Genomic DNA, 72,089 nt, shown 5'->3' with positions numbered 1-72,089 from the left:
CACGGGATTCCAGGAGGATCCCGCAGAAGACTCACCCCAGGTCACGTCGTCCCAGGTGTCGTGGAGGATCTTTGTGGATGGTTCATCCAACGAGAACGGCTCCGGAGCTGGAATCATCTTGATATCCCCCGAGGGACATAGATTGCACTCGGCACTGAGATTCGGGTTCAAGGCCTCCAACAATGAGGCTGAATACGAAGCTTTACTGGCTGGGCTAAGGATAGCCCGGGAATTGAAGGCGGGCTTCTCCAGTGCTTCAGTGACTCCCAGTTCGTGGTAAACCAGGTTCTGGGCGAATATTAAGCACGGGGACCCAAGATGGCCGCTTACCTGGCAAAGGTAAAGGCTGAGCTGTCCGCGTTTGAGCAAGGCTCGATCGAACAGATACCTTGAGAACAGAATGCTAATGCAGATGCTCTTGCCAAGCTCGCCACCTCTGGAGAGACGGAGACCTTGGAGTTGGTACCAATAGAATTCTTGGAAAAACCAAGTATAGAAGGAGACAGGACAGAGGTCGAGATGATCGATGCCAGGCCGACCTGGATAACCCCCATCCTTGAATATCTCGTTGAGGGCAAGCTGCCTGAAGGACGTAACGACGCACGGCTCGTCCTGTATCAAGCTCCGAGATATACGATAGTCGATGGTGTGTTGTACCGACGCGGGCACTCCCTACCTCTCCTTCGGTGCGTTCTTCCAGAAGAGGCAAAGGCCATCCTGCAGGAGGTGCACGAGGGTTTTTGCGGAGACCACGCTGGGGGGCAAAGCTTGGCCTTAAAGGTCCTTAGGCAGGGATATTATTGGCCAACTCTGTCCAAGGACTCGATCTCATACGTGAAGAAATGCGATAAGTGCCAGCGGTTCTCTACAGTTGCCCGAGCTCCTCCAGTCGAGCTGAAGATGATCTCGTCCCCATGGTCGTTCGCTGTTTGGGGAATCGATTTGGTGGGCGCCCTCCCTACTGGAAAAGGCGGGGTCCGTTACGCCGTGGTAGCCATCGACTATTTCACGAAGTGGGCTGAGGCAGAACCTCTGGCAACGATAATGTCCAAAAAGGTGCTTGACTTCGTGGTTAAAAGCATTATCTGTCGATTCGGTCTGCCCAAGAAGATTGTCTCCGATAATGGTACTCAGTTCGACAACGACCTGTTCACCGAATTCTGTGAAAGATACGGAATCGTCAAAAGTTATCCTCCGTGGCATATCCTCAGGCGAATGGCCAGGTCGAAGCTGTCAATAAGACTCTAAAGACGAGCCTCAAGAAGAGATTAGATGAGGCAAAGGGAGTCTGGCCAGAACAGCTCCCCCAGGTCCTCTGGGCATACCGGACCTCGCATCAGATTCCTACGGGTCATACTCCTTTTTCCCTAACCTTTGGGAGTGAGGCAGTCCTCCCCGTGGAAGTTAAAGTGCTTTCGCATAGGGTCCAGTCTTACGACCAGGACCGCAACCACGAGCTCCTGTGCAATTCCCTTGACCTGGTTGATGAAAGGCGAGAAGATTCGCAACTTCAGCTCGCCCATTATCAGCAGAAAATCACTCGCTACTTCAACACCAAAGTCAAAAAGCGCGCCTTTAGCGTTGGCGACTTGGTCCTAAGGAGAGTTTTCCTGGCCGGGAAAGATCCCAAAGATGGAGTCTTGGGACCAAACTGGGAAGGACCATACCAGGTCATCGAAATCATCAAGGAAGGAACTTATAAGTTAGCTCGGCTTGATGGAGGGGAAGTCCCGCGGACTTGGAACGCCGTCCATTTAAAGAAATATTATCAATGATTCACTTGTAAGGCCTGGAAGGCCATGTTTTGTGTATGAATGAGAACCAGCTTTTTGTACGTGTTTGCAAATGTAATCTAAAGTAACCACGAAAGACCCTTTCCCAGTTACTTGGGGGGGCATATGGTACCTGGATATAACCAGGTCTCCTTAATGACTTAGAAGTTGGTTCATATCAATTGATCGTTGTTTTTCTTAAAAAACGCGAGATATTGACAAGGATTAACGATAACTAAGTCCTATCCTGGTCATAACCAGGTCATAAAACTTAGAAGTTAATTTAAATCTATTGATCATTGTTCTTCCTAAAGAGCTCGAGATATGGATAAAAGTTAACACAGACTAAGTTTTCAAATTAAGTTCCTGGATATAACCAGGTCATAAAACTTAGAAGTTAATTTAAATCTATTGATCGTTGTTCTTCCTAAAGAGCTCGAGATATGGATAAAAGTTAACACGAACTAAGTTTTCAAATTAAGTTCCTGAATATAACCAGGTCATAAAACTTAGAAGTTAATTTAAATCTATTGATCGTTGTTCTTCCTAAAGAGCTCGAGATATGGATAAAAGTTAACATGGACTAAGTTTTCAAATTAAGTCCCTGGATATAACCAGGTCATAAAACTTAGAAGTTAATTTAAATCTATTGATCGTTGTTCTTCCTAAAGAGCTCGAGATATGGATAAAAGTTAACACGAACTAAGTTTTCAAATCAAGTTCCTGGTCATAACTGGGTCATAAAACTTAGAAGTTGATTTAAATCTATTTGATCGTTGTTCTTCCTAAAGAGCTCGAGATATGGATAACAGTTAACGCGAACTAAGTTTCTCAAAAAAAAAAAAAAATTGTAACCAAAGTGCGCAAAGACAAGAAGATCAATTAAAAACATAAAACCAAATTGTCTCGAGGTGGAAGCACCTCATGCAAAGGTTACACAAAAAATCATAAAAAATAGTGAAGGGCACAAGAGAGGAAAAGCCCTAAGCTCCGCCAGGTGGCCCCTTGGAGGTCGCCGTCTCGCCTTGCTCAGCTGCACCAGAGCCTTCCCCGGCCTCGGAGGGCGCTTCTTTGTCGAGGCGAGCCTGTAACTTCACCAGCAGGCGCTCCCAAAGACTCGCTGACAAAAAGGAGTAGTCAACATCCGGGTTGTAGGCCCAACAATGATAGAACAGGTCTTCCAAGGCCTTTTCCGAAGTTGCCTGCTCGGCCTCCAGGGCGGCCTTGGCCTCAACCTTCGCGGTATCTAGGTCTGTTTGCGAGGTGGCGAGGGAGGTCTCGAGCTCTTGGACCTTCGAGCGGGTCTTCTCCAACTTGGCCTTCGAGGTCGCCAAGGCATCCTTAGCCGCCTGAAGAGAGTTCTGGTGCTCGGTCCTCATATCCTCGAGCTGAGTTTTGGCCCTGACGATGCTCCGGTGAAGAGCAACGACGCCCTGCGAGAAATGAAAGATAAATTACCTTAGAGGAAAAATAGGGCAAAGTGTAATAGTAAAAGCCTTAAAAGAATAGGGTAGCTTACCGTTAGGGTCATGCTCATTGAAGAATCCATTACGCCAACTGAGCTCATTGTCTCAATGGCCCGGAGCTCCTTCTCGGTGAACTTGTATATATGGCTGATGGCGTAGTTCGCCGACTCATACACCGTTCCTCGAAAGGCCTCTGGGATCTTCTCCTGGTCTTGGGGATTGACTGGGATGTGGAACTCGGGGGGGACAATCGCCGAAGCCCTGGCCTCTGTTTCTGAGTCCCGGATGGTGATAGGAGCTCGCGGAGGAGGTGGGGGCATGTTGCTCCCACCAGCAGTAGGAGGATTAGTTCCCACGACCTGAGCGGGGGGGGGGGGGAGCTGCTCCTTCTCCTTTGCAGGAGATTTAGTGGGAGTACCAACAGGTTTCTTCAAGGTCCAGAGCTTCTTCATCTTTGGCCCAGAGGCCCCGGCGAACGCACCTCGCAGGCTCTCTTCGGGCTGAGACATCTCTTCTGCCAAAGCAAAAACATGGTTAGTACGAAATTTAGCAATCATATAGAAACCAAAAACAAAGGGGGAAAAAGAATAATTAAAGTACGTGCATGCTAGAGTAAGCCCTACCCCCCGAGCTAGAAGAAGAACCTATGGTTACGACCATCGGTTCCGAAGTTTTTGCGGGAGAGTCTAAGTCAATTATTTCCCGAGCTGGGGCAAGTTATGGATCCGACTCTGGTTCTGGGCTGGATTCTTCTACATATTGCCTAAGTCCCAGAGCCACGGCACCTCTCTTGAGGGATGGCCAGGACCTAAGGTTGGTCCCATACTCCTCGAATAGGATCAACCCAAAGGATGAGGTGCTATCTACGACTACGGTACCCCTAGGTCGGCTATCTTGGTAGTCCAGCACGAGCTGATCGACGCAGTGGAGCAGGGTTGTGTCCAGGTCCGGATCACTTCGGTGACGATGGACGAGCTGTCTGGGGTTGAATCTAGCTAGCGGGGGGTCGGAAATGGCCTTATCTAAGTTCCTAAACGTATAAAGGTTACCTTGGCCAGAGGGACCCGCGGCTGCCCCGGACTGGATCCTCTCTTCCTCTGTTATCTGGGCGACCTCCAGCGCCCGCTTCCTGTTCCTCACAAGTGGAGTCTCTTCCTCCTCGTCCTCGTCCATCGCGACCTCCTCCATGATGATGGGCATAGAGGTGCAAGCTGGGGGAGGCCCCCGAGGCCTCCTTAGGTTCAAAGTCTGATTTGGGAAAATTAGCTTACAAGCCACCATCGTCTCGTCCGTCACGAGCACCCGGTAGTCCTTCTCACTGGGGGGCAAGCCCGCCAGTGTCTCGTATTGACCCTCGAGGGTCGCAGATTTCTCTGTCCTCGCGAAGATAGCTGCAGGATTAATCCAAGTCAGAAAGGGACACAGGAATTGTACGAAACTAAACTTACGAGCTAAAGATAAAAAGCACTTACGAGGACGATTGAAGTAATGGAGCTCGCAGTTCCTGAACCTCGTCGACATAAAGAATTAGTCTTTAAAGTCATTGGGGTGGCTGGGCAGCTCGATGACCGCAGCCGTATTGGGGAATCGAGTTAGATAGTAAAACCCATCACCTCGACCCCGCTGATCCGGGCTGGCCTTGAGGCAGAAGAAATACAAACTATCCGCAGGAGTGGGGACCTCCCACTCGTGCTTCAAAAATAAGTATCTCAACCCCGCCAACAACCAATAAGAGTTGGGGGGGAGCTGGAAGGGGGCCAACTTCACATAATTCAGGAAGTCAGCGAAGTACTGGTCCAGTGGCAGGAAGGCCCCGCCTTAAAATGCTCGTCGCTCCAGGCCGCGAACGATTCGTCGAGCGGCGCGCAGCTCCGCTCGCCCTCTGCGGGAGGTCGCGCCACCACAGATGCCTTCCCCAATGCGATGTTGTGGGAGAGGAAGATTTTATTGATCTTCACCTGGTCGGTGATCTTTGAGACGATCCTCTCTGCCTCAAAGAACGCATCAGGAGCCACCTCGAGCTCCTGCTCCACTACCGGCCCAAAGCTGGGGATCGGAGAGTCCGGTATCACCGCCTTTCCTTTGTCCTGCTGAGATGCCGAGCTGCCAACTGTCTTCTTTGGAGCGTTCCTCTTCGGTGCCATCAGGTCGCCTAATGAACAAAAGAAAATGTTTCAGAAGAGGCGACCTAAGCATATGGAAGAACAAATTATTCTTTACACGAGCTGAGGTAAGCCCAACCCGTGGAGAGTGAGACCACGCGGTTCAACGAACACGCGCCTGTGCCCCCAACAGATCCCCGATTACTCGGAATTCGTGTGTCAGGAGGGTCAGATTAAAATTTTGCCTTGGAGGGAAAGTTCCAGTAGGCATGAAAGGCAAAACCGCCTATGAAGCGTATCACCTAAGCTACCCGGTTTTGCCCCCAAAATATGTCAAAATTCCTACCCAAAATTGTCCCCAGAAAAGGCATCCTACAAACCATACTCTTAAGTAATTTCCTACGGCAAAAATACCCTAACCTAAAAGGCTTTCACCCTTCATTCCCACAAAAACCAGTAAACCCATGCATGTGACTATAGTAAATATTTACCTAAGCTACAGTGAAAAATATTTTCAAAACACGCATGGTCAGGGAACTTACAGGATATCTGATTGGAAGGTGGATGAAGGTGTCGCCTAGGTGGGGGCTTCGCCGGAATACTGGTCCAAAGTTTTGGAGGAGTCCTCACGCTTGAGCTTCTTGGATGCTGAAAATGGCGGCCACAAAGAAGAGGGTTTTTTCTTCTGAGATGAAGAGAGAAGGAGAGAGTTTCTGAGAAATTTCGAGTAAAAGGGTGGCCCATGCATAGGGTGGCCACCCCTTTTATATATACGTGAAGGGTCACGTTAAAAGGGTTGTTGGATGGCCCTGATGTGGGATCCAAGGCCCTCCACTCGAAATATGAAACGACGGCTGGGCGTAGGCTAGGCCATTAAATGCGGTTCTCGGAAGACGTACCGTCGCCAACCATGATGTTCCACGTATCAAATGCCTGCGTAAAGAGTGGAAGGTGAAGAGTTCATGGGGAAGCCTAAAATCCCCTACTGTGGCCTTATCCGACGTCGTGTGCCACGAGCAGGGGCTTGGGGGGCAGATGTACGCCCTGATTTTCCCACAGGCTGATTAGCAAGCTGAGCTGCGGCCTAACCATGGTTATCTCGTGGACATCCCCCGCAACCGGAGCTGCGTCGTAAGGTCGCCACCTCCTTAGCTCGAGGTAATCTAAGGGTTCGCCTCTGGTAACTTAAAGACAGAGTCCGGGCTCTGACGACCGAAGGTCGGGTCAAGCATCCAGCCCGCAGTACGGGCTGGGGTTGAAGGCTGTGACCCTTTATAAAGTTAGCCACGCAAGGTAAACGTGCATACATCAGACATCACGTGTCTGATATATCCCTGACTTCTCGGACACGCAGCAGGAATGTGCGTATTCAGACATCCTCAACTAGGTTGGGCCGTGCGGCCCATTATCCCCTTACCTGTTGATTTGACCACACTTATGTGTCAAGTTTAGGAATTAATCATGAATGTCACAGATTTGACATGATAGGTAAGAAGGTCACGGGATGACCTTCTTACCAACTCCCAGGTGCCTTCTCCTATAAATATGGAGACCTTGGGAGTTAATAGGGGTTGGATTCTCTCTTGTAAGAAATACCCTAGAATTGTATCCCCTGGATATAGCAATAATATCGACTAGTGGAGTAGAAGGATTTTAACCTTCGAACCACTTAAAAAACGTGTCTCGAGTAGCCATTTCATTTTTCAAAGATCATATATCTGTGTCGGTTCAACTTTAGCACTAATCCCTTTCTCTTCTTTTCTTAATTTCCTGTTGGCGAAGAACCACGTCAACAAGTATATTATTTTCAATAATGCTTATCTAGTACCTTGTAATTTGAAATTGTACATATTTGATACCCTAGAAATTTGATCAATAAAATTTTCTCAATATGAGCAAACCATCTTCATTTATATGTAGTTAAGAAATTAAATTTGAATATAAAACTCATATAATTGATGACAGTTTGGTCATATTGAGAAAATTTTATTGATCAATTTTGAGTCTATGTACCAAATATGTACGATTTTAAATTATAGGATACTAGATGAACATTATTAAAAACATAAGATACCAAGTCTTTATTTTGATAAAACACAAGGTACCTAATGAGTATTTACCCTTTATAACGGCCTATACTAAATAATTTATAGATTTAAAAAAATATATATACTTTTATGGAAAGAATATAGTTTATCGAAATAATCATTTGGTACCCTATGTTTTATCAAAATACAAACTCGGTACCCTTTATTTTTGATAATTATCAATCGATACCCTTTGTTTGTAAATTTGACATAGTTTGACACCCTCTGCACATTTAAATTTTTAATATTCTCAAAATCAGAATACCTCTCATTTTAATACTTTATTTTATTTTAATTTTTTTATTATTTTTAAATGATTTAAATATATTTTCAGAATGCATAAAATAAAATAAATATTTAATTAAAACTTTAAAATAGTTTTAATAAACAAATTTATTTAATTTTTTTTTAATTAATTAAAAAAATGGAATTAAAAAATTAAAAAACTAATTAAAATATTATTAATTAACTTTAAATAAACCTAAATTTTAAATTTAGGTTTATTTAAAGTTAATTAATAATATTTTAATTATTTTTTAATAATTTAATTATATATATTTTTTAATTAATTAAATTTATTTTAAATTTGTTTATTGAAATTATTATAATATTTTAATTAAGCATTTAATTTATTTTATAATATTATTATAATATTTTAATTAAACATAATATTTAAATCATTTTAAAATAATAAAACAATTGAAAATCAAATAAATCATTGAGTGTAAGATTGGGAGGGTGGGGAACTAAGATGGTTAGGAAGAGATTGGGTGAAATATGAGTTTTTTTTATTAATAAAATTTAAAAAATAGGTTTATTTAAAGTTAATTAATAAAATTTCAATTAATTTTTTAATTTTGTTATTCCAATTTTTTAATTAAAATAATTTTGTTTATTAAAGTTATTTTAAAGTTTTAATTAAACATTTTTTTATTTTATGAATTTTGAAAAATATATTTAAATCATTTAAAAATAATAAAACAATTGAAAAATAAAATAAATCACTAAAATAAGGGGTAATTTTGGAATATTAAAAATTTAAAAGCATAGAGAGTACCAAACAATGCAGTTTTTGCAAATAGAGGTTATCAGTTGATAATTATCATAAACAAATGGTACTAAGTTTGTATTTTAATAAAACATAGATTACCAAATGAGTATTTATCCTATTAAAAATATAATAATGTAATTTTCGATATAATAAATTTAATTATATAATTTTGAAAATTGAATTTGTATATTTAAAAATAAGGAAACAAGGGAAACTCTACTTGAAATGCTTTGAATAGCCAAGACCGTTACACCGTGTATTTCAAATAGTGTTAGACTCGCTAACCGAGTCCTTTGGCCATACACATATAACTAAAAGTGATTAACAAATTATGGTTAAAATTTTTGGTCAAAAGGAATAATAATTTCATTAAAATGTTTAAAGTTCGTACATGAGATCCCAAAATAAACATTTAAAAATGTTATTTACAACTCAAAAAGTTACAACATGCCGGCCGGCTTAAGCGGCAAAATAGGGTTTAATCCTAGTTCCTCTGGGAAACCCCGACTGTGGTGGTCGTCAGTCGCATATATACACGTCTCCACCGAAGCTCTCCAACTCATGGTTGGTCCAACTTCCCTTTCCCCTTACCTGCACCACATAGCACCCATGAGCCAAGATTCAACAAGAAAACTTAATCATGCTCATAAGCAGTTAGCAACATATTACAGAATCATAATTAACATGCCTAGTAGTAATAACTTTACTCGTGCATGCACTCTACTCAAATAAGCGACTACAAGGTCACATCACCAGGGGCCTGTTTCCCTAAATAAATGACCATAGAGTCATACCAGGGCCCGTTTCCCTAGGATAAGTAACTATATAGTCACCTTGGGGCACATTTCCATATCCTCTGTATAACTAGCCTTAGGCTGGCCAAGCATACCTAGCGCTTTAATTTCCAAGCGACCATAGGGTTGGTCAAGCGTATACCATGCTCAGCGCGCTATTGCTGCCCTTGACTTATAAGTCAATCATTTCGATCAGCGCTCAACACACTATTGTTGTCCTTGACTTATAAGTCATGCATTTTTCAATCAGATAAACAAATAAGCATACATTAAATATCACAAGTATGCACAACACAGTTAACATGTTTAATAAAACAGTTCAAGCATAGTCATAACCATGTTCAACAACTGGGACAAGCCTTAATCACATATATCACGTATTGGGTGCAGTTTTCTTACCTCTGATCAAAGCACTAGATGGATAAAAATGACCCTCGAGCGCGATCCTGCCCTAAGCCCTAGCAGTAACCTAGTCACAACCATAAATAATATCCTCATTATGATTCAATCCCATAAATGAACTCTAGGATCAATCCTGTGCCTTCGGGGCCTCCACCTCCACCCAATGGGGTGGTGGAATCATCCCTTGAGCCCCCAAGTTCTTCCCAAGCTATAAAAATGAGGCTTGCTGAAATCGGCATAGGGCAGGGGTGCCCAACCAAGTCAAAGAGCCCCCCAGAAATTCCCTTGCATAGCGCAGAGTCACCCAACACAAGGGCAGGGGCGTCCAAGCAAAATAGAGAGCCCTCAAAGCCCTCCCCTGCTTGGCGCAAGGGCTCCCAAACCCAGGGCAGGGGCGCCACCTCGCAAAACCATAATTTCTGGGTTTCCACTTGCATTTTCTTCGAGCTCCACTCATCAAAACTCACCCCAAGTGCCAACCCCAACCAGAAATGAGTCCCAAAATCACAATAATACACCCCAAGCAACATTAAAACACCAAAGGTTCAACCAAAAACACTTTGAACCCCAAAGTCACTCTTTGAGTTCCAATAACTCAACTCCTATTCAAAATTTGAAATTTAAACCATAGAACACAAATTCCCAGCTGCAAACAGACTTCCCAAACCAATTCAAATAATTAAAAACCTCAAAACATCAAATTAAACTTCATAGACTTCAAGAATTCCAACAACCATACCCCACTTCAACATTCTTCAATAACACCATAACATTAGGAAAAACACAAGAAAAACTTCAGAAAATTAGAGGAGAATTCTTACCTCAGCTGTGTAATTCAAACCCTAAGCTGCTTGTAAAGACTAAAATTTCCTAATAAGGCTTAGGACCTTGATTAGGAGGGCAGGATGGCAAATCTTGGAATTATATGATTATGTGATATTTATGTGTATCATTATGTGATTATGTGAATAACATTATAATATGACTTAATATGCATGTTTAGGTGTATTAAATATGCATGTGGGCCCATTTCTATTTAATTGACCAATTTTCATATTTTGGCCATTTCAGGTATATTTGACATATTTGTGGTATGTGTGTGGTGTTGGGGTTTTATGCCCTAATTAAAACTCAAATTCTTTGTAATCTCATTTTATTATCAATAAAGGAATATAAATCATTTTTTGACTTGGTCAATCACTTTGCTCACATGTTTTATTTTCATGATTATTTGTTTAATATAAACTTCTATTAAATCCCGAGCATATAGCTAATCGTATTTATAGTGACGTAATCACAATGGAATATAAATATGATTATATGTTCAAAATAAGTTAGTCCTAAGATTAGTCAATGCACATGATTTACACTGACTTGCCAATCTAGGATATGATCTACTTACACATTACAGTGTTATGTTCTTTCCAGAACATTAGCAAAGTAGATAAGATCGGATGTATTTGTTACATTGGACAAGACTGATATTGACAATTGATAAGATAAGTAAACATACCGTTATTAACTATTCTAGTCATATCATACAGTTGACCATAGGTCAATTCAATCTCAATTCTGAGTGGTTAGTATTCTAACTGATTGTATTATTTGAGTTCTTTGACTTGTTCGTTACCAGCTTACCCTACGGACTAGCCCATACTTACATCTTGGGAACTCGGTAGTATAATTGAGTGGGAGCGTTAATCATAGATATGAACATCTATAGCTTTTGATGAAGAAGTGAAACGATGGTTTCCTTTTAGTTTGGTTCAAGGTGTTAAATGATAGAGATCTTATTTTAGTAATTAAATTAGTTTACTGAAATATCATTTACAAGGAACTAAGTGTTTTAAGGATAAAATACAATGAAGGGTAAAACAGTATTTTAGTCCCATCTCATTGTAGACCGTCTATAGAGGATTGAGTAACAATTATGGTTGTAACAATGTATAATTAATAGCGTATCGATATTTGTTATAGAGCGTTCTACGAATTCAACAGTGCAATCCAGAGTTTATAGTGGAGTCAAGAGGAATTAATAAGTTAGTAAATTTATTTGTTAGATTTATGATAACTTATTGGAGCTTGATTTCATAGACCCATGGTCCCCACTGTACCTTGGATAAAATCATCTAGATAGTCTCAATTAATTGATTTAATTATCAATTAGAATTATCAAAGTTGACCAGGTCAATTTTGGATAGTTTCACAGAGTTATGTATTTTTGAGAAGAAAAGATAAATTAGGGCAGATTTATTAATTAAGATAAATCGGTATCTAAATAAATAAATAATTTTAAATCAAGGTTCAAATTATAAATAATTAATTTTATAAAGGATTTAAATAATTATTTAATTAATAGAAAATAATACATGCCTTTATTTTAAGTCCAATGGGCTTATAATCAAATGGGAAATTTCACGGGCCTAAAGCCCATGATAATTTCGACCTAGGGCTTCAAATTGAATATTATTTTATTGACTTTTTAATTAAATTAAATGACCTAATCGAGTCTATAAAAGGATTGCTTAGAGAGAAGTCAGAAGTTTAGATTTCTGAGACAACAAACAAGTTTAATCACTGGTTTTCTGATAGTTTTAGATTCTCTCTAAACACAAGTCCTTTTCTAAGCCTCTTATTATTCTTTTCTCTTCTTCTCTCTGTATATATCTCATGTGTTGTGAATTGCCCACACTAGTCTAGGTGATTCTAAGGATACATTGGAAGGCTGTGAAGAAATTAGAAGAACGGTTCAGTTTCTTGATAATACTCTGCGACAGAAAGGATACAAGAGTTAGAGAAACTGAAGGAAGGACTCTTTCATTCCGCTGCGTATACTGTAAGTATCCTTATCTTTGTTTCTCTTTGAATTCAATTTTAGAAACATATTTTAGGTTATCTCATATTAATTTGTTTAATATTAGATCTACATGAAAATAAATAAAGATCCTGGATAAGTTTCCCAACATGTGGTGCTTCATTATTATTTGGTTATGCTAGGGTTACTCAACACGAGACGATCCTAGGAGGCAAGCCAGTGGAAAAGTCACAACGAGATCCATACTTGACTCAGAGTGAGTCAAGGGGTATTTAGCACATTACCGGGATATTGGGTAATGAGAATAAATATTTGATGATAAATTGGGAGTAAGTGAGACCGGGGGAAATTATGGCAATTTTGACTATTTTAACTCGGGGGCGTTTTTGGGACCCCGAGCATTGGGATTTTCTTGAGGTTACTTAAGCTTGAAGTAACCTGTCCAAAACATAAAAAGAACGTTCAGTATGTTCTCTCTCTCCTGTTCCATTTTTGACACTGTTAGCATTTTCAAAGGAAACTTGAGTTTTAGGACTTGGATTCAAGCGAGGATCGAGGCATAGTGATTCTAGGAAAGATTAGAAGCTTATTAGCCGGAGGATTTAGTGAGAAACGACATAGTCAGAGGTAATTTAAGCTTCGAATTCGTAAGTTTATTATATGTTCTTGGTGTTCTTGAGTTTTACAAACTCAAGACTTGGATTATGAGTTCCTATGGGGTTTTGGGTATTTGTTGTTGTTTTAATGTTGCTAAGCTATTGGGTGAACTGTTTGGGGGATTAAAATGTTGATTTAAGGGGCTAGGGACCCGTTAGGGTCAGATTTGGAGCTTTGAAGCTCGAAGAACACGAAGTTAGAAACCCAGAATAGGTTGGTAGCGCTACAACGCTGGGTTCTCTGTTTGGGGGAGGAAGTGCTGACTATAGCGATGTAGCGCCCAATAGGTAGTGCTGTAGCGCTACACAGTCTTCAAATTTTGGTTTTTTTGGTACTTTTTGGGGTTTTGACCCGAGGGCTCGGGGGATGATTTCATCACCCTGTTTGGTGGGATTAGAGGTCCTAAGAGCGCGAGATTGCTCCCAGGATTGGGTTTTGGAACTCGAACTCATTGAAACACCGTTTATGGTTGTGACTAGGTTATCGCTAGGGGCTTGGAAATAAGATCGTGCTAGAGGGTTGTTCATTGGTAACTTGTGCTTGGACCAAAGGTAAGAAGACTGCGCCCAGTATGTGATGCATGTGATGCATAAGATACATGTGATTAGGGCATGGTGTGAATGTTGAATATGAGATTGACCAGAGCTTGAGTCTCTGTAAATGTGCATGATCATAATTATGCTAGTGAATGTTGAGTAAGCATGCTGAATGTCCTGTATTTGGATATTTAACATATGATATATGCCTGGTTGCATTGCTTACTTGTGAGTGGAACTGACTCCATAGCCAGAATTGGCAATGGTGTTAGTATTGACTATGAAGCTGTGACTCATTAGTCAAGTTCGGCAGTAGTACTGAGCATTGGTCATATGGAATTGACCTATGAGTCAAGAGCAGGATAAGCGTAATAAACGCAGGGCTGAAAATATTAGATCTAATCGACATAAGCATTATCAACATAAGCATGAAATGCTTGACCGACCTTAAGTTCGATGAAAACAAAAGCACTTGTCTAGTCTAAAGGCTAGTGTAATGCCCCAAAATCCCTAATGAGGTTTAATGATCAAATTAGAAGGGCGGGAGGGCCATAATTGATTTATTATGTCATTAAATGATTATATGCATGATTATGTGAATTATATTATTATATGATGATAAATTCATGCATGTAGGTCCACTTTTCATTATAAGGGCATTTTGGTAATTTGGCCCATTGAGGGCATATTTGTATATTTTCATGCATGATGGTGAATTATGGATGAGGCCACATTATTATGTGGATATGTTTGAGCTATTTGGCATGAGACAATTTTAGAATGCAAGTTAGCGGTTTGGTCATAACGAGGTTAATTATCGGGCTCGGGGTGAATCTCGGGGTAATTTGATGATTAGTACATTACTGGGAATTAAAGGGTAATGGGATGTGATTTATTAGCATTTGAGAATATTGGGAATAACGGGAATTGGAGAACGTTAATTATAATTAACGGAATAGTCAGGAAATGACGATTTTGCCCTTGGGGGCTGTTAAGGAAATAAATATGACCTAGGGGCATTTTGGTCTTTTGACCATGGGTTATACTTAAAATGAGAAAGTTGTAGAAGATTAAACCAAAAACAGAGCCTTCGTTCTCCTCTTCCACGATCACAATTCTCCTTCTTCTTCCTTTGAGTTTTTGAAGCCCCAATTGAAGATTAAAGCTAATAGAGCAAGGTTTGAAGCTTAGAACCTTAGTTCAACCATTGAAGAGGATTCAATTCAAGTTTGAGGTAAGGTTTTCAGCCATGAAACTCTGGTTATACTATGTTTTTCATTTGATTTTCAGCTGGAATTTTTAAGTGGATAGTTGAGAATTCATGGAGGTTTTTGGGAAAGTTTGCTTGGGTTTTGATGAGGTTGAGGTTTGGATGAAGTTTTAGGGTTAAATTATAGGTTTGGATGATGTTTGGGGTTGATTTTGAAGCTTGGTTTTCAGGGGAATTCGCAGGGGAGAAGACTAGAATTTTAATAGGTCTGTCAGTGGCGCCCCAACACCAGTTTTGGCGCTCCATCGCTAGGTAAAGAAGAGAATGAGGTTCTCTCTAACTTGGGGCAGCGCCCCTGTGCTACCTAGCAGCTCCCCAGCACTACCTAGCAGCACTATAGCACTAGCTCATTTTCAGTAAGACTTATTTTTAGGGCTTGGGATGACTTTGGGGGCTCGAGAGATGATTCCACTACCCCGTTTGGGTGGATTGGGAGTCCCGAGAGCATGGGATTGGTCCCGGGAGCGAGGTTTTAGATTATAAACCTTTTTATTGATTTTTTTGATTGATGGAATTCCATATTTGGTTATGACTAGGTGACCGCTAAGGGATCAAAGGATTGATCGTTCTCAAGGGTCGTTCTTTTATTATTTCTCGCTTGAACCAGAGGTAAGAAAACTGCACCCAATATGTGACATGCATGGTTATTAACGAGGCATGTTGAGTGCTCTAAATGTGTACATTGATTTCATATTAAATGCTTAGAAATCTTGCTTACTTGTGAGTGGCACCGATTTATTAGTCAGAATCGGCAATGGTGTCAGTATTGACTGTGAAGCTGTGACTCATTAGTCAAGTTCGGTAGTAGTACTAAGCACTGGTCATATGGTATTGGCTTATGAGTGAAGAACAGTATTAGTGTGTTTAACGCAAGCCAAAAATATTAGATCTAATCGACATAAGCATTATCGTCATAAGCATGAAATGCTTGACTGGCCTTAAGTTCGATGAAAACAAAAGCGTTTGTCAAGTCTAAAGGCTAGTTACTTAGAGCCATGGCTAGAAGGCCCAGGTGACTGCATCATCACATGGCTAAGGGTATGGAGCCCAAGTTTGTGACTCACTCATCAGTCACTTATCTGATTCAAGTTTGTGACTCCATAGTCACTCATCTGGTTTAAGTTCGTGACTTACTCATCAGTCACTTATCTGATTAGGGCTACACGCCCCAGCATGATTATTAGAATCTTGATACCATCTGATTAGGGCTACACACCCCAGCATGATTATTAGAATCGCGATATTATTTGATTTGGGCTACAAACCCAGTATGATTATCATAATCATCAATTGATATTGAATACATGCAGTAATGAGTTTTCTTGCTGAGTCTTGGCTCACGGGTGCTATGTGGTGAAGCTAAAGGGAAAGAAAAGCTCACCCAACCTTGAGTGGAGAGCCTAGGTGGCAATGTGTACATATGCGGTCACTTGACCACCACGACCAAGGTGTCTCTCAGAGGAACTAGGGGTTAACCCTATTTTTGCCACTTAGGTCGGCGAGTTGTAATTTTTACACTATAATGACCATTTTGGATTGTAAACAACTTGTAAACATTTTTATGAGCCCATGTACAGTTTTATGTTTTAAATAAAATATATCATTTCCTTTTGATCGAGATTTTTCACTTTAGCCTATTAATAACACCTAGATGCATGCTTATAACCTAATGATTCGTTTAGTGAGTTAAGCACTGTTTAAAGTTCACAGTAATAGTCTTGGAGTAAACAGGGCGTTACAACTAATTACTTAGAGCCAGAGCCAAAAGGCTCAGGTGACCGTAATGTCATATGGCTTAGGGTACGGAGCCCAAGTTCGTGACTCCATAGTCACTTATCTGGTTCAAGTTCGTGACTCCATAGTCACTTATCTGGTTTAAGTTTGTGACTCCATAGTCACTTATCTGGTTCAAGTTCGTGACTCTATAGTTACTTATTTGATTGGGCTGCAAGCCCCATCATGATTATCAGAATCATTATTGATATTCACTTAGGATTGACTTGATAGTCATCCATACATGAGGGCAAAGCCCACAATCACTTATTTGGACTTGCTTGCATGCATGAATATGGCTATTACTGCTAGGCATTCTTATTATGATTCAGTGACATGTTATTACATGTTCATGAACATATTGAGTTTTCTTGCTAAGCTTCGGCTCACGAGTGCTATGTGGTGCAAGTAAAGGCAAAAGAAAGTTACACCATCCTTGAGTTGGAGAGCTTAGGTGACAATGTGTACATATGTAGCTGCTCGACTGCCACAGCCGAGGGTTTAAAGAGGAATTAGGGATAAACCCTATTTTACCGCTTAGGTCGGCTGGTTGTAAATATTTTGTTGTAATTAACCTTTAAATATATTTTGGGATCCCAATGTGTACAGTAAATGTTTTAGTGAAACATTGTATCTTTGACCAAAATTTTTAACCCTACACCGTTAATCAAACTTAGTTACACGATTATGGCCAAATGGCTCGGTTAGCGAATTTATCACTGTTTAAAATGCACAACATAATAGTCCTCGGGTAATAGGGCGTTACAACTTGGTATCAGAGCCTTGACCCAGTTGAAAGTGTGGCCGACGGGGATGTCAAACCCCTAAGGGAGGGTGATTGTGACAGTTAGAATCCCATGATCTGCAGGGGGAAAGGATGGGTAAATTTTTTTGCAATCCCACATTGCCTGGGGAAGGTCAAGTGTGATGATTCGAAGAATGTGTAGGTATGGGACTACATAGTTGAAGAGAGCTTAAATTGATAGATGGGTACTACCTATGCCAACAAGATGCATCTTCTTTTCGGTAGCCCATCACTTGAGAACTTCAAAGTTAAGCGTGCTTGACCTGGAGTAGTCTTATGATGGGTGACCTTCTGGGAAGTTTTCCTAGGAAGCGTGCAAGTGAGGACAAAACACGTTGGAAAGACTCGTGTTTGTTTGTAGGGCCAGTCGTCATTCTAAGAAGCAACCATAGTGACGTGGGGCGTTACAAATGGTATCAGAATGAGCCAAGGTTAAGGGTTCCTGTAGACAAGCTGGGCATGTACACTCGTCACTAAAGATAAGCTTCGCTCAGGGTATGGTAACTATTTATGTGGTTATGTGCTTGATTGCTTAAATAGAATGTAATGCTTTACTTGCATATTGTATTAGGGAGCATGAGATTCTGATAGAGTTTGGCTCTTGATTATTGATATAAATATATGATTACCTACTTAGTGAATATATAAATGTGTTATTTTCATGCTAGAGTTGGAGGCATGGTATGTATGTTGGAAGAGCAAGGGTTATGAATTGATGAACGAATGTTACGAGCATGTTTTTAGCACTGCAGTGGTTTGTGAATGTAGTGTGGTATGATTATTCTCGGAACTGACTCCATAGTTAGAATCGACAATGGTGTTAGTATTGAATGTGAAGCTGTGACTCATTAGTCAAGTTCGGCAGTAGTACTGAGCACTGGTCGTATGGAATTGACCTATGAGTCAAGAGCGACATAAGCGTAATAAATGCAGGGCCGAAAAGATTAGATCTAATCGACATAAGCATTATCAACATAAGCATGAAATGCTTGACCAACCTTAAGTTCGATGAAAACAAAAGTTCTTGTCTAGTCTAAAGGCTAGTTACTTAGAGTCGGAGCTAAAAGGCTCAGGTGACTATAATGTCACATGGCCTAGGATGCGGAGCCCAAGTTCGTGACTCCATAGTCACTTATTTGGTTCAAGTTCGTGACTCCATAGTCACTTATTTGGTTCAAGTTCGTGACTCCATAGTCACTTATATGGTTCAAGTTCATGACTCCATAGTCACTTATCTGGTTAGGGTGTGGAACCCAAGTTCGTGACTCCATAGTCACTTATTTGATTGGGCTGTAAGCCCCATCATGATTATCATAATCATTATTGATATTCACTTAGGATTGACTTGATGGTCATCAATAAAGGAGGTCAGGGCCCACAATCACTTATTTGGACTTGCTTGCATGTATGAATATGGCTATTATTGCTAGTCATGCTTATTATGATTCAGTGACGTGTTAATACCTGTTCATGAGCATATTGAGTTTTCTTGATGAGCTTTGGCTCACGAGTGCTATGTGGTGTAGGTAAAGGAAAAAGAAAGTTGGACCATCCTTGAGTTGGAGAGCTTAGGTGACGATGTGTACATATGTCGCTGCTTGATCGCCACGGCCGAAGATTTAAAGAGGAACTAGGGATAAACCCTATTTTTCTGCTTAGGTCGGCTGGTTGTAAATATTTTGTTGTAATTAACCATTAAAATATATTTTGGGATCCCAATGTATACAGTAAACATTTTAGTGAAATGTTGTATCTTTGACCAAAATTTTTAACCCTAAACCGTTAATCATACTTAGTTACACGATTATGGCCAAATAACTCGGTTAGCGAGTTTATCACTGTTTAAAATGCACAACGTAATGGTCCCCGGGTAGTAGGGCGTTACACTGCTCCTAACTCAATCCTCAGCTTCAAGCCTCCAATTTCCAAGCTAGTTCTCCTCAAAATTCAACTTCACCCAAGTCTTCCAAGAGCTCAAGGGAAAACGAGAGAGAGAAAGAGTGGTGCTGTCTTTTGTGATTTCTACCAATTTGTGAGAGTTTCCACTCAATTAAGTCACCTGAAAACTCAGAAAAGACTAAAACTACCCTTTGGTCAAACCTAAGTCCTTTAATCCCCCAAGCGCAAAATGGTCTTTTGCCACCATTTCTCACTAATCTTCAAATTACCTCATAATTTCTCAATTAACTCCATTACACCCAAATACTCATCAAATAATTTCCCATTACCCGATAGACCCTGGTAATGTACTAAATTACAATAATACCCCCTAGGCTCACCCTGAGCTGGGTATTTGACCCCGTTGTGACTAAATCGATAACTTGCTTACTAGGATCATCTCGTGCCGAGTAACTCAAATATATCCACATAATAATGTGGTCTCAATCACAAATCACATATATTTACAGATATGCCATCAACTGGTCAAAATTATGATAATGTCATTCTAATAAGAAATGAGTCCACATGCATGCTTAATATACCTAAACATGAAAACATAGTCATATTATAATATAAATTACATAATTTACATAATCATGCATATAATCACACAAACACACAATTAATTCAATTATTTCCCTTCCGGCCTCCTAATCAAGGCGCTAATCTGTAACGCCCTAGATAGACAGACTGTTACATTATGTATTTGAAATAGTGCTAGACTCCCTAATACGAGTCTCTTGGCTATAAACGTGCAACGAAACATGATTAACAGTTTAGGGCTAAACATTTTGGTCAAAAGGAAAAACCATTTCATTTAAATGTTTACGTTCGTACACGAGATACCAAAATAAGCATTTAAAAGGTTGTTTACAACTCAAAAGTTACAACAACCCGACCGAAGCGGCAAAATAGGGTTTGACCCAAGTTCCTCTAGGAAACCCCAGCCATGGTGGTTGAGTAGCCGCATATTTACACGTCGCCAAACTCATGGCTGGTCTAGCTTCCCTTTCTCCTTACTTGTACCACAAAGCACCCGTGAGCCGAGGCTCAACAAGAAAACTTAAACATGCTCATAAGCAGTTAACAACATATTACATAATCATAAATATCATGCCCACCAGTAATAAACCTACTCATGCATGCATTATATTTAGATAAGCGACTAAAGTGTCACGTTGGGGCCCTTTGCCCTAGATACGGGACCATAGAGTTACATCGAGGCTGCTTCCCTAAATAAATGACTATAAAGTCACATCGGGGCCCATTTCCCTAGGATATGGGACTATAAAGTCACCTCGGGGCCCATTGCCCTATCCTCTGTATAACCAGTCTTTGAGCTGGCCCAACATACTTGGTGCTTTATTTTCCAAACAACCATAGGATCGGTCGAGCGTATATCACGGTCCTGATTAAGCCTAACCATATCGGCTTGCGCTCTGCGTGCTATTGCCACCCTTGACTTATAAGTCAATGCTTTCGACCAGCGCTTAACGCGCCATTGTTGCCCTTGACTTATAAGTCAAGTCTTTTCAATTAGATAATGCAGGCAATCATGCATCTTTTAACAATTATCTAGATACAGAGCAATCAAGCATGCTTAATCAAACAATCGCAGGTATAAACATAATCATGCTCATTCATAGGTGCCCAAGCCCTAATCATATCTATATTTAACAACCAGGCCAAGCCCTAATCACATATATCACATATTGGGTGCAGTTTTCTTACCTCTGGTCCAAGCACAAGATAATTAACAACGACCCTTGAGCATGATCATGTCCCAAGCCTTAGCGGTACCCTAGTCGCAACCATAATAAGCAATATCCATCAATATCGAGTAAATAAAGACTTCCGAACTGAGTCCTAGCCTCTAGGACCTTGAATTCTACTAAATTGTGTAGTAGAATCCTTCCCGAGCCCTCAAGTTTAAGTTCCCGCCACCCAAAACCTAATTTGGCCAAAGTCCCCAATTTGAGCTGCGATTCCCCTCGGAAGGGTTGTGACTCTCCTCAAGTCAGAGATCCCAAACCTTAATTTCTTGGACATAGGCCGCGGCGGAGCCCACCAAGCGCCGCACCGCCATGGTGGTTCAAGGAACCGCCTTGGCCTATAAGTTCGTGAGGGTCGCGGCGCGACCCTGCGAACTCAGAAAAACAACAATTTTTAGAAATCGCAAGTCTCCCAAATCCATTCCGAAACACATATTTGACCCAATTCAACCTCGAAATGAACTCAACAGCTCAGGAAAACAATAACCAACCTTACATCATGCCAAAACTCAATTAAAGACCTAAAATCCTAGAGAAACTCTAAAACTCAAAAAAAAAAAAAAAAACTCAGAACTTAATTCTTGGATTTACATTTGTTGATTCGATCCCTAGTTGTTCTTTAAGCCTCCATAGTTTCCAAACTTGCCTCAATCTCCTTAATTCCCTTAGCAAGTAAGCTCCCAAGATTGTAATCCAATTCTTCCTCTTCAAATTCAAACCAACATAGAGAGGGGGATACAAAATGCGAGGGAGAGAGAGAGAGAGAGAGAGAGAGAGAGAGAGAGAGAGCTGAGTGTATATGTTATGTCCCTTGGCACAAGGACTAAAATGCTCCTTGCTTATGTCCTTGCTCTCTAATGCCCTCAAGGGCAATATCGACACTTGCCACATTTCTTGCTAATCTCAATTAACGCTTCATAATTTCCTGTTACTTCCAATATCCTCAAATAATCACCAAATAATTTACCATTACCCGATAAATCCCAATAATGTACTAAATCTTCGAAACACCCCTAGGCTCACCCCGAGCTGGGTATTGGACCCCGTTATGACTAAACTGCTAACTTGCTCCCTAGGATCGCCTCATGCCGAATAACCCAAATATATCCACATAATAATGTGGTATTAATCATAAAACACACACACACACACACACACACACACACACATATATATATATACAAATGTGCCCTCAACGGGTCAAAAACACGACACGCCCTTCTAATAAGAAACGGGCTCACATGCATGCTTAATACACCTAAACATGCAAATACAATTATATTATAATATAACTCACACAATTCATATAATCACATAATAATTCAATTATTGCCCTCCTGGGCCCCTAATCAAGGCACTATGCCTTATTAGAGAAATTGGGACGTTACAATTATTCCCTCCTTACAGGAATTTCATCATCGAAATTTTACCTGAACAGCTCGGAATACTGTTCCTGCATGTTGGACTCTAATTCCCAGGTCGCCTCCTCGACCTTGTTGTTCCTCCATAATACCTTAACCAAAGGTATCATTTTGTTCCTTAGGACCTTGTCTTTCCTATCTAATATCTAGATTGGTTGTTGTTCATTGAAAAGATCTACCCGCAGATCCAAATCTTTGTAACTCAATACATGAGTCCCATCTGATACATACTTCTGAAGCGTTGAAATATGAAACACATTGTGTACGACCGACAATGCCAGAGGTAAGGCCTACCTATAGGTCACTTGATCAATCCTCTCTAGGATCTCAAAAGGCCCTACAAACCTAGGGCTCAACTTGCCCTTCTTTCCAAATCTCTTCACCCCTTTCAATGGTGAAACTTTAAGGAAGACATAGTCTCCCACTTGGAACTCCATGTTCTGCGCTTCAGATTCGAATAACTTTTCTATCTACTCTGAGACGCAAACATTCGAGCTCTGATTTTCTCATTAGTCTCATTGGTCCTCTGAACTACCTCAGGACCCAAGTATTTCCTTTCTCCCATCTCGTCCCAGTGAATGGGCGATCTACATTTCCTACCATACAACATATCATAATGAGTCACTCCAATGGTTGACTAATAATTGTTATTGTAGGAAAACTCTATCAAAGGCAAATACTTACTCTAGGACCCTTCAAAGTCCAACACATGTGCTTGCAGCATGCCCTCTAATATATGTATTGTCCTCTTAGATTATCCATCTGTTTGAGGATGATAAGTGGTACTAAACTTCAGTTGTGTACCCATAGCCTTCTGTAGACTTGCCTAAAACTTGGAAGTAAATGTGGGGTCCCGATCTAATACAATCAAATTCGGAGCCCCATAAAGGCGCACTATCTCTCTCACATAGAGATCTTCATACTGATCAACTGTATAAGTCATCCTCACTGGTAAGAAGTGAGCTGATTTGGTGTATCGATCCACAATAACCCACAGAATCATGTTGACCCACAGTCCTGGGCAACCCAACCACAAAATCCATTGTGATATCCTCTCATTTCCACTCTGGGATATCCAAAGGCTGCAATAGCCCTGCTGGTCTTTGATGCTCAGCTTTGACCTGTTGACATGTCAGACACTTAGCCACATATTAAGTCACATCTCTCTTCATCCCAGGCCACAATATAGCGATCTTAAATCTTGATACATCTTTGTGGTGCCTGGATGTAAATAGTAAGCGGTGGTATAAGATTCATCTAGAATATCTCTTTTGATAACAACATCCATCGGAACACAAATCAGACCCTTATACCTCAGTAAACCCATATCTGATACTAAATAGTCCTTAGCCACTCTACCTAGGATGTCCCCTCTAATCATCATCAGCTGTGGATCACTCAATTGAATTTCCTTTATCCTCTCCAAAAGAGTAGAGTGAAGTGTGATGTTGGCTAATTGGTCCACCACTAATTTTATTCTTGCTCTGGTCATATCCTCTGCCAATTTCTTGGATATCTGCCTCAAACTGTATAATTGTTCTAGACCTTTCTGGCTTAAGGCACCTGCCACCACGTTGGCTTTTCCTGGGTGATACAAGATTATACAGTCATAATCTTTCACCAATTCCAGCCAACGCCTTTGTCTCATGTTCAAATACTTCTATGTGAAGAAATTCTTCAAGCTCTTATGGTCAGTGTATATCTCACACTTCTCCCCATAAAGGTAGTGCCTCCATACCTTTAATGCAAACACCATTGCTGCTAACTCCAGATCATGAGTAGGATATCTCTGTTCATAGTCCTTCAACTGTTGTGATGCATAGGCAATCACCTTCCCTTCCTGCATAAGAACACAACCCAAAACCTATCTCGAGGCATCACAATACACTACAAACTTCTGCTGATTCCTTGGAAGACTCAGTATTGGAGTTGTTATCAATCACCGCTTCAACTTTTGGAAGTTGTTCTCACACCTATTTGACCACATAAACTTCAAGTTCTTGCATGTCAGCTCCGTCAATGGAGCAACAATCCTTGAGAACCCTTCCAAAAACTAATCCAAGGAAACTCCTGATCTCTGAGGCATTCCTTGGCCTTGCCCAATCTCTCATTGCCTCAATCTTAGCTGGGTCCACCTTGATCCCATCCCTACTGATAATGTGACCAAGGAAAGTCACTTGTGGTAACCAGAACTCGCACTTCTTGAACTTCGCATATCGTCTGTGTTCTCTCAGTCTCTGTAGCACTAGCCTGAGATGCTGCTCATGCTCTTCCTCTGGCTGAGAATAGACTAGAATATCGTCAACGAAGACGATCACAAACCAATCCAGATAATCTTTGAACACCTTGTTCATCAGATCCATAAAATTTGTTGGGGCATTAGTCAAACCAAATGACATGACTAGAAACTCATAATGCCCATATCTGGTGCGAAAAGCAGTCTTCGGTATATCCTCCTCCTTGATCCTCAACTAGTGATAACCAGATCGAAGATCTATCTTTGAGAATATCGTCTTACCCTGCAATTGATCAAACATGTCATCTATCCTTGGCAGATGATACTTGTTCTTAATGGTTAGCTTATTCAATTCCCTGTAATCAATACATATCCTCAGAGAACCTTCCTTCTTCTATACAAATAGGACTAGCACACCCTATGGAGAGAAACTAGGTCTAATAAAACCCAAGTCTAACAACTCCTGTAGTTGTACCTTCAGTTCTTTCAATTCTGTTGGGGCCATTCAGTACGGTGCTCTAGATACTGGCTCTGTCCCTAGTGCCGATTCAATAATAAACTCTATCTCTCTGTATGGCGACAACCCTGGTAAATTCTCTGGAAACACATCTAGAAACTCACAGACTAATCTAGTCTCTAGCCCTCATTACTAATATCAAAGGTACACGGGGTCCATGCACAATGCCAACAAATACAAAGGGATCCTCGCCCTCAGGCTCAAATGTTACCATCTTCTTCTTGCAATCTTTGTAATTTCATTTAACAAAGAGAGCCCGTTCAATACCCTAATGTTTAATTTTATTGTATGATTGGTAACATGTTGATATGATCACTTAACATGCCATATAGAATAGGAACGCCCACTCATTACATCATTTCAATGGCATGCTATGTATGAATGTTAATTTTTTATTAACATGTCTCCTAAGATAGAAAAGTAATCTTTTCTAGCATAAATGGACACAAATAATGTGAATTAGACTTAAGTAATTAAATTGGGCATTCTCACATTAATAGCATGTCTAGATTACCTTAATATGTTTTAGGGTTATAAATGAGTTTAATACCTAGGAAAAACATAGTTTAGAATTAATTAGTAATTATTAGTAATTCTAAATTTGGTAATATTAGAATTTTAAGAGTTAAAATTTGGATTGCATAAGTGATTTAGATCTAATTGTTAATTTTTGGTAATAATCACTTAGTAATTAAATTATGAGATACTTTAATAGAAAAGCTTATATTTCTAAAATAGTGAGTGGGGGAAGTTTATAAGGCACTATAACCTACAGTCTTTACTATTGGTTGAAAAATGTTGGTTCTAGTCAGGGCCTCGAGACGTCTTTGCTTTCGTCCTCCCTATCAGAAGATGTTTTGGCTAGGATTTTAACCGGTAAACCTCTTAGTGATAAGGTTTTAAAGATGTATTCTATGTTTGACCTATCCTATTGATGACACTCATGGGTTGAGTCAAGAAACCTGAAATAGTAGGTTACACTCTCGAAAAATATATCTACCCTAGCTGGATATATTTTTGACCAAAAATAACTGTAATTGTTTATTATAAAGACATCAAATATTTTGATATAATAACAATTGAGAGAGTCTTGTTTTAACTAGAAAGTATTTGACCTATCCTGTCGACGATACTTACTTGTGTTGTTTATCTCATCAAAGAAGGGGAGTTCACAAAGAGAGTGGAGACAAGGGCTTTTGTTTCAGCCAGAGCAGTGGGAGAAGCGAAAGTTTATTTTACTGAAAATAAATTTTTACCTCTAAAATACATCTATTTTATTCCTAAATTCAAAAGGAATTTAATTTCTATTTCAAAATGTTTAGAACAATGTTATTCTATTATTATTAATAATAATTATGTTATTATTTCAAGAAATGGTTCACATGTTTGTAACATAAATCTAGAGGAAGGTTTGTATATGATAAGATTTGAAACGTCTTCACTACTCAATACTAAAATGTTCAAATCTGAACAACCAAAGCCAAAAAAATAAAGAGTACCTCAAGACGATGCGTGTCTTTGGCACTTAAGACTAGGTCATATTAATTTAGACAATATTCAAAGACTAGTTAAGGAGGGGCCTCTAAGTGAGTTAAAGGTCGGAACTCTACCAATTCGCTAATCTTGTTTAGAAGGAAAAATGACCAAAAAACATTTCTCCTCTAAAGGTGTTAGAGCCAAAGAACCTCTCAAGTTAATTCACACAGATGTTTGCGGTCCAATGAATGTACAAGCTCAAGGTGGTTATGAGTATTATGTCACATTTATTGATGGCTACTCAAGAAACGGTTACGTATACCTGATGCAAAAGAAATCAGAAACCTTTAAAAAATTCAAAGAATTCTAAGCCAAAGCTGAAAATCAGTTAGGCAAAACCCTTAAAATGCTACGATTAGATCGAGGCGGGGAATACCTTAACAAAGAATTTGAAGATTTCTTAATAGATCGTGGAATTTTTTCACAACTCACTGCACCAGGTACTCCGTAACCAAATGGTGTTGCAGAAAGAAGGAATAGGACTTTGTTGAACATGATGAGATCAATGTTCAGTTACTCATTGTTTCCCCTATCATTTTGGGGATATGGTTTTACAAACAGTTGCATACATCTTAAACCTAGTTCTATCTAAGTCCATAGCTAAAACACCCCCATAATTGTGGATAGGTTGCAATACAACACATGTGCTAAAAGCGAAAACCGGGAAGTTGGAACCTAGATCTGAAGTATGTTTATTTGTTGGATACTCTAAAGGCACTAGAGGAGGTTACTTCTATAGTCTGACAGAAAAGAAAATATTTGTATCGACAAATACTACTTTTCTGGAAGAAGACTATAGGAGGGACTTCAAACCTCAAGGTAAGGTTGTACTCGAGGAGTTACTTGGTGATAAGATCACACCACAACAAACTTTAGAAGTTGGAATAGAACAAACCACAATTCCAAACCACTACAGTAGTGCGTCGTAGTGGGAGGGTTGTAAGATAACCCATTCGTTGCACTGGGTTCAGAGAAGCACAAGTTGCAATATTTGATGACAATGTTGATGACCTGTTGACTTTTAGTCAAGCGATGAATGATCCTGATAAGGAACAATGGTTGAAGCTATGAAACTTGAGATGGATTCGATGTACTCCAAATCAGTCTGGGAACTTGTACATCCGCCTCAAGATGTAAAAGTCATTGGGTGCAAATGGATATACAAGAGAAACAGAGGAGTTGATGGGAAAGTAGAGAATTTTAAAGAGAAGCCAGTAGCTAAAGGCTACACACAGAAAAAATGTGTGAATTATGAAGAAACATTTTATCCCGTGGCCATGCTAAAATCCATCAAGATCCTCTTATCCATTGCCAATCATTTTGACTATGAGATTTGGCAAATGGACATCAAAACGACTTTTTTGAATGACCACCTTGATGAAAGCATCTTTATGGAACAACCAGAGGGTTTCATAGAGCAAGGAAAATAACAAAAGGTTTGCAAATTGCAAAAGTCCATTTGTGGACTTAAGCAAGCATCCAAATCATGGAACATAAGATTTGATCAAGATGTTAAATATTATGATTTTGATCAAAATGTCAATGAGCCTTGTGTTACAAGAAAATTGACAAGGACAAAGTGGTATTTCTAGTCTTATACATAGATGATATATTACTCATTGGGAGTGATGTGAATAAATTATCTGACAAAAAAGTCTGGCTAATCAACTAATTCCTAATGAAAGAAGAGGAAAGGAAGAGGGTCATAACATTATTGGTTTTTGATCATGTGATTGACAGTGTAGTGGAAGCATGTGATAATATTTCAATGCGATTAAAATAATTGTTAAAGCATAAGAATGAATCACCCTAGGAACCATAACGAGAATGAGATTTTTCTCATGCGACATGAATCTGAATAAAAAGAAAAATACAAATACATTTTTGTAGATGTAGAACACTTGTAGATCGAATAGCGTCTTAGCCTCCTAACCCACCATCTTCCATACTATGACTCACACAAAGAGAAGGAGACAGGTGGATGTCTATGTTATTTGGTAGGATACACAAGAACACATTTTTGAATCACAACACATGAGAGAGTGTTCTTCTCACAATTCAGAGAGAACAGAGTTCTATATTTTTCTCTCTTGGCAAATAACGTGAAATGCATCTAATGTATTTTTTTTCTTGATGTTATATTCTATTAATATAACAATAGAAATAAGATCTAACCCTATTCTCATTGGGCATATGCCTGGGCCACAGTCCATTTGGATTGTGATTGGCTCCAGCTACAACACTTTGGACTTTGTTGTATTTTATCTCTATAAAATGCTATTTGTTGGGTCTTTATCATATTATTTTATGTAGTATACAATTAAACCACAAAATTAAATATGATTAAAATAATTTTCAATAAAAATTAATTTCACAAAATTAACAATATAATTTTATTTTCCATTAAATATTATTTAATAAATAATATTTTAAATATTATTTCACAAAAGCTATAAATTGCTGAGATTAAAAATTAATACTTTACTATTTTTAATTATTTCCTTTTAATACCAAATTCCTATCTCTATGTTATCGAGCTAGTACGATGACAATATGGACCTGTAATTCTAAGCTCCAATAATTTAATTAATTTCATTGTCTCTTAGTTCCATTAATTAATTTAGGGGTATTTGCAGCATAAATACTACATGTTTTTGGTTTTATAAACTTATATACAACATCTTTTTTTTCGACGGATTAAATACCGAATGTTACATTTTTTTTACATCCGTCACTACCAAGTCCGTTAAGTGCTGACATGGTTGTTGTGATGACACGTGTCTCACTACCATTCGACCACTTCATAATATTTTAAAAAAAGTATTAATTTATTTTTAAAATAAATGTAAAAAATAAAAATACTAATCCATTAAAAAAAATAAAAATATATTCTTTTTCTTTTTCTCCCTCCTCGTCTCTTTTTCTTTTTCTCTTTTCTCTCTCATTCAATTCTTACCCCCCCGACTTCTTCTTCTTCTTCTTCTTTTCTCTGTGGTCTCTGCAGATCACCCAAACCCAAAAGCTTAAACCCCCAAAATTTCCTCTCTCTTCAATCGTGAAAACCCCGACCCCTTCTCTTTGATTTTCACTTCACCTCCGGCATCTCAACCTCATGCATTCGCATCTATGGATCTGAAGCAAATAATCAACAAGCAATTTCAGCACCTAATTTACCCCAAATGATAGTGTAGAAACAAATGTTAGTGTATATGATGATTTTGGACCAGTCATAACTCACTGAAACCCCAAAACATCTTCTTCTCATTACAGTCCCTTAATTGACCCCAACAACCCAACTATCATAATTTGAATAACACTTAGAAGACAGCTGTCATAATCTGAATAACAATTAGAAGACAGTGGCCCAGTCAAACAATTCTGCAAATGAATTATGTGCTTCAGTGTCCCTAAAAAATCAGAACCTATTAATCATACTCCAATCAAGTTATTGAACTTTAAAGCCAAAACATTTTCACTACTCCAATCTACCACTAGCAGCCCTTGGATCAGCATCTTCAACTCACCATACTCGTTGAGTTTCCGGATCTCATCCCAGCCACCGACGAATCTCCCATCGATGAAAACCATCGGTAGATTCAGTCTCTTGGTTCCTACAATCCCTTGAAACTCGTCCAGAGACTGAGCATCCATCTTGTTCGTCGATCGGGACACGTAACCCTCGAAGTATGGATCGAACGGCTCTCTAGTCCTCGAAGGTCTTGTGGACCACACGGAGGTTGGTGTAGAAGATCATTACCCGCTGGTCACCGTCGAGTAGGGACAGAGTGTGTGGGGAGGGGTTGCGGTGGTGGGCCTAGAAGCGGAGGACTGAATTGGTGATCCAAAACTGGTGGAAAATGGAGGCCCGTCTTGGGCTGAGGAGCCCAAACTCTGCTCGGTGATCTTATCCATGGCGGTGACCACATGTCCGAGAGGGAGAGAGAGAGAATCGGGGTAGAAGAGTAGGTGAATGAGAGAGAGAGAGAATGTAGAGAGGTGGTTTTCAGACAGACTTTAACTCTTTTTTTTTTTTTACTTCTGTAGAAAATAAATAAGTAAATAAAGTCAGTTCTTTTTTTAATTTTTTTAAATGTTTTAAATATTTTTTTTTTCTGATTTTAAATAATGTTGAAATTATTTTTTAAAAAATTAATATGAAATGGACTAATAAGATCATGATACGTAGCATCCTAATCAGACGTAATAGTATTTAATGGAGTGGTAGTAATGGAATTGCCCAAATCATAACGTTCGGTATTTAATCCGTCGAAAAAAAAGATGTGGTATATAAGTCTATAAAACCAAAAACATGTGGTATTTATACCGCAAATACCCCATTAATTTATTAGCTATGAATTATTCCACTAGAAATTCATAGTTGAACTCTAAAAAATACAGTCTTATATTATTAGAAGCTATGACTATAAATTCGTCCATTGATTTAGTGATTGTATGAGTTATGATCCTCTCCTAGTTGTTCATAATTAGAGCTAGGTATTAATGTCTATTAACCTCTCTAATTATGTCTTTATCAATTAGTTCCATTGATCCTTTAATGAATAATATTCTATAAATTTAATTACATAATAAATTTTTGTTCTCTAACAGAATTTGAGCTATCTATTTTCAAGCCCCGAATCAACACTAAAAGGAACATCTAATGTGATTTTATTTAAGTAAGGAGAAGATTTCATATCTGTGAAGTATGTTCCCAGCCACTTGTATTTCTATGACTCCAAGATATTAAGAATTTAGTCGTAAGAATATTGAACCTTACCCAAAAAGTCAAAAGTCATAAAAGCATAAATAGAAGTTCATTACTCACTTCAGGATTGAGGTCAAGTCTCAAATAACCATCGATTGATGAATGTTGAACTTCTATATTTTAATGGATATTATCAAAAGTTATTTCTTTCACCATGTCCCAGTTTAATGCAATCTATATTGTATACGATACCTCTATCTTTTTGAATTACTACACTTAATAGTCTTGATAAACTGTTTTGTCTTAAATAGAAGATACACTGTACTCATAATCTTAATTAAATAAAGTGACATATACGTCGTAGACACGATACCATTAGACAACTACTCTCAACTGGAGTTATCTCTGTTGACTATGTGAAGTTAAAGGATAATATTGCAGATCAGCTAACCAAAGGGTTAAATAGAGAGTTGGTTGAAAAATTATCAAAGGGAATGAGGCTAAAGCCCATGAATAAAAAAATCAATACAGTTTACACCCAACCTAGTTGATTGGAGATCCCAAGATCTAGGTTCAAAGGGACAATTAAAACTGTAAAGACTATGTTGGATCACTGTGGGGGTTATCCTCATTGTCCATTCCTATGATTAAAGAGTGATAACTGTAAGGAAAATGTTAAGCTATTCTTTTAATGATTTCTTATGCGTCGAAATACTGAGTGGAGTAATACGGGTTACTCTTAATTAATAAAATCAACTATGTGAGAGAGAAGATGGGCCACTTCCATAGGAATTGAATAAGGCTCAATTCCTATAATATTTCTTGCAAAACTAGGGAAATATTCAGGGCCAGAAATGAACATAATTTTGAGAACCAAAATATGTCAAGAAAGATTCCTGTGTGTGGTATATCATCATTTACACGAACGACAGAACGGTTCAAAGACACCACGTCTATTGATCAGCCAATAAAGTAAATATACTTACACAAGAGAATGTTCAAAGGGTAACACCTACCTATCCTATGCAGGTGTCTAACGTTGAACTCTATCACCTAGGTATAATTATTTTGTTGTTTTTCCTCGAGTCAGTTTTTCATTCATGTGGGGGATTGTTAGATTTTTTTTTGTTTAAATTGAAAAACCTATGGAATTAGTCCCACATTGTTTTTGAGAGGTTTTAGTTTTCATTCTTGGCCTATATAAGGGAGTCTTGGCCTAGTAGTGCAAACCACAAAAATCCCTTGTTTAAGGTATATAAATATATTAATTATATTTATGCTATAGTTTTAGTTAAAAGTTTTATATTCTTGGTGTGGTAGAGTTCGGACATATTTGGTTCGGCGAAATAATTGAGTTACTTGTCGTTCTCCGTTCTATCCTGTGAGATAGACGTCGAAACCTCTTGGAGGTGACAAGTCTGTTTTAAGGAAACTGTGTGCTACACAAACCTCGTTTTTTATTATATTGTTATTATTGTTCATTATAATTATTGTCTAGATTAATTATAATTGTTATTTATATTATAGTTATTTATATCGTGTTATTTATAATTATAATATTTATGTATCTTTAATTTAGTAGATATAAATATTACATTTATCATATTGTGTTTATTCAAGTGTTATATCTAATTACGTTATATTTTTACACAATATATGTGTATATATATAAAATCAAAATTAAACACCCATATTCCCATTGCCATAACATAACCAAAAAAAAAAAAAAAAAAAAAATCAAAGCTACAAAGTTCAGTCTCCTATTATTTTTTTAAAAAAAAAAAAGCAAAAAAGCTGCAAAGTTCAAAGCCATAATTTTTTTTAATAAGACAACTTTATGTAGGCTTAAGAAGAAAATGAAAACAAAGGAATAATATAATGATTTAAAAGTTATTGAATACTTGTTTTTATTTTGTCGTGGAGACATTGAGTAGAGTTTGTAATAAAACCTTTATTATCTTTCGTTATAGTGCTTTCAGATATTTGAAAAAAAAAAAAAAGCTGATGATTATTTAATGTACTTGTCATTGAATGGGATGTGATTAATTACTACTAAATGAAGTTAGATAAAGAAAACTAAATGAAATGTGACAACTCACACTAATTTATAATAAAGTTGAAAATATCTATACTAAGTTTTATAATTTTATTGGCCACACTGTCAACAACCACAATCTCTGCATTTTTTTTTGTACATAGTAAACGTTTATGATGTTTAATTTAAAAAAAAAAAATTCATTCATAAAATAAGTGTAGGACCATAAAAGTTGGATAATCAAATTCATCATCTTCTTCTTCATTGAGGTTCTTGGATGTCCAATCCGACTGTTGCTCTTTAAACTGCCAAATGTCTCGTGTTACTTATTGTTAAGTTTTAGAGATTTAAAAAAAAATGAAAATAATCATTTGGTACCAATTTATTTTTATCAAAATTCGGAGTTGATACCATATGTTTTTAATAATGCTTATTTGATATCCTATAATTTGAAATTATACATATTTAATACTCTAAACTCAAATTTGTTAATTAAAATTTTATTAATATAATCAAACTGTCGAGTTATATGTAATTAAGTAATTAAATTTGAATTTAAAATTCATATAATTAAAGGTAGTTTAGTCATATTGATAAAATTTTATTGATCAAATTTGAGTCTAGAGTACCAAATACGTACAATATCAAATTACATGATACTGGATGAATATTATTAAAAACATAAGATACCAAATTTGAATTTCAATAAAACATAAGGTACTAAATAAATATTTACCTTTATATATATATTTATAATTTTTTGTATATTAAAAGTGTAAAACCCTAAATTTTAAAATACCATTTTGTATATCAAAAGAAAATTATGTATGCTTTCATTAAAGTGAAATTTAAGTATTTTAAATGCAAAACTTTGGTAAACTAATTTCTATGGAAGAAGTTGTTATCCTATTAACTATATAATAATTACGATACCAAAAATAATAAAAAGTTCTCAAATTCTAATTTTTTTTAGTCACTACTACAATATACACTTTTCTAGTTACCTTTTAATGTCTTCCACAAATTGTGTAGGCCATGAATAATTTTATATTTATATTCATTTATATTAAAAAAAATACATTTCTTTGTGGGGACGTGAAATGTTAAAAAAAACAAAAGAGCATTGACATGAAAAGTGTTTTATGTCACACAATGAAAGGCATGAAATGTCAATCTAAATATACAACACAAGTCTCACATCGTTTAGAAATAACACAATTATTCATTCTCCCTTCTATAAATTCTTCATTACATTTTTAAACATAATTAATAAAATAAAAATAAAATATTTACATTTATTATTATTTTATATAAATAATTAAAAATTAATATTAATAATATTAACATTAATTATTTAATATAAAAGAAAGTATTAATTAAATAATTCAAATAAAAACGTTTTATATAAATTCTGGAAAAAAAAGTTTTCACGTCCCCCAATGCTTTTCATGACCTTGGATTCTATGACTCGTGCCTAGGGACGTTAAAAGCCTTGGATTTTATGACCCGCACCTAAAAGCCTTTCATGTTCATAAAAAAGAGACCTAAATGACCATTTTTATAGTAGTGAGTGATAAAATAAATCTTTATTATAATATTATGTTAGAAGATTATTAACATGAGGGGGTTTTGTATTTTATTATAAAATTATAAATTTATAATAAAATACAATAAAAATAATATGAATATTTTAAAATCTATTTTATTCATATTTTAAAATAATTTTATCTTCAAAAAGTGAAATAATATATATATTTTATTAAATGTTGAAAATATTAAAAAAATCAAATAAGATATGAACCCCACCAACACATATGATGAAACCCGATAACAATATGTGGAATAGAACCCTAAACTTTGCAAAGAACAAGTAAGTTGAGTTTTGACCTATTATCTATAAAGAGATAAGAACCAAGAACTACGAAATGTGAAGATGCCACACCAAGATACTTAAGAAATACACTTAAGAATCTAAATGAAAGTCTAGTTTCTGAAAGCCACAAGAAATAATCTTGATAAGTTCAAGGTCTTCTAAAAAACAAAGATGCAAACCAAATAACTAACTAAATTTTTTCTTAATTTGATTATTTGATTCAAACATACAGTACTTGGTCCTATGTATAGGAAAATTAGTTCACCCCCCATTACACAAAGCAATAATGACAATTAAAACCCAAAATAAGATCCATACATGAATCTGAATTGAAACCATAAAATTGTAATAAATGCACAACTATAAAAAAAATATATTGTACCATTATCAAAATACCAACTGAATTGTAACTTACTTAGTGAGATTTAAAAAAAAAACTAAATTGATTGTGAAGGTAACTGGTTACAGCTATGTTTGAAAAAAAAAAGATCTGAAAATGAAATTCAGTTTTTAGTAATTAATTAAACCATGTGAATTAATTAAAGTGCGGAATGGTAATTAACTGTTTACATAGAGTACAGTTCTGTCGGGACAGAAACCAAACTTGTCACGACTGATACTGAACACAATAAAAAAAATGCAAAACAATAAAGAACACAACGAATTTTTACAAGGTTCAGAAACCCTTTCGGATAACCTACTCCTTGGGGCCACGCCCAGAGAATAAAACCAATTAATAAAGAATCACAAGTACAAAAACATTGACTTAAACAAAACAAGACTCCCTCTTGAGATTTGCCGCAACTTTGTTGTACTTCTCTTCACTAATCTGATCTTGATTGAAACGCTCAACCACTTGAACTCCCTTCAATGGCCAGCGAGTGCTTGCATCCTCCCGACGCAAGGCTTGTAAAAATCTTCTCCCGAAGACTATAAACGTTGTGTTCAAATTACAATGTGTATTCACTCATGAACATGGTATAAACTCACCATTAAAAACTAAACACACATATTACAACAAGATCACGTGATTACTTGTGATCTTGAATACAAAGAGGAACTCTCACAAATATTACAATAATGCTCACGAATAATGCACCAAAGAGTTCACTTTTCTCACTGCCTTTAGAGCCCTATTTATAGAGTCATTTTTTGTGCTCATAAAGGCTGAGAAAGAATTCTTCTAATAAAGGCAAGAATAATTGAAGATATTCTTGATTGACGAAAAATTGCCTTTTTTAGAAGATGCTGATCCGACAGATACGATATTGGTGGGGACAACTCAAATCTGTGTCGGATAAAAAACAAGCTCAAAAAAGGAAACAACAATTAATGACATTAATGAATCAGTTTCCTGTTTGCAATTCTTGAGTTGCACGAAAATATATAAGCAAATAATCCAGAAACAACTTTGGGTAAGTACCGAATATTTGCAATATACATTTTCCCTTTATAAACAAAATGAGACAATACAAGCTAAATAAGGAAGCACATTATTGTCCAAAATTCACAAAATGGGAAAGTGGATTTCCGAAAATTGTAATAAAGGAAACCAAACAATTCCGAAAATTATAATAAAGGGAAACAACTAATTCAACCAATTTATCTTTTAAGAAAAAGATATTTCTATAAAAATGCCAAATATAGGATTTACAATCTCCCCCTTTGGCAATTTTATAGACAAGGAATATCTATTTTTAAAAGATCCCTACAAAACACAAGTAAGTGCTTAAAATCATAAGAGTCACAAAATGATCAAAAAATGACTCCCCCTGCGAAAGATAACCAAAGCACAGTTAACAAAAAACCAATAAGAACCAGCAGGTCAGTCAACATAAGCAATGTACCAAAAAATAGAGTTACTCTTCTCCCCCTCATTGTCTAAGAAAATGCCAAAGAACAAGGTAAATGAAACCAAATTCAAAAGAAAGACACATTAAGTGTTCTTTTACATCTAACAATAGTAAAATAAAAATAGATCAAAGGTACTGAGATCATCATGGGGCAGGAGAGCTGGATGCATTGAGAATGGCCAATGAAGCAAGAATTTGGCGCTGAGTCTCCTCCATGAGAGAGAACCGATCCGAAAGACTTGTAATTTCTGTCTGGACAGAAGTGAGATCAGTCAGGACAGCAGGAGTGTCAGTCACAACATTGCCAGAACCAGGACCAGCCAGATTAATTCCTTTGACTTTGCGAGCTGTGGACGGAGCATGATCATCTTTGACAATATAGGTGGGACCAACCAAAGGAGAAGTCAAGGTCTCATGGGACTTCTTCAAAGGACGTTGAGAGTCCAATAGTTTGTAAATGACCTGTGGAAACATCAAGTGTTACCCCTTGCGTTTGGCACCACTTAAAGACATGATTTGGTAAAAAATAACAGCAGCAAGATCTATGGCGACTCCAGCACCAATTTTGAACAATAGAACGGCCATGTCTTGAGTGATGGTGGAGGAATGAGTGGTAGGAATCCAATTAAACATCGCAAATTTGAAAAGTGCACCATAATAATGCGTGAGATCCGTGACTTGAAGAGAGGTGCTCGGTTCCCACACCATAGCTTGAACAACCAATTCAGACAAAACTTGATCCTTTGCAAACTCAATAGAATCATCAATCTCAACAGGAACAAGATTGAGGACCTTAGCAATTTCAGAAGGACTAAACTTATACCAATGTCCCCTAACATACAATTTATGGAACATAAAAGAAGATTGGTCTAATAACTCATCATTCAAATTTGAATAAAATTCTTTAACAACCTGAGGCACAAACCCATCAAACCCAGACAAGGATCGCAACCAACCTCTTTCCTCTAAAGTAAGTAATACCCCAAAAATACGATGAGGAGCAAAAAGAAAATTTCGCTCACTAATAAAATGACGATGGTCATAAAATTGCATGTTCTTCTCATTATCATTAAAACAGAATGTAAGAGAATGGGCTTTGAAAGAACCTGAGGTACGAACAGGAGCACCTTTTTGTTTAGTGAGTTTGGAAGACAATTCGGGAAATGCCAATGGTGTGGTGCCTTTTGGGTCAGATGCAACAGGAGAGGCTTCAGATGGGTTTTCTTCAGATTCAGTCTCCTCAGCCAAATCATCAAGAGGAGCATCAGGATTTAGCTCGGTCAAAGAAAGGTCCAACTCAGGCTGAGAGTCTTCCGTCTCGGGAGAGACATCCTCTGATGAGGTGCAAGGAGGAGGGTTGATTTTGGCCTTCAATTTAAAACGAGATAAAGGAGATGAATAAGAGATGGAGCTGGTACCTTTAGATTGAGCCACTTTGGCCTTCTTCCTTTTCTTTGTTCCAACAGCTTTGGTCTTACGTTTGCCCTTTTCCTTGGGTGTCAACACATCAGGAGATAGCGAGGATTCCGAATCATGATCAGATGGATCAGACATAGTTTCAGTGGAAATAGATTTGGACTGACTAGTTGCCAAGGCCGGTTTGGCTTTTATTTGACCTTCAGGAGAGGCGAGTGAAACCGCCGAGGCTGGGATTGGCTCAACATCCAAATTCGGGAACGTAACTCCTTTGCTAGAAGCACCAAGAACAGATGAACTTATAGGATCCGAAAGAGCAAGAACCTTATTTCTTGTTGTGGTTTTAGAACGACGGCCTGGTGTAGGAGAGACATCAGGGATTGATGCTGGGACTGAAGGAGTGGCAGAGGGAACTGATTCAGGAATTGTCTTCTGCTGAGACTTCACGGATTTGGAGGATGAACCACGGCCTCGAGTCTTCATGGCTGCTAAGAGAGAAACAAGAGAAACACACAAAGAAAGAAACCCTAAACACTTCGGTTATATGTGAGAGATTTAACAAGAAAACACTGATTATAAAACAACCAAAGTGAATCCGAATATATAAAGTATTCGGTGCACAAATGAGGCAAGTTCAAAAATGGGTAACCAAAAATGGGTAACCAGATTTTAAGTGATAAATACCAAAATATCTCATTTTTAAAACAAATTCTTTCACACCTCAAAAATGGAAACTTTTTGAATATTTTTAGAATATGTTGAGATAAAACAAATAAATTGCATCAATTAAATTTTTTCAAACAGATTTTTTTTAAAAAAAAATACACGGTACAAAACAGATTTTATTTTTCAGTTTTTTTTTTTAATTTTATTTTATTACAAAATTGTCGAAAATAGAGTGTAAATTGTCATACCATATGTGTCCATGTAAATGCCAAGTCCTGTTCAAAAGAAACAAGACAACCATATTTTTCACAAATTAGAGAAATGAGTTATAATTCAAATACTAAGAGACCATAATTCGAAAAATATACGAATCACAAAACATATTTGAATCAATTCATTATAGGTATGAGTCTTACAACCATCTTACACAGTCTAGTCAACAGGCATATGTGTGTGCATGTGTAATCAATTTGGCGTTTCTTTTTGGCCTTTTAACGCTAGGGTCATTGCCCATATTTGGCGATTTTAGCCTTTTTTCAAATTGTAACCATAATGGAGGCTATAACTCTTATACTGATGGTAGCCCTTTACGCTGGTAGAGTATCCTCCAATATAATTGCTAATTACCTGGTACCAACTTACTCAGTGTCGGCTTTCACACATCAGTATAGGTAGCTATTTTCCAAAATGGAGCCTGAAAAAGAAAATGGATTAGGAATGCTCATACAATGATAATGATTTGATCAAATATAAATTGGATAGTCTAAATTTTTCAAATATGGTTTTTTTATTCCAACAAAGTATAGGACTTATAACGATCATTTTCTAAAATACAAAAAAATATGATCATCAAATTTCTTCCAAACAGGACAAGAGATTTACGAAAACTCATATGCAAGGCAAGATAATCAATTTATTGGCAATTTGAAATAAAACAAACCCCCAAGGATTTCCTGAGGGAATCAAATCTGACCGTGTCTAAGGCTTTAGTAAAAATATATGCAATTTGTTTGTTAGTCTCAACATATTCTAAAATCAATGTTTTGTTTTCAACAAGTTCCCTAATAAAATGATGACGAATGTCAATATGTTTGGTGCGAGAGTGCTGAACAAGATTTTTGGAGATATTAATAGCACTTGTATTATTACAAAAAATGGTTAAAGTTTGAATATCAAACCCATAGTCTGCTAACATTTGTTTCATCTACAAAAAATGAGTACAACAGCTTCAAGCAGCAATGTACTCAACTTCGGCTGTTGACAAGGAGATGGAGTTTTGTTTTTTACTATGCCAGGAGACCAAATTGTTTCCTAAGTAAAAACAACCACCACTTGTGCTTTTGCGATCATCAGTGTTTCCTGCCCAATCTGCATCACTATAACACACAAGGTTAGAATTTGTTTCTTTGGAGTACCAAATGCCTAAATCAAGAGTATTATTGATGTAACGAATAATTCTTTTTACAACAGTCACATGAGACTCCATGGGGTTCCCTTGGAAACGAGCACACACTCCAACACTGTAACTGATGTTAGGGCGACTTGCAGTTAAGTAAAGGAGACTCCCAATCATACTCCTGTAAAGAGTTGGATCAACTTTTTTCCCATTTTCATCTTTAGACAATTTGACTGTAGTACCCATGGGAGTTTTAGCAGGTTTAGATGCATCGAGTCCAAATCTTTTCACTAGACTTCTTGCATACTTGCTTTGTGAAATGAAAATTTCTTCATCTGACTGCTTCACTTGAAGTCCCAGGAAGAAATTGAGTTCTCCTACCATGCTCATCTCAAACTCTTCTTGCATTTGTTTCACAAATTCCTGCACTAGAGAATCATTAGTAGAACCGAACACTATATCATCAACATAGATTTGTGCTATCATAATATTTTCATCAACATTTTTGATAAACAGTGTTTTGTCTACTCCCTACCCCTTTGAGAGCAAAAAATGAGTTAGTCTCTCATACCAAGCCCGTGGGGCTTGTTTCAGCCCATACAAAACTTTTTGCAATTTAAAAACATGATTAGGATTGTAAGGATCCTCAAACCCTTTGGGTTGTTCCACATAAGCTTCTTCATTCAAAAATCCATTTAAAAAGGCAGATTTTACATCTATTTGGAACAATTTAAAACCAAGAACACATGAAATAGCTAGTAATAATCTTATGGATTCAAGTCTTGCAATAGGGGAAAATGTCTCATCAAAATCAATTCCTTCAACTTGAGTGTACCCCTGTGCAATTAGTTTAGCTTTATTTCTTATTATGGTCCCAAATTCATCAGTTTTATTTTTAAATATCCACTTTGTACCTATAACATTGGTATGACTCGGTCTAAGGACAAGAATCCATACCTCATTCCTTATGAATTGATCTAACTCTTCTTGCATAGCATTGATCCATGATTCATCATTTAAGGCCTCCTTCACATTTTTTGGTTCCAAAGTGGAAGTAAAACAAACAAATTGAACCAAATTTACATACCTTTTTCGAGTGACCATACTCTCTTCAAGATTTCCAAAAATAAGGTCAGAATGGTGATTATTTTTTACTCTGGTTGATGGTTCTTTTTGAACGGAGTCAGAGGAAGTAATTGGATTTTCCTACTCTGTTTGCCCAGTTGTTGTTTCGACAGAATCGACATTTGATACATCAGCAGTGGCTGTTGTCCCCTCTGAAGGCTGTGCTGTCGGATCCGCCATTTCTATATGATGTTGAACATCAATGAGCCTGTTAATTTCCTCCTCATGGGAGTACTCAGAAAAATCTTTTAAATCATCTACAACCACATTAGCTGATTCCATAATAGTTTGGGTTCTCATATTATAGACACGATAAGCCCTACTATTAGTGGAATAACCAAGAAAAACTCCCATATCACTCTTGGCATCAATTTTGCCCAGATTCTCACGATCTCTAAGAATATAACATAGACACCCAAAAACATGAAAGTAGTTAACATTGGGTTTTCTACCTTTCCAGATTTCATAAGGACTTTTGTTTGTACCTGGACGCAGAAAAATACGATTAATTGTGTAACAAGCTGTATTAATAGCTTCTGCCCACAATTTCTTTGTGAGTTTTTTGCTGTTAAGCATAACTCTAGCCATTTCCTGCAAGGTACGATTTTTCCGTTCCACTACCCCATTTTGTTAAGGGGTTTTGGGAGCAAAAAATTCATGAAAAATTCCAAATGATTTACAATATTCATCATAAACAGAATTTTCAAACTCCTTACCATGGTCACTCCTTATTCGTACAATCTTTCCAATGTTACAATTTTTTTCAACTCTCAATCTTGTACATAGAGTTTGAAAAGCTTCAAACGTATCTGATTTTTCTCTTAAGAAATCTACCCAAGTAAATCTAGAAAAATCATCCACACATACAAAATGTATCTCTTACCATTAATACTTTCAACTTGTATAGGACCCATGAGATCCATATGCAATAATTCTAACACATTTGAAGTATTAACATCAGATAATGCTTTATGGGAAATTTTCAAATGTTTTCCCAATTGGCATGATTCACACTTACCAAGCGATTCTTTACCCAACTTGGGTATACCACGGATGAGACCTGCATTAGCAATCTTTTTCAAGTTTTTGAAATTTATATGACCAAGTTTTTCATGCCACAAGTCAATAATATTAAAACTTGATGAAGATGCATGACATGTGAATTTTTGTGTGAGAGTGTAACAATTATCCAGAGAACGAGAACCTTTGAGAATAATATCACCATTTTGATTTAAAATATTACACTCATCATGTGAAAAATTAACATAAAAACCTTGGTCACAAATTTGACTTATGCTAATTAAGTTGGCTTTCAGCCCATCAACAAGAAGCACATTTTTCAGTTTCGGTAACCCTTCAATGTTTAGAGTACCTTTACCTAAAATATTTCGTGTCATACCATCCCCAAAAGTTACTACTCCACACTTCAAGGATTTGAAGTTGGTAAATATGTTGGCATTACCTGTCATATGTCTTGAACAACCGCTATCAAAGTACCATGAACTAGATGCATGCATTTTGTGACAGGTAAAAGTAGCCAAGCAAACAGAGTTAACTTTCTTGACCCATATTGTTTTTTATTTTGAAATTCTTTTGGTCAAGAATTGATTCATACTACCAAAGTGTTTATCATAATTCTTTTTGAACAAGTTTAACAGAGAAAAACACTTAGGTCTTATGTGTCCTTTCATCCCACAAAAATGACAAACTGGTACAAAATGTTCAATGTTTCTTTTTGGAGGAATTTTCTTTAGTTGTAGATCTGTTGCAACAGATGACAACTTTGTGCTCTCAGCAGAGTGACTTGTTCCTGCAACACAGTTAGTTGGCACAACAGACGGATAATTCATAGATTTTACAAAAACCGTTTTTCTTGAGGACTCAGATCCATTAGATCCTAATCCACTGTAATCACCAACCTTTTTTCCTACAGAAAGAATATCATCCAATATTCCAGATCTAGGATTAAGCATTTTGACACCTTTTTGCAAAAACTCAAGTTCTTTATTCAAAGAATTAATTTCATCATTTTTGGAAGCAATAATCATCTCAAGCTTTTCAATTTTTTCAACAAAATTTTTATTATTGCTAGCCATTAGACGATTCTCAGAACACACTTTCAGCCATTGATCATACATTATTTTATAAGACTCTTTCAATGACTCCTCATCTAAGTCAGAATCATCAGAATCACTGTCAGAATTCTCATTATTCTGAACAGAATTATTAAGGCATAACACATCCTTGTAATCGACTGAAGAGAAAACCATACCTTTGTGAACAGAGGTTAAGGCAACACTATTTTCCTCCTCATCACTCTGTTCAGAGTCTTGATCACTCCATGTGGCTATCATGACTTTCTTTTTCTTTAAGGTATTTGCACACTCAGATTGAATGTGTCCAAATCCTTCACATTCCCTGCACTGAATACCCTTTTTATTAGTCTCAAAGTATTTAGAAAAATTACCTTTTGGGTTTTTGGATATGGCCTTTTTGTTTCCCAATTTCTTTATGTATTTTTGGAATTTTTTTGTCAACAGAGCCATCTTATCATCCTCATCATCCGAACTTTCCTTCTTTTCCTTAGAAGATTTCAAGGCAATAGATTTTTCCTTGATTTCCTCAGTCTTACCTTTTTGTCTAATTTGTTGGTTTAGTTCAAAAGTTCGAAGTGAACCCATCAGTTCCTCTACTTTTATTTTTCCAGATCTTTTGCTTCTTCAATTGTAGTTAGCTTTGTCTGAAACTTGTCAGGGAGAACTCTAACAATTTTTCGAACCAAAACATTCTCTTCAAGTTTTTCACCAAGAGCAAAATATTCGTTAGCAATATCTGTCAATTTCTCATAAAATTCAGTGAGGGTTTCATTTTCATTCATTTTCAAATTTTCAAATTTTGTTGTGAGCATAACAAGCCTAGAACGCTTGACATCAGCAGTTACTTCAAATTGAGTTTGAAGAATTTGCAAAGCATCTTTGGCCGAAACACATGAAGAAATCAATTTAATGTAACCTTCATCAACACCATTAAAAATAGCATGTAATGCTTTATTGTTGTAACTGGACAGTTTATCTTCAGCATCAATCCATTCAAGTTCAGATTTTACCTTAGTTATATCATCGTTTTCTGCTAGAGGAGTCCAACCACTTAAAACAGCTCTCCAAGCCTTTTCATCTTCAGATTTGATGAAGGCTCTCATTCTAACTTTCCAATATGGATAGTTCGAATCGTTGAGTAAAGGGGGGCGAGTTATGGAACCTCCTTCTGTGAAAAAAGACATTGCAAGAACAAGAACAACAAACAGAATAAACCAAGATCACACTCAGAAATGAGTGACCCGCTCTGATACCAATTGAAATTCTGTTTTTAGTAATTAATTAAAGTGTGGAATGGTAATTAATTGTTTACACAGAGTACAGTTCTGCCGGGACAGAAACCAAACTTGTCACGACTGATACTGAACACAATAAAAAAAAATGCAAAACAATAAAGAACACAACGAATTTTTACAAGGTTCAGAAACCCTTTCGGATAACCTACTCCTTAGGGCCACGCCCAGAGAATAAAACCAATTAATAAAGAATCACAAGTACAAAAATATTGACTTAAGCAAAACAAGACTCCCTCTTGAGATTTGCCGCAACTTTTTTGTACTTCTCTTCACCAATCTGATGTTGATTGAAATGCTCAACCACTTGAACTCCCTTCAATGACCAGCGAGTGCTTGCATCCTCCCGACGCAAGGCTTGTAAAAATCTTCTCCCGAAGACTATAAACGTTGTGTTTAAATTACAATGTGTATTCACTCATGAACATGGTATAAACTCACCATTAAAAACTAAACACACATATTACAACAAGATCATGTGAATACTTATGATCTTGAATACAAAGAGGAGCTCTCACAAATATAACAATAATGCTCACGAATAATGCACCAAAGAGTTCACTTTTCTCACTGCCTTTAGAGCCCTATTTATAGAGTCATTTTTTGTGCTCATAAAGGCTGAGAAAGAATTCTTCTAATAAAGGCAAGAATAATTGAAGATATTCTTGATTGACGAAAATTTGTCTTTTTTAGAAGATGCTGATTCGACAGATACGATATTGGTGGGGACAGCTCAGACTTGTGTCGGATAAAAAACAAGCTCAAAAAAGGAAACAACAATTAATGACATTAAGGAACCAGTTTCCTGTTTGCAATTCTTGAGCTGCACGAAAATATATAAGAAAATAATCGAGAAACAACTTTGGGTAAGTACCGAATATTTGCAATATACATTTTCCCTTTATAAACAAAATGAGACAATATAAGCTAAATAAGGAAGCACATTATTGTCCAAAATTCACAAAATGGGAAAGTGGATTTTCGAAAATTGTAATAAAGGAAACCAAACAATTCCGAAAATTATAATAAAGGAAAACAACTAATTCAACCAATTTATCTTTTAAGAAAAAGATATTTCTATAAAAATGTCAATTATAGGATTTACAGAAAAGAAAAAGAAATCAGTTGCGATGATAACCAGACAAACAAAAATTCTGAACTAATCATAATCGTAACTGGTAACAGTTAGGTTTGGAAAAAAAAATCAGATTAAAAAAAAAACAGTCGCCATGGCACTTGGTTACTTAGTCAGATGTGAAAACAAAATCAGATTTAAACAAAAATAATCTAAATTGATTGTTATCGTAATTAATTACAACTAGGTCTAAAAAAATCGTTGTCATGGTACTTGGTTACTTAAATAGGTCTGAAAAAATATCAGATGTGAACAAGTCGTGATAGTAATCGGTTACAGTTACAATAGGAAGAAAAAAATTCATATTTGAAGTGCCAAATCAAATTTAAAATGCAAAATCAGATGTGAAAAAGAAGAACAAGAACAAGAAAAATAAAAAGAATAACATTAAAACCATAAGAAGAAGAAGTAGGCGATCATATCAGTTGGTGGTGGTGTATGTGACGATTGGACCTTCTAGGTTGAATATTCTTGAACATGAAGTTCTCTGTTATGTGGTTCTTGGTGCTATGCAATTCTTTTTGAGATACAACTCTTTTTGCATGAATTTTTGAAGTTTTTAATGGTAATCAGTTTCTTTAATTTATGGATATTCCATATTTTAATTTTTTTTCTCGATCTACCCATAAATATAAAAAAATATCATTACATTTCTCATATTCATGTAAAGTTCTCTTCAATTTATTATTGACAAGACCCTCATTAGCTAGAAGAGCAAAGTTGATTACATAAAACACCACATATTTAGAAAAAGTTTGAAATACACACAACAAATATAAATAATTACAAAGAAGGGATATTAGTAAAAAAAAACAAGAATACAACTCATTAATTGATCGGTTTGGTCTCTAATAAGGAATGATGAACTTTTCTTTTTGTCAGAAATAATAATTAACTTTTATTTGTTGTGAGCTCATAAAAAAGAAAGAGAAATTTACAAAAAATACTTAAGATTATAAAAAAATACTAAAAATATGGAATCTGGAAAAAATTACAAAAATACAGAGGGCATAATTATAAATACAAAGTTTTATTTATTGTAAACAAAGTTTATAAATTTGTAACAATACAATTTTTTTGTAACAAAAATTTACAAATTTGTAACTAAAGTTTACAAGTTTGTAACAATATGTTACAATTTTGTAAACTACATTTACAAACTAAATAGAAATTGTAACAAATAGTAATAGAACTCTTACAAACTATTATCTGTATTTTTTGTAATTTTTGTAAAATTCTGTATTTTTCAAAATTTATAAAAATTTACAGTACTATGTGTAATTTTTCTAAAAAGAAACATTATTAATTGATGTAATTTAATTATATTGATGTGATATAATAATATTAAATCATTTTTTTTTCAATTTTTTTATTTTAAATATTTAAATGAATGTTGTGAACACCACAAATTAGACATGATCTTGAAAGACCCAAGCCTCACGCAAGGCTTTCGCAAGATTGACCTGACTCAACCTACGCGAGGCTCAAGCCCACTTCACCTTGCTTACCTCGCTGAAGGTCCTATGGACCCGTGCCTAGGAGCTGCGTGTCACAGGCCGCCAACTTCGATACTCGAATGGACGGAACGTGCGGCACTTGTTAGCACTTTTAACTAGCAAGTCAGCCTAGAATTCACACCTGCGGCAAGCAAACTCAATGGTTAGCCACGTTACAAGTCTCACACAAGTAAGGGCAATTATGAAGCAGGAGCAAGCACGAGGCAAGCAATCCAGAGGCAACATCCCACACAACAATCAGAGCCAACAACACAGTCAAGTGGCATGGAATGGCCCAACGAAGGTAACAAACAAGCAATACATAGACTGTAAAGAATGCATACACAAAGGGACATGGCAAAGCATCATTTTATTCATATAAGGCCTTGATAGGGCAAGGGAGTACACAGCTTAAGCCCCTATCTGCTGGTGGCCATGGTGCTTCCTTAAGTCACCAGGTCACCCCCCCCCCCCCTAAGGAGCATTCTAAGCAAATGAAGTCTTCCCAGGAACATATATGATTTTTGTCTGGGAGACATATGCATAATTACAAAAGTGCCATTCCCTACCCTTGAGGTTACTTGGTGCAAGACTTGACTAATGATCAAGCACCAAGGCATGCTCATACATACAAAATGGCCCCCTGGAGATGTGCCATGATGCAGCACGTCACACTCTCCCCCACTTAAATCTTCGGCGTCCTCGACGAACTTGCCCCTTGCTGATCTTCAATCTTCTGCGTATGCTTGTGCAAGTCCTCCGCCCTTTCCCAACAAATTTCTTCATCTCCGAGCCCTTTCCACTTCACCAGAAACTATTTCTTCTTCTTTCTGTCCACGACCACGGTCCTCTCTGCTAGGATTTCTTCAGGTTGTCTGTTGCTTCGTGGCTTGACGCTGACTCCTTCTCTGGTAGACTGGTTGCGCGCTGGCTCTTCTGGATCTTCGTGATACGGTTTGAGGTTGCTGACGTGCAAGACCGGGTGTATCTTCATCCATTCTGGTAAGCTGGCTTTGTAGGAGGTCAGGCCCACTTTCGAGAGGACTGGAACAAGACCCTCGTATTTGCGGACGGGTCTGATGTCCTTATTCCCTCGGAATCTCAGTTGTTCAGGCCTCAGCTTGATCATCACTAAGTTGCCTGCTTTGAATTCCAGCGGTCGTCTCTTCTGATCTGCCCATTTTTTCATTCTCTTTGATGCCTTCTCCAGGTAGGCTCGGGCAATCTCGGTGGTTTTCTTCCAGTCTTTCATGAAATTGAAGGCTCTCGGATTTCTTCCGCGATACTCATCCACTGTGTGGGGTAACAGCGGTTGCTGATCGTTAACAACTTCAAAAGCGCTCTTGTTTGATGAAGAACTCTTCTGAGAGTTGAAACAAAATTGAACTACATATAGTAGTTGCGGCCAATTCTTTTGGTTAGCACTGACGAAATGCCGCAAATACTCTTCCAGCATCCCATTGAATCTTTCAGTTTGTCCATCTGTTTGAGGATGGTAGCTCGAGGAAATATTTAGTTGTGACCCCAAAAGGTTGAATAACTCCGACCAAAAGGTCCCTGTGAATCTTCCATCACGGTCACTAACTATATTTTGGGGTACTCCCCAATACTTAACTACATATTTGAAGAAAAGTCTCGTTGTCTCTTCTGTCGAGCAATATTTTGACACCGGTATGAAGGTTGCATACTTTGAAAATCTGTCCACGATCACTAAGATCGCACTCAAGTCTCCCGTCTTCGGTAAACTAGTAATGAAGTCAAGCGACACACTCTCCCATGGTCGGCTTGGGACTAACAAAGGTTCTAACAACCCTGGCGTCTTGTGTCTCTCCACTTTGTCTTGCTGGCAGGTGAGACAGGTTTTGGTATACTCCACGATATCGTCGCACATTTGTGGCCAGTAGTACCCTTGCTTCAACAAGGCATGGGTTCTCTGCCACCCTGGATGACCCGCCCACAAGGTGTCGTGACACTCACTCATTAGTGTCCTCCGCAAATCTCCTGTCTTGGGAACATATAAGCAGCCACCCTTGGCCCACAAAAGATTGTCTTCTACCCAAAATTGGCGAGTCTTTCCCTCTTTTGCGAGATTCATGATGGTCTTCACCACCGGGTCTTTCACCAGGTTCTCCTTAATGCGCTCTCGGAGTGGAGTGGTAACCATGCTAGCCGACATATTAGCCAGCAATTTTAGAGCCGCTAACTCAGCTTTCCAACTCAGGGCATCAGTTGCCTGGTTTAGACGGCCCGCCTTGTGTTCGAAATGAAAGTCGAATTCTGCTATGAACTCCTGCCATCGTGCTTGTTTAGGGGTAAGCTTTGGCTGGGTGAGGAAATGACTCACCGCGGCATTATCTGTCTTCACCACAAACTTCGACCCCAACAAGTAGTGCCTCCACACTCGTAGACAATGAATTACTGTGAGAAGCTCCTTCTCTTGGGCAGTGTACCGCGTCTCTACCTCTGTGAGTTTGCGGCTTTCATAAGCTACGGGGTGGCCCTCTTGTACAAGCACCCCTCCCAAGGAAAAATCAGACGCGTCTGTCTGCACTTCAAAGGGCCTACCAACATCTGGTAGGGCTAGGACAGGATCTTGCATCATGGCTTCTTTCAGACTCTGAAATGCTTCGATACACCTATCGGTCCACGTCCAAGTTACACCCTTCTTCAACAACTCTGTCAAGGGTGTCGTCCTTCTTGAATAGCCCTCCACGAATCTTCGATAATAGTTGGCTAAACCAAGGAAAGAGCGTAATTCCTTCAAATTTGTGGGGGCCTTCCAGCTTGAATGGCCCGCACCTTCTCTAGATCCATGCGGATCCGACCACGCTCTACTATGTGGCCTAGGAACTTGATCCTCTCTTGTGCGAAGGAGCACTTTTCTCGCTTCACATAGAGTTGGTTCTCTCTCAATTTCTGAAACACTTGGGATAAGTGTCGTTGATGTTCTTCTATTGTGGAGTTGTAGACCACAATGTCATCCAAGTAGACTACCACGAACTTGTCTAGATATTCTTGGAAAACTTGGTTCATCAATGTACAGAATGTGGCTGGTGCGTTCGTCAACCCAAACGGCATGACTCGGAACTCGTATGCTCCATATCGAGTCACACACGTTGTCTTCGGCTCATCCCCTTCGGCTATCCGCACTTGATAGTAGCCTGATCTCAAGTCCAGTTTTGTAAAGAATTTAGCTCCACTCAACTGGTCGAATAAGTCGGCGATCAAGGGGATGGGGTACGTATTACGCACTATCGCTTTATTGAGAGCCCGGTAATCAATACATAGTCTCAAGCTCCCGTCGTGCTTTTTCTGGAATAGCACGGGTGCACCATATGGTGCCTTCGATGGCCTGATGAAGCCTGCCTCTGTAACTCCTTCAACTGCTTCCTCAGTTCTGCTAGTTCGGGGTGCGCCATTCTATAGGCCGCCTTTGCAGGTGGTTTGGCTCCCAGCACCAGCTCAATCTGGTGATCAATCCCTCTTCTTGGTGGTAAGGCTTTGGGGAGTTGGTCCGGCATTACATCCCCATACTTCTTCAAGACCATTCGAATTTCTGGTGGGATGACTTCATCCACTGTATCCTCGTATATTGTGGGTAGGATAATATACATGGGCTCTTTCCTTCTCACGCCCTTCTTCAACTGCAAGGCTGACAGCAGCTTGGTTTCTGGGGGTTGCTCTACTTTAGCAGGCACCACTGCAGGTGTGTCCCCCATTATGAGTAAGCTTCCCGTCGCTGGGATGGGAATGGCTCCCTTTCCCGTAAGGAAGTCCATACCCAATATCACATCAAAGTCGTCCATTCGCATGACTACCAAGTCAGTCTGCCCCTCCCACGAGCCAATCTTCATGTTCGCCTTTTTAGCCACGCCGGTTGTGGCCAAGGCTTCTGAGTTAACCGCTTTCATGCAGCCATGGTCCTTCTCCCATTTCAGTCCCAAACGTTTAGCTTCGATCTCCGAAATGAAGTTATGAGTGGCGACCATGTCGATCATCACACTTCCGGCCATTTTATCGTTTAGAGCGACGTCCACATACATTAGTCCCTTTCCAGGGGTCTTCTTCACTTTTGCACCGTGTTTCTTGAGAGCATTCAGCATCCGGAGGGCACCCATGTGCGTATACTCCTCCTCCTCCTCTTCGTTGTTTTGTTATGCTTAGGCAAATGTCACCTGGAGGGCACTCATCTTGCCTATGTGAGGGCACTCTATTGACTTATGAGGCCCGGTACAGATCCAACATGTAAGAGGCTTCTTGAACTGGGGGTTGCCACCTTTGCTAGGAGCGTTAGACTCCACAATCCTTTTCTCTCCTCGCCCACTCTTGCTCTGCCAATACTTCCCAAACTTTTTACTCCCAAAATTACTTCCACTAGTCGATGGATTGGTCTTCTTGGATTGAATGTTCCTTGATGAGTAATCAGTTAATCGTTCGGCAGCAGCCTGAGCAGTGGCTAGGTCAGCCACTCTCTGTCTCTCGAGCTCTTGCTTTGCCCAAGGCCTCAGACCTTCCAAAAACGCGAAAAGTTTGTCCACTTCGGACATGTCCTTTATATCTAGCATCAATCCAGAGAATTTCTTAACGTATTCTCGGATTGTGCCAGTGTGCTTCAGCTCTCTCAACTGGTGTCGAGCTATGTAGGCAACATTTTCGGGGAGGAACTGCGTCTTCAACTCTCTCTTGAGATCTTCCCAGGTTGTTATGGTGCATCTGCCGTTCTGAATATCGTCATACTTTGTCCTCCACCACACTTTGGCATCCGCAGACAAGTACATCATCGCCATGGCAACCTTGCCATCTTCCAATTCAGCTCTTACGGCTCGGAAGTAATGCTCCATATCAAAAAGGAAGTTCTCTAAGTCCTTCGTGTCTCTAGCCCCACCGTAGGGCCTCGGCTCCGGGACTTTTACTCTGCCATATTCCATGCCAATGGGTCCGGTTGCAGGCTGGCTCCCAACTGCCCTCATGGTGAGCTTCAGCTTGGTGTTCATCTCCAACATTTCATCTTTCATTGCCTCAACCGACACCCTGCAATTCTCTACAAGGTCATTTAATGATTCTTGTAGGTCCTTCACCGCTCGTTCCATTGCCTCCATACGTTCCTCCCTCGGAGGACTATGTGATGTGCTTGAAAGGTTTTCTCTCCTCTCGATTGCTCTTATGTGGGCCAGTAGATTGTTCGTATCCCGCTCCAACACAGCCACACGGTTTAGTGCGTTAGTCGTCTCCGGTTCTAGCCTGATAGAGCTAAGATCCCTGACTCTCTCGTCCAGGCCATCTAGTTCTCCGACGCGCCTCTCCAGCGCTTCAATCCTTTGAGTGTTGCTCACCATCCTGCAGGGTCCCCAAGCTTTCTCAACTTAGCTCTGATACCAACTGTCACGGGCCGCCAACTTCGATACTCGAATGGACGGAACGTGTTGCACTTGTTAGCACTTTTAACTAGCAAGTCAGCCTAGAATTCACACCTCCGGCAAGCAAACTCAATGGTTAGCCACGTTATAAGTCTCACACAAGTAAGGGCAATTATGAAGCGGGAGCAAGCACGAGGCAAGCAATCCAGAGGCAACATCCCACACAACAATCAGAGCCAACAACACAGTCAAGTGGCATGCAATGGCCCAACGAAGGTAACAAACAAGCAATACATAGACTGTAAAGAATGCATACACAAAGGGACATGGCAAAGCATCATTTTATTCATATAAGGCCTTGATAGGGCAAGGGAGTACACAGCTTAAGCCCCTATCTGCTGGTGGCCATGGTGCTTCCTTAAGTCACCAGGTCACCCCCCCTAAGGAGCATTCTAAGCAAATGAAGTCTTCCCAGGAACATATATGATTTTTGTCTGGGAGACATATGCATAATTACAAAAGTGCCATTCCCTACCCCTGAGGTTACTTGGTGCAAGACTTGACTAATGATCAAGCACCAAGGCATGCTCATACATACAAAATGGCCCCCTGGAGATGTGCCATGATGCAGCACGTCACACTGCGTGCCCAGGCACCTCGTGCCACCAGTTGCGCACCATCATCTCGCGAGGCCACACAGACGTGCCCAGGACTACGCGCTTCGCCTCGTCTCGCGAGACTGTATAGGCATGCCCAAGACCGTGTACCTCGCCTCATCTCGCGAGGCCACACAGGAGTGCCCAGGACAAAGCGCTTCGCTTCGTCTCATGAGCCTCACTTCACAGGAAGGCCTCGCGCACCATCATCTCACGAGGCCACACAGGAGCGCCAAAGACTGCGCGCCTCATCTCATCTTGCAAGGCCACTCAGGCGTGCCCAGGACCGTGCACCTCGCCTTGTCTCGTGAGGTCACACAGGCATGCCCAGGACCGCGCGCCTCACTTCATCTCGCGAGCCTCACTTCGCAGGAAGGCCTCGCGCACCATCGTCTCGCGAGGCCACACATGCATGCCCAAGACCGCGCGCCGCGCTTTGTCTCGCGAGGCTCATTTCGTAGGAAGGCCCCACGCACCATCATCTCGTGAGCCTCACTTCATAGGAAGGCCTCGCACACCATTGTCTCGAGAGGCCACACAGGCGTGCCTGGACTGCGCGCCTCATCTCGTCTCGCGAGGCCACTCAGGCGTGCCCGGGATCGCGCGCCTCGCTTCGTTTTGTGAGCCTCACTTCACGATATCTCACATCTCGCCCTTATAGACCAACTTGCAAAGGCCTCATCTCCCATTCCCCTATGATATAAGCCTATGTCCTGCTGAGGAGGCGCTTCTCTATTTTTTAAGGAAGGTGTCACCAGCTGGGTGCGACTCCCAAATGCTTATCTCACTCAAGGATACAAGTCCTCTTATATTTAGCAAAATAAAAAGGGGCTTGGAGCAAGGGTGTGTCTTGGATATACAAGAGCAACCTTCAGGTACAAGGTACGCGTACGGGAATAGGGTGTACCACCATGAGGAGCACAGAGGCGTAACCTTGACATCCATCTCTGGCAAGTAGTGGAAGTACGAGGAGTTGTGACATGGCCTACATGTCTCTAACCATATATCAGAGTCGACACCACGATCACCAGTGCCACTACGCCTGGTGCCACTTCTCTAACACTCGTACTAAATAAGTAGTGGAGGCACCCCCACGGACCCCGACTATGTACTAGAGCCGACACCACGAACTTCTGCACCACTACTACCTGTGCCACCACCCTGACGATGTACCCATGTACCATATGGTCACCCGGGACCACAATGTATCGTGAGCCATTAGAGCTTCACTATAAATTGATCCGAATCCCTCAAACAAGGGGGTTGGAAATTTATTGTAAGATCAGATTAATCTAAGAGCAAAATATGAGTTTTCTCTCTATTTCCTACTTGCAATTTTCCTTCAAGTTTCTACAAGTCCATTTGCTTTCATTTGATATCGATTTAAGTTCTTGAGTTTTCCATCCATATTTGGTTAACGAGTTCTTACCATCAACAGTTTGGCGTTGTCTGTGGGAAGGATAAGTGCCAAGCCGCTGTTGTTCCATTGATTCCGGTAGGGAAAAAATGCCAAGATGTTCTAAACGAATGAGAGAGCCACGAGAGGCGGAGGTCCACCTTGACGGAGATCAGCTGAAAGCCTCCATGAACAATCCTCCTCCACCCAAAAATGTGGATGCCCCAAAGGAGCTCAGGGTTCATAAAGATGAAAGGGAGGCCTCATCCTCGGCCGTCCCACCTGATGAGAATCATCCAAGATCAGCAGCTGCCCCTGCGAGAAATGCCAGTGAGTTCCCGCCCCCAAGGTCGCCGCAGATGCTGAACTCCGACCGGCAAGATCCGGACCCATCAACGCGCAGACCTGATAAACATCCCCGAGTCCATTTCGTGAGCTCGAGTTCTAGATCTCAATTTTACGAAGAGGAGATACACGAACTGCACCGTAAGAACCAAAGGATAGAAACCACCTTAGAGAACATGCAAGAGGTGTTGAATAGCCTGCTACAAGGGAAATCAAACATATCTCTCCCTAGGCGAAAAGAGAGAGGTCAAGAGGGGGTAGAAACCATAGTCCCAGTTGACAATGGGAGGACTCGACTCTCCACCAGTAATACCCCCCCGGAAAAAGTAGCGCGAATGTCCTGGACCACCAAAGCAGCCCCAGAGGCCAGAGTAGAAGAACAACACTGGCCCTTGTAACGAAGTCGAAGTCAGTTCAAAGAAAACACCCTCAGACTTACGGGAAAAGCTCAACAAGAAAAGGGTAGATAAAGGGACTACACCTCCTATGGCGCCCTGGGAAGACAAAGGAAAGGGAAACGCGAACCCGTCCACGTTGAGAGACTCCTTGAACAAGAGGAGACAAGACCTAGACTTAGAAATGAGGAGCCTCCGGAGCAAGATAATCACCGCATCTGGGGGACAAGCCGTCGATGACGAGTTCGATCATGAATCGCCCTTTACTAAGGAAATTCAAGCCATCCGGCTCCCAACCAACTTCAAGGAACCTCATATGAAGGAAATACGGATCCTAAGTACCATTTGGACGCATTTAATGATCTGATGAAGTTAAGGGGGATTAGTAGCGGGGCCAGATGCCATTGTTTTGCTGTCACGTTGAAAGGACCTGCATACAAATGGTTCAAAAGACTTCGACCAGGGTCCATCAGGTCTTTGCAACAATTTTCTGATGAATTTCTCCAGCAGCATCACTCCGTGCGTGATTACACAATGTCGGGCACCAGCCTCGCTAACGTGAAACAGGGAGAAAATGTGAGTCTAAAGAGCTACATCCATAGGTTCAATATGGAGGCAACCAAGGTAAGGATCTTGAACCGTAGAGAGCTAAAAGTGGCCATCACAGCCTGAGTACACGCGGGAAGTAAGTTATGGGATAACATTCTCAAGAGAGAGGTCACAGATTTGGATGATTTCTATGAGCGGGCACAGAAATATATTCGTGTAGAGGATGGTCACTTGAGCCTTAAGGCCGGAAAAGACCGGTCCCCACCAAAACCCTCAATCCGAGAAAGCCAAAGCGGTGCAAAGAAGAAGAGGGTCTATGAAGGGACAAAAGATGATCGGCCTCGGAAGCCCCAACACATTGATGAGCGCAGGCAAGGCCCTTTGTAATGCCCTAGTTACCCCAGAACAGTTATGGTGATCGGTGAACCGTGAATTTAACTCGCTACTTGAGTCCTTTGGTTAAAAACGTGCTTCTAGGTATTATTAACAAGCTAAGGTGGAAAATCAATCAAAAGGAAATGACATATTTTATTTAAAACATAAAACTATTCATGGGCCCATAAAAATGTTTACAAGTTATTTACAACTCAAAATGGTCATTACAGTTTCAAATATACAAACCCGTCGACCTAGGCGGAAAAAATAGGGTAAACCCCCTAGTTCCTCTAAGAACTCCTTGGTCGTGGTGGTCAAGCGGCCGAATATGTACACAACACCACCTAAGCTTTCCACTCAAGGCTGGGTGAGCTTTACTTTCCCTTTAACTGCACCACATAGCACCCATGAGCCAAAGCCCAGCAAGAAAACACAATATAGCATGAATATAATATCAACAATGATCACAATAATCATTCAGGACTTTCAGTCCAAAACAGATGAGTGACATTTGAAAAGTCACTAAGGTGGGTTTCGTTCCCTCTAGCCATATGACGATAGGGTCACCTGGGCTTTACAAATAAGTGATCCTTTCACTAGCTTATCAAGATAGGTGCTCGATTAACTAGTCACCAATATAACCTACCCCGTGACCATAGAGTCACAACCATGGGATTCTGCTCCCTAGCCACGTGACAAGCAGTAACCTAGGCCTTTAGCCCTGGCTTTGAGTAACTAGTCCTAGACTAGTCAAGCGCTTATAAGTTTCATCGACCTTAGGGTCAGTCCAGCATTAATGCTCCTAGAGTCATTCAATGCTGATATCGATTAGATCTAATCTTTTATCAGCCCTGCATTCAGGACGTTTATGCCGTTTCTGACTCTCAGGTCAGTAATACACGACCAGTGCCGACCCTGACTAATCAGTGCCATACACAAGTAAGCAATCTCTGCTAAGCATTTAATATGCAATCAATGTCCACATTTAATGACCAACATGCCTCAACAACAATCATGCATGTCATATACACAGGGTGCAATTTTCTTACCTCTGATTCGAGCAAGAATGAATAAAAGAACGAACATTGAGAACGATCAACCCTTAAGTCCTTTAGCGGTCACCTAGTCATAACCAAATATGGGACGCCATCAATAAAATGAATAACAAAGGTTCCTGAACCATGATCTATCCTTCGGGACATCAAACCCCACTAATCTGAGTAGTAGGAACAATCCCCGAGGCCTAAAACCAAGTTCTCGAGGTCAAACACTCAAATGGCCTCAAAACCCTGCCTGAGCCGCGACCCTAGCACCTTGAGTCGCGGCCCCCAGCCACACCAGGAGCAAGGGCCGCGGTGCCCAGCACGCCCAAAATGCCTCCACCTGCTCGTCGCGGCCCTCACCTAGAAACCAGCCATAAACTCGATTTTCTTCATTCTAAACCTTCCAAAAACATACCTAAACACTTCCAAATCCAAAAATCAAAGTTCCCAAACATCCCGATGATCCAAAATCATTAATCTCGAGGCTCAAACGAACCAAAAGCTCAACGATTCACAAAATCCAAATCAAATCTTAGAAATTCTAAAAACTCAAAACTTAAAACTTAGATTACCTTTGATTGGGTTGTTTCTTGTTAAATCCTTCAGTCAAGAAGCTTCTAATCTTTCCTAGGATCTCTATGCCTCGATCCTCGCTTGATTCCGACTCCTAGAACTCAAGATTTCTTTTAAATTGCCTCGAACAGTAAAAGGAACTAACAGGAAGAGAGAAAGTGTTTTCTAACGTACGGTTCTATCTGACGAGCTACTTCAAGCTTAAGTAACCTCAAATAAAACCTAATGCTCGGGGTCCCAAAAACACCCCTGGGGGCATAATAGTCAAAACTTCCAGAATTTCCTCCTGATCTCAATAACTCCCAATTTGTCATCAAATAAACATTCTCATCACTCAATATCCAAATAAACGATCCCGTTATGAAAAAACCGCTAATTTGTAAAATAAGACCGTCTCATGCCAAATAGTTCAAAAAAATCTCCATAATAATGGGATCTTAACCATAAATCACAATATGCACCGAAATACACAAATATGCCCTCAAAGGGCCAAATTACCAAAACACCCTAGTAATCAAATGTGGACCCACATGCATGCATTTAACATCATATTATAATATAATTCACAAAAACATGCATATAATCATTTAATGGAAAAATTAAACAATTATGGCCCTCCCAGCCTACTAATCCAGCCATTAAACCGCATTAGGGATTTTGGGGCATTACACCCCTACACCTTTTATACCGACCTCACCCACGCTAGGGAACATATCTTCGTCACGAATGAAAACTAGGTCCCATTCAGGAGGTCCCCGCCAATGAAAAAAGACCGATAAAAAAGAGACCCTGGTAAATACTGCCAGTATCATAAAGATATCGGCCACACCACCACAGAAGGCACTCATTTGAAAATAGAAATCGAAGAGCTTATACGCATTGTACATTTGGGCAGATACATCCGCAAAGAGAACCAAAGACCAGAAGAAGGAGCATCCTCGCCACGGGCATGAGAGGTAGCCCCAGAGGTGGAAGGGGAAGTCAGGACCATCTTCGGAGGGCCAGGATTCAGAGGTGAATCAAGGAAGGGACGAGACAAATATGCCAGGGAGGCCAGATGAAGTCCACCACCGTGCATCTTAAGTTTGGAGCAATGCCCCCCGAAGAGTTTTAAGGATGAGAATGACTCGATAACCTTCACCAAAGAAGATGTACGGGGTGTAAATTTCCCCCCATAATGACCCATTGGTGTTGACTGTCCAGCTTGCAAACATGAGGGTGCATCGGGTCTTGGTGGATAATGGAAGCTCTGTGGACATCTTATATCGCTCAGCTTTGGAGAAAATGGGATTAAACATCTGGCACCTAAAGCCTTGCAATACCTCCCTGTATGGATTTATAGGAGATTCAATACACCCCTAGGGGCAATTGAGTTAGCCCTCACCATGGGAGAACAACCCATACAAACCACCATAATGGAAAACTTTGTCATGGTAGATTGTGCCTCAGCCTCAATGCAGTATTAGGGAGACCCTCCCTAAGAGAATTGAAGGCGATAACTTATGTGTACCACTTAGCTATGAAATTCCCAACTCCCGGGGGAATAGCAAGCGTGAAAGGAGAGCAGAAGGAAGCGATGGAATGTTATAACACATCCCCCTGCACAATCATAAAGCCATCAGTGCCTATGGAAATGGTTGTGCATGAAGGTGCGAATCTGCATGAGTTGGTCCCGTGAGTCACAGAGGAACCCAGAGCCGCGCCAGTCGAGGAGTTGGAGGAAGTCATGGTCATGAATGAGCCGTTGAGAAAGTTGAAGGTAGGAAGAAACCTTCCGGGTATTGTGAAGGATAAGCTGGTAGAATTTCTGAAAGCCAACCTCGACGTATTCGCCTGGAGTCACGAGGACATGGTAGGAATAGACCCGTCAATCATGTGTCATCACTTAAACATTGTTGACGGTGAGAACTCGTCAACAAAGTTGAGTTGGAAAAAATTATCAAGTAAGGATCGTCAATAACAGAGCTGTAGAAATCTAAGTAATAACTCAAGAACAATGACAGAATAACAATGGAGAAATCAATCTTTCATTCACTCTCAAGCCTTTGCTACAGTAAATTTCCCAACCCCCCTTCAGGTGGGGTTAGAGTTCATTTTATAGCAGGCTCTAATGGCCCTGGGTACATGGTGGTCCTGGGGACCAAGTGGTACATAAGTACTCTGTCAAGAGAGTGGCTTAAGAGGTTGTGGTCGTACATCCAGTACAGGGGCAGGTGTCAGGAGGATGCCTCCACTACTTGTCCGTACCCATGTCTGATGAGTGGTGACAGGCATAGTGGCGCAGGTGGTAGTGGTGTCGACTCTGACTCCTGGCCGTAGACGTACGGGCCATAACTCTTATTCCAACACTCCCACTGGTACAGGTGTCCGTACTCAGTACTAGATCGTACAAGTATGTTCCATTCGACTCGTACTGGAGCCTCTAGGCATTGGGGTCTTAAGGTGTAAGGAATGGGACCCTTGGTGTGTGTAATGGTCGTGGCGTGAGGTGGGGGTCTCGGGTCCTTGGCACGAGATGCCTGAAGCACCCCGAGGTCACCCACGAGCCTAGGCGATAGGCATGTGGCCTTGACGGATGTCTAAGGATGCATGGCGAGACGCCTTCCTTGCGACCCCCTTGGTGGTGCGGCTCCCTTGGTGCATGGCTTCATTCGCGTGGCCACCACGTGGCGTGGCTCCTATTCCTTCACGAGGCCCCCTTGGAAGGCCTATTGATGAAGCGGCTCCCTAGCTGCTCACGAGGCCCTCCTCCTCTCGCGTGGCCATGTGATGGTGTGGTTCGCTCGGGGCGCGAGGCCGAACGTCTGCTGATGTGCGAGGCTACGGTGCCGGGGCGCGACGCCGAGGGTGCTCCAGCGAGGCCACGCGGGCTTGGACGCGAGGCAGGGCCCGCATCAGGGACCTCGCTCGGACGCGAGGCGGGGCGCACATCAGGAGCCTCGCTCAGACGCGAGGCGGGGCGCGCATCAGAAGGAGGTGGGGCCTCGCTCGGACGCGAGGCCGAGGCTGCTTCGGATGCGAGGCCACGCGAGGCCGATGCTGTTAGGGTGTGAGCTTGGGCACGTGGGGCCGTCTCGCAGGGCCGTCTCGTGGGGCTTGGTTTTGAGCATACGAGGCTTGCCAACAAGACTTCCCCCGGGTCACACGAGGCTCCCTTATGCGTCACGCACCTAGGCACGGGAGGCCACCTCGCGGGGCACATTCTTAGGCATGCGAGGCCGTTGTGAGAGGGTCGCGCCCCTAGCGTCTCGTGGCACAAGCACGCATGTATGCCTTTAAGGGACCTCACCACACGACTTGGTTCTTTTATGGGCGCGGAATACTGAGCGTCTACAAACATCGACCCAAAAGCAAGGCCTGTGAGGCAGAAAATGAGAGCACTAGACCCAGAAAGATACGCGGCCTTAAAAGAAGAGGTTGACAAGTTGAAGGCAAATGGGTTTATCCGAGAAGCATTCTACCCAATATGGGTATCAAACCCAGTTTTAGTCTCAAAGCCTGATGGAGGACTTGTGTGGACTTTACTAACCTCAATAAAGCCTGCCCAAAGGATAGAGTCCCGCTTCCTAGGATAGACCAGTTAGTAGATGCCACGGCGGGGCAAGAGCTACTTAGCTTCATGGATGCATATTCCGGGTACAACCAAATACCCATGAACCCGACCAATGAAGAACACACTTTGTTTATAACAGACAAGGGGATTTATTGCTTCAAAGTGATGCCTTTTGGTTTAAAGAACACAGGTGCTACTTATCAAAGGCTGGTGAACCGAATGCTTGCGAATCAAATAGGGAGGAATATGGAAGTATACGTGGACGATATGCTGGTAAAGACAAAGAAGGCAGAAGAGCTCACAAATGACCTCAGTGAGATGTTTGGCACCCTCCGAAAATTCAGAATGAAGCTAAACCCGCTCAAGTGCACCTTCAAAGTTTCATCGGGGAAGTTCTTGGGTTTTATGGTGAATTCTCGAGGTATCGAGGCCAACCTTGACAAAATCAACGCAATGCTGGAAATGAGCCCACCACGAAGCAAGAAGGAGGTGCAATGCTTAACAGGGAGAGTAGCAGCCCTCAATAGGTTCATCTCCAGATCTACTGACAAATGCCTCCTTTTCTTCAACATCCTAAAAGGGAGCAAAAAGTTCACTTGGGATGAAGATTGTTAGGAAGCCTTCACTAAGCTAAAGAAACACCTTAGAAAACCACCCCTTTTGCCTAAGCTAGAAAAAAAGGAAAAATTGTACTTGTATTTTGCTGTATCAGAGCATGCTATAAGTGCCGCCTTGGTCAAAGGAGAAAATAAGCATCAATAACCCATATACTATGTGAGCAAGCGGTTGGTAGATGCAGAAACCCGGTACCCAGAAATAGAAAAGTTGGCATATGCCTTGATAGTGGCTTCGCGAAAGCTGAGGCCCTATTTTCATGCTCATGCTATCGAGGTGCTCACCAACACCCCTTTGCGTCAAGTCTTGCACAAACCAGAAACTTCGGGAAGGTTGTTAAATTTGTTGATTAAATTAAGTCAATTTGACATCACTTACACCCCAAGGACCTCAATCAACAAGCAGGTACTCACAGATTTCATAGTCAAGTTTACACACCGACCCCATGAGGATGGAGAAGTAGAAGAGAATGAACCGATGGGTGAAGGGGAAAAACATCATGAAGAATGGAGCCTCCATATAGATGGGGCATCTAACGAAGGAGGAGCCAGCGCTGGCATAGTGATGACGGGACCTGAGGGGCACAAGCTGTATTGCACCTTAAGTTCGAATTCGAAGCTTCCAACAACGAAGCAAAATATGAGGCACTGTTGGCTGGCTTGCGACTAGCTAAGGAGTTAAACGTAACCCATTTGCATGTCTTTAGTGACTCATAGCTGGTAGTGTTTCAGGTGAAGGGTGAATAACAAGCTACAGGCCCAAAAATGGCTGCATATATCACCAAAGTGAAGGGGTATTTGGACCAGTTCAAAAAATACACCATAGAACAGATCCCAAGGGAGCAAAATGAGAACACCGATGCTCTCGCGAAACTCGCCTCTACTGGAGACGAAGACACGCTTGAGTCCATCCCCATCGAATACCTCTCCAAGCCAAGCATAGTAGAAGAAAAGATCCACATGGTCAACGACCTTAAGGAGTCATGGTTTGCACCCATCTTGAGGTACTTAAATGACGGGACCTTGCCTTTGGACAAAAAGGATGCCCATAAGCTAACTTACAAAGTTGCCCAATACACCCTAGTAGATGGAGTATTATATAAGAGAGACTTCTCTACCCCACTCCTATGGTGCATAGATAAGGGAGAGGATTTAAAAGTTCTGCAAGAGATACACGAAAGGGAATGTGGAAATCATGTTGGGGGCAGTCCACGGCAAAAAAGGCCATCCACCAGGGGTATTATTGGCCTACCATGGAGAGGGACGCAAGAAATTTTGTGAAAAGGTGTGACAAGTGCCAAAGGCATGAAAATTACCCCAGACAGTCACCAATTGAGCTGGTGAGCATGACCAGTTCGTGGCCCTTCGCTGTGTGGGGGATTGACTTAATTGAAGCGTTGCCAACAGGAAGAGGAGAAGCAAAATACGCGGTTGTAGCAGTCAGTTATTTTACTAAATGGGTGGAAGCAGAGCCTCTATCCAACATAACGGCTAAGCAAATCACCACCTTCATCAACAAATTCATCGTTTGTAGGTTTGGAGTACCCTACAAGATAATCTCCGAAAATGGGACTCAATTTGAAGGAGGAATATTGCAGGGAAAAGGGAATCAAGAGGAGTTTCTCCGCTGTAGTACACCCACAAGCCAGTGGAAAAGTGGAGGCCATCAACAAGATCCTAAAAAGGAACTTGAAAACAAAATTGGAAAAGTTGAAAGGGGCCTGGGTCGAAGAACTTCCCAATGTGCTTTGGGCCTACAGGACCACACCTCGTTCCACCACTAGAGAGACGTCTTTCACCTTAGCCTATGGCTGCGAGGCTATCCTTCCAATATAAATGAAGATTAACTCCATCCGTATACAAGCATATGATGACCGGGCTAATATCGTAGCATTAGCCAAGAATTTTGACTTGTTGGAAGCAAGAAGAGAAATGGCACAACTGAGGTTGGTAAAATATCAGCAATGAGCCGCAAGATACTATAATTCAAGGGTGCGAGAGAGGGCGTTCAGAGTTGGAGATTTTGTGTTACGAAAAGTCCTGCCCAACACTCCAGACCCGAGCGCGGGTGTGTTAGGGGCAAACTGGGAAGGGCCCTACTAAGTTGCTCAGGTTGTGCCCCCTAACACCTACAAGCTTGCACGCTTGGATGATACCATGGTACCTAGAGCATGGAACGCAGAACATCTAAAGAAATATTATCAGTAAGACCTCCATGTTGGGGCACGAATGTTATTGTTCTGTCTAACGTGCAAGTTAAATGTAATAGCTATAAGTTTAACTTGGCCTCCTTAATATGTAGTAAGAACGAAGTCACAATAAGTTATCATGTACTTCACCTGTTTCCAATGAATATGATGTGACATTAGATGAATATGTAGTAAAAGTTCTTGTTTAAGCAAAATGATTATCAAAATACGTGAATGGAATGATCAAAGTGCCTGCCAAGATAAATCTCGCCAACCACTTGGGGGGTAGAGTATATAGCAAAGAAGAGGATCCTAAAAAGACCCCTTTTATCCTAAAAAGATACCCCTTATAAATAAAGAAGAAGATCTGGCAAGACATTGCTTGAGTTCACAAGGATTAGCTACCCTTATGAACATCAGGGAAGTCAAAAGGTCCTACAAAAAAAAAGAGAGAAAAAAGGGCCTCCTAGTAAAGGCAGATGCTTCCACAAGAGGAAATGCCTTGGGAAGAGCACCCACCAATAAGCCCAGAGTGGCTACCAAGTCGTCTAGCCAAAAAGGGTCCTAAAAGAGACCCTTGCAAAAATAGTACTATGAATAATGACGAGAAGGACATTCTCGCAAGGAATAATAAGCGCCCACAAAAATTTATAAAAGGATAACAAGAACCCAAAGGGTCAACATATCCTTATAGATACAATCAAGAGACAACAAAGAGAGACCTATTGAACCCCTTCATATGGGCTCCAAAGGACCTCAAGCTTGATAAATAAAAAAGTATATATAAAAAAGAGAACCTATCGAACCCCATTTTGCTGGCTCAAAAGAACCTCAAACATAGAGGAACAAAAACAAATAATCACATATATAGATATATATACAGAAAAAAAAGGAGTCGCGATAATGTCACGGGACTAATAAAAGTTCCAACAATTTTTTTTTTTTGAATGATAAGCTCAAATGAGCATACAGCCAAATCGAGTTAAATGATAAGATCGCAGAAGCAGAATCTCAAGGCCTCCTGCCACGGGCATTCCACTCAGCCACCCTGACAACGGCCTGCTCACCAAAGGAGGAGAAATCGAAGTTAGGATTTTTCCTCCACATTCCATAAAGGGCGCGCTCTATGGATTTATACTCGATTTCAGCCAAATTTTCCTCTAGGAGAGTGACCCTTTCTTGCAATGTTGCGACCTTAGCTTCTGCTCCACCAAGATCGGCCTCTAGGCGAGTAACCTTCTCCTGCAGCATCACGACCTTGGCATTCACCCTCTTCTTCTTTTTCTATGATGAAGAGACCTTCGCCAGGGCCTTCTCAAGCTTAAGCTTGGTGTCAATAAGTTCCCTCTCGAGCCCTTGAACCTTGACCGTTAGATGGTCCCTTTCGGCATTCGACGAGGAGAGGTCCTGCACTGAGTCGGTAAAGCGTTGGGCCACTATATAAGTCTACACAAGAAAAATAATAATCATGATGATAAGTAGAAAAAAAAGGGTAAGGCCAATATAAGATGCATGAACTCACCCAAGTGGCGGAGCGCACAAGAGTCTCCCCAAGCTCTGACATGGCAAAATTCCTGAGATTTCTCCAATCAGTCTGAGGAAGACCCTTGGCAACTCGGGTATACCGTTGCCCATAAGAGGTCGCCATACGACCCACCCAAGGTACCCCCTCTGAGTCAGGGGCGCCTAAATGGGTAGGGACGGATGACCCACTCACCGAAGGAGGAGGGGGCGCAAGAATATCGGGAAAATGACCCCCTGACGAACCAGGATTAAGGGAAGCATGGGGGAGAGCATCGTAGTCCTCAGAAAAGGGATAGACGAAGCCCCTCAACATGCCCTGTTGACCGTGGGAGTGAGAGGCCATGTCATGGTCCATAGGGGCCAAAGGAGGGTACCCCATAGGAGACAGAGATGATCAGCAAGGTCGCCTGTGTTATGGGGAAACCTCCTCGGGCACCCACTCCACATTGCCTCCATTAGAATGATGCTCAACTAGAGGTGCCTTCTTCCTTCGCTCGAAAATGTGCCACAATGCATCAGGATTCGAAACTGTGGACAAGTTGTAGCGGTTTAGGTTTGCCACAATGAAGAGGCGAGCGACCATTTTTAGGGTAGGGTCAGCATCGAGGATTTTGTCCACTGGCGATGCCTCCGACCGGGGAATGTCAGGGTCACCAAACTCCTCTGCACAATCAACATAATTTCAAATATAAGCATAAGTTTCAGAATGACCAATTCAAAGCAAAAGGACGACAAGCTTGAAGCACTTACTTGGGGACGAGCGAAAGCATTCACATACGTAGAGGGGACTTTTTACGAAGAAAAAGTCCTGCTTCCAGGATCCTAGGTTTGAAACAGAACCTTCTATGAGGGAAACCTGTGAATTAGCCTTCTGTAAGAAATAAAAGCCTTTAGATTTGGGGGTTTTCATGAGGTTGTACATAAAGTGCACCTCCTGAGCCGTAGGAGCGCGCTGGTTGAGCTCAATGAATGCCATGTATAGGAAAATTAAGGTCATCCAGATGTTTGGCGCCAGTTGGAGCAGAGCAAGGTTAAAATGATTAAGTATCGCGATAAAAAATGGTTGCAGAGGAATGGTCCCATCTGCTTTCAGGATATACTTGCTCATGGCCAAGCACCCCTAAGGGGGATTATCGGCCCGACAAGTGTTGGAAGGAACAAACAATTGGTATTCCTTGCCAATGTGGTATTTCGTAGATAACTCCAATAGTCGATTCTCTGACATGTTGGACACAATGGAGGACGCTAGTAAAGGACCCGAACTTGCGCCCCGAGAGCCACCTATCACCGTACTCTCTCTGCCATATATGCAAAACCAAAAGAAAAAGGTGAGGTAGAAACAAGACACTTTACCCTTCATTTTTTCTTCCTAGCAAGGGTCTCCCACCGAGGCGCTGAGTGTGAGAGTGCTAAGCAAGGGTGGATCGAAAACAAGGGTTGAGGGGAACCTGAGATGACCCCATGACAATCATAAGGGGAAAATGGGGCAGGAGGTTCAGGTGGGAGATTTCCCTCCATGAACTCCAACTCCATCTACAGATCTAAAATGGTCACCCTAAGGTTGGCTATATAGTCGCTAAGGTCAAGGGGGAAAGAAACTCCGTCGCCCCTCATAACTGGGTCTATTTCGCTTTCCACCACCCAAATTTTACGTATAAGTTCAGCCATATGCTCAAGATGACGTATACGGGCCTGCCTCAAAGTGTCATAGTCTTGGTAAAGGTTGTCTTCGGGGGACTCCGAGTCTGAAGATAAGTATACAAACTCGACCCCTGGAGGAGCACCAGATGATCCCTCACATGCCATGGGACCTCATCTCGAAGGTAATTAGGGTGCACGTGTAAATGAGAGGATTGCTAAAATACACAAAGGAATGGGCTCAAAACCTCTAGGCACAAGTGCTCTAAATGACCAACTACGGGGTATAAACGAGGGCATGTAAATGGGTTAACTCACAACGAGCTCCAGCCAAAGCAACCCATCCTGAGTGGTGCTAATTTAGACCCAGTGAACATAAGAGGGAAAGAAAGTATACCTCAAGTTAGTAAAATCGAGTAGTGTCGTGGTCAAAAAGAGGCCGAGGGTCAAAAGCATCGTCGCGATCGAAGAGAAGCAAAGGGTCGAAAGTATGTGTCTGCAAAAACAAAGAAAAGGGTGTTTTAGTCCTCAAGTACCTGCATGGATATTGGCATACAAGAAATGAACTCAAATTATAAAAAAAAAAGGAGATAACAAAAGTGAGGTTGTGGGGGTTGAAGCCCTTACCTCTTGAAAGGAGCAAGGATCCCAAAATCACCAAGCTGAAGAGGTAAAGTGAAAATAATAGGCAAGGTATGAATGCCTATTTATAGGAGCTACAGGCTCATCTTAGCCATTGAACCAAAGGTCTGATCAATGGTCAAGAAGGGAGCTTGGCACTTGCCTTGGGACCCTTTGAGCACAATGATGAGCTTACATTCACTCTCAAAGTCTCGCGAACATCCCGAATGCATCGCACCTTGAAGTCTAAAAGAGCGCCTGAAGACTCTCTCGTAGACTGGGGGGCAAGTGTGAACACCACAAATTAGACATGATCTTGAAAGACCCAGGCCTCACGCAAGGCCTTTGCGAGATTGACCTAACTCACCCCACGCAAGGCCCAAGCCCACTTCACCTTGCTTACCTCGCTGAAGGTCCTATCGACCCGTGCCTAGGTGTTGCGCGCCCAGGTACCTCACGCTACCAGCCACGCACCATCGTCTCGCGAGGCCACATAGACGTGCCCAGGACCGCGCACCTTGCCTCATCTCGAGAGGCCACACAGGCGTGCCCAGGACCGCGCGCCTCGCCTCGTCTCGCGAAGCTACATAGGCGTGCCCAGGACCAAGCGCCTCGCTTCGTCTCGTGAGCCTTACTTCACAGGAAGGCCTCGCGCACCATTGTTTCGCGAGGCCAAACAGGCATGCCCAGGTGCCCAAGACTGTGCACCTCATCTCATCTCGCGAGGCCACTCAGGCGTGCCCAGGACCGTGCACCTCGCCTCGTTTAGGGAGGTCACATAGGCATGCCCAGGACCGCGTGCCTCGCTTCATCTCGCAAGCCCCACTTCGCATGAAGGCCTCGCGCACCATCGTCTCGTGAGGCCACACAGGCGTGCCCAGGACCACGCGCCTCGCTTTGTCTCACGAGCCTCACTTTGCAGGAAGGCCCCACGCACCATCATCTCGAGAGGCCATACAGGCATGCCCAGGACCATGCACCTCGCTTCGTCTCGCGAGCCTCACTTCGCAGGAAGGCCTCGCGCACCATCATCTTACGAGGCCACACAGGCGTGCCCAGGACCACGCGCCTCATTTTGTCTCGCGAGGCCACTCAGGCGTGCTCGGGACCGCGCGCCTCGCTTCGTCTCGCGAGCTTCGCTTCACGATATCTCACATCTCACCCTTATGGACCAACTTGCAAAGGCCTTATCTCCCACGTCCCTATGATATAAGCCTATGCCCCGTTGATGAGGCACTTTTCTATTTTCTAAGGAAGGTGTCACCAGCTGGGTGCGACTCCCAAATGCTTATCTCACTCAAGGCTACAAGTCATCTTATATTTAGCAAAATAAAAAGGGGCTTGGAGCAAGGCTGTATCTTGGATAGACAAGAGCAACCTTCAGGTACAAGGTACGCATACGGGAACAGGGTGTACGACCATAGGGAGCCTAGAGGCGTAACCCTAACATCCATCTCTGGCAAGTAGTGGAAGTACCAGGAGTGGTGACATGGCCTGCATGTCTCTGACCACATATCAGAGTCGACACCAGGACCTCCTGTGCCACTACGCCTGGTGCCACTTCTCTGACACTCGTACTAAATAAGTAGTGGAGGCACCCCCACGGACCCCGACTATGTACTAGAGCCGACACCACGACCTTCTGCACCACTACTACCTGTGCCACAACCCTGACGATGTACCCATGTAACATATGGTCCCCCGGGACCACAATGTATCGTAAGCCATTAGAGCTTCACTATAAATTGATCCGAACCCCTCAAATAAGGGGGTTGGAAAATTCTTGTAAGATCAGATTAATCTAAGAGCAAGATATGAGTTTTCTCTCTACTTCCTACTAGCAATTTTCCTTCAAGTTTCTATAAGTCCATTTTCTTTCATTAGATATTGATTTAAGTTCTTGAGTTTTCCATCCATATTTGGTTGATGAGTTCTTACCGTCAACAAATGTTACTAAAAAAATATTTAAAATAAATGTAATTATTAATATTAAATAAATATATATACTTGCAGAAACTATTATATTTTTAATAAATATAATATATTTATCTACTTCCTAACCCTAAAGTTTTATAAATTTATTTATAAATATAGAATATTATGTTTAGTTATTTTACTTAATGATAAAAACCCTATAGGATATAGCCCCGTGTCTTTTACAACTAGTTGTCATATACCCTATTGTTGGCAACTAGTTTACCATGTGTGTAGCAGAATGCACGAGGTGGTGGGCCTAGAGATTTTTTATTTATTTAAACATACTTAAATAATTGGATCGATTGATCGTACATTAATCAATGACACAGAAAAAAATAAGAAATTTACTAGATGTAGAACTATCAAGATTTATTGCTATCTTTTTGTATCTCCAACGAACATCCAATCCAAAGCAGCCTTCAAAATACTCAGACCAAGATCTTCCAAGATGTATCTCTAAATCTCAAGACCCCTGTGGGCACGTAGAGTTATGGTGGAAATTATGTGATTCACAAGATATTCTCAACACTTGAGTTCCAAGTTCACATGCAAATTACTTGAATTCCAAATTCGAGTTTAGACTTCCTTTTGATCAGATCAAACAAGTCTTTTAGTGACTTTACTGAATGTTGCATGAAATTTTCTAGAAATTTTCTTTGCATTTAATCAAAAATAAAATATCTTAAATAAATATCAATTAATATTGACTTACTATTTACTATCTCTTTTAGCTTTGAACATTAAAAAGTTCATCATACATCTTTATGTATTAGCTAAATGATTATGTGATTTTTGAGCCTTTATTAGAGAAAGGTCTTTTGGTTAACTTTAATTAATAGACTGTATAAACAGGGAGAGAACCAATGAATGGTTCCAATAAAAGACTGTCTTTTATTTATTTTATGTGTCTAATTAATTACAAGTCAATCTAAAAAATAAGTCACATATATGTTTCACTTAATTGTGGTTGGAATAATATGTCTTATTTATTAAATCTATGATTTGCACAATAATGAATAATTCATAATTAGCATTTATACTCATTGATGAAATAGGTTGAACAAAAATATTTCAAAAATAACAACTGAAATTATTATTAAAAAGAAATATCAAATTTGTTCACTCATCAAATAAAGGAATCTAAAATATAGTTTCTAGAAAGAGTTCTAGAAATAATTTGAAGAAACAGACTTAATACAAAGTTTAAAATAAAAAACTAAATTCCATGCAGTTTATTTCTTGG

Source organism: Humulus lupulus, chromosome 9 (assembly GCF_963169125.1).
Source record: "Humulus lupulus chromosome 9, drHumLupu1.1, whole genome shotgun sequence".
In the NCBI taxonomy this organism is placed as follows: Eukaryota; Viridiplantae; Streptophyta; class Magnoliopsida; order Rosales; family Cannabaceae; genus Humulus; species Humulus lupulus.
The sequence above is the reverse complement of the archived record's forward strand: the minus strand, read 5'-3'. Positions refer to the sequence as shown.